Source organism: Narcine bancroftii, chromosome 12 (assembly GCF_036971445.1).
Source record: "Narcine bancroftii isolate sNarBan1 chromosome 12, sNarBan1.hap1, whole genome shotgun sequence".
Lineage (NCBI taxonomy): Eukaryota > Metazoa > Chordata > Chondrichthyes > Torpediniformes > Narcinidae > Narcine > Narcine bancroftii.
This window is the reverse complement of record NC_091480.1, coordinates 51,716,236-51,788,324: the sequence shown is the minus strand read 5'-3', so window position 1 is coordinate 51,788,324 and position 72,089 is coordinate 51,716,236.

Here is a 72,089-nt window from a genome sequence, read left to right as displayed (position 1 = left end):
TCTTTGCCTACACTTCCTTTTCTGGTTGCATAGTATATTTTTAAACTGCTTTAAACGCTTTACAAAGGCTATAAATATTTAAACATGAGAGTTCATAGATGTGAAGAAATGCTTAAACACTTCTCAAAAAAGCATTTTATTTTATGTTTGTAATTTCATTTTAAGCATTTATATTATCTTTTAAATATTGAAATGTTAATGTGAATTTACTGATCTACAATTTGTTTTCTTGAAGAAAAGTACATTTACAACCTCTGACAAACGTTTAACATGTGCTGTTAAACTATAAACAACGTAGTTCTTAGATGAGAAAGCTATGTTTAATCTTTCCCAAAAGTGCGTTAATTTCAATGTTTCCAGCTTTATATTTGCATTTATTTATACTTTTTCAAACTGAAAATTAAATGCGATTTCCTTATTTAATTATTAATATTTAAACATGAAAGTTCATAGATGTGAAAAAATTTCTCAAATAAGCAATTTTGTAATTTGAAGCATTTATATTATTCTTTTAAATTTTGAAATATAATGCGATTTTATTGATCTATTTTCTTGAAGAAAAAGTATTTTTTCAAGCTCTGACACATGTTTTACATGTGCTGTTAAACTATAAATAACGTAGTTCTTAGCTGAGAAAGCTATGTTTAATCTTTTCCTAAAATGCAGCTTCATATTAGCATTATATTTTACTTTGTGAAATTAAAATTTAAATGCGAATTTCTTTGCCTACACTTCCTTTTCTGGTTGCATAGTATATTTTTAAACTGCTTTAAACGTTTAACAAAGGCTATGAATATTAAACATGAAAGTTCATAGATGTGAAATGCTTAAACATTTCTCAAAAAAGCATTTTATTCTATGTTTGTAATTTCATTATAAGCATTTAGATTATTCATTTAAATATTAACGTGTAAATGTAAATTTACTCATCCACAATTGAGTTTTAAACCTCTAACAAACGTTTTACACGTGCTGTTAAACTATAAACAACGTAGTTCTTAGCAGAGAAAGATTGTTTAATCTTTTCCTAAAATGCAGCTTCATATTAGCATTATATTTTACATTTTGAAATTGAAATTTAAATGCGAATTTCTTTGCCTACATTTCGTTTTCTGGTTCGATAGTATATTTTAAAACTAAACGTTTTACAAAGGCTATTAATATTTAAATATGAAAGTTCATAGATGTGAAAAAATATTTAAAGATTTCTCAAAAAAGCATTTTATTCTATGTTTGTAATTTTATTATAACCATTTGTATTATTCTTTTAAATATTGATGTGTAAATGTAAATTTACTCATCCACAATTGGGTTTCTTGAAGAAAAGTATGTTTTAAACCTCTAACAAACGTTTTACACGTGCTGTTAAACTATAAACGACGTAGTTCTTAGCAGAGAAAGATTGTTTAATCTTTTCCTAAAATGCAGCTTCATTTAGCATTTATTTATACATTTTCAACCTGAAAATTAAATGCGAATCTCCTTATCTACATTTTGTTTTCTGGATTTATAGTATATTTTTAAACTGCTTTAAACTTTTTACAAAGGCTATGAATATTTAAACATGAAGTTCATAGATGTAAAGAAATGCTTAAACATTTCTCAAAAAAGCATTTTATTTTATGTTTGTAATTTCATTTTAATCATTTATATTATCTTTTAAATATTGAAATGTTAATGTGAATTTACTGATCTACAATTTTTTTCTTGAAGAAAAGTACATTTACAACCTCTGACAAACGTTTAACATGTGCTGTTAAACTATAAACAACGTAATTCATAGATGAGAAAGCTATGTTTAATCTTTTCCTAAAATGCAGCTTCATATTAGCATTATATTTTACTTTGTGAAATTAAAATTTAAATGCGAATTTCTTTGCCTACACTTCCTTTTCTGGTTGCATAGTATATTTTTAAACTGCTTTAAACGCTTTACAAAGGCTATGAATATTTAAACATGAGAGTTCATAGATGTGAAGAAATGCTTAAACACTTCTCAAAAAAGCATTTTATTTTATGTTTGTAATTTCATTTTAAGCATTTATATTATCTTTTAAATATTGAAATGTAAATGTGAATTTACTGATCTACATTTGGTTTCTTGAAGAAAAGTACTTTTACAACTTCTGACAAAATTTTACATGTTCTGTTCAACTATAAACAACGTAGTTCATAGATGAGAGAGCAATGTTTAATCTTTCATAAAATGCATTCAATTCAATGTTCGCACCTTCATATTAGCATTTATTTATACTTTTTGAAATTGAAATTTAAATGCGAATTTCTTTGCCTACACTTCCTTTTCTGGTTGCATAGTATATTTTTAAACTGCTTTAAACGCTTTACAAAGGCTATAAATATTTAAACATGAGAGTTCATAGATGTGAAGAAATGCTTAAACACTTCTCAAAAAAGCATTTTATTTTATGTTTGTAATTTCATTTTAAGCATTTATATTATCTTTTAAATATTGAAATGTTAATGTGAATTTACTGATCTACAATTTGTTTTCTTGAAGAAAAGTACATTTACAACCTCTGACAAACGTTTAACATGTGCTGTTAAACTATAAACAACGTAGTTCTTAGATGAGAAAGCTATGTTTAATCTTTCCCAAAAGTGCGTTAATTTCAATGTTTCCAGCTTTATATTTGCATTTATTTATACTTTTTCAAACTGAAAATTAAATGCGATTTCCTTATTTAATTATTAATATTTAAACATGAAAGTTCATAGATGTGAAAAAATTTCTCAAATAAGCAATTTTGTAATTTAAAGCATTTATATTATTCTTTTAAATTTTGAAATATAATGCGATTTTATTGATCTATTTTCTTGAAGAAAAAGTATTTTTTCAAGCTCTGACACATGTTTTACATGTGCTGTTAAACTATAAATAACGTAGTTCTTAGCTGAGAAAGCTATGTTTAATCTTTTCCTAAAATGCAGCTTCATATTAGCATTATATTTTACTTTGTGAAATTAAAATTTAAATGCGAATTTCTTTGCCTACACTTCCTTTTCTGGTTGCATAGTATATTTTTAAACTGCTTTAAACGTTTAACAAAGGCTATGAATATTAAACATGAAAGTTCATAGATGTGAAGAAATGCTTAAACATTTCTCAAAAAAGCATTTTATTCTATGTTTGTAATTTCATTATAAGCATTTATATTATTCATTTAAATATTAACGTGTAAATGTAAATTTACTCATCCACAATTGGGTTTTAAACCTCTAACAAACGTTTTACACGTGCTGTTAAACTATAAACAACGTAGTTCTTAGCAGAGAAAGATTGTTTAATCTTTTCCTAAAATGCAGCTTCATATTAGCATTATATTTTACATTTTGAAATTGAAATTTAAATGCGAATTTCTTTGCCTACATTTCGTTTTCTGGTTCGATAGTATATTTTAAAACTAAACGTTTTACAAAGGCTATTAATATTTAAATATGAAAGTTCATAGATGTGAAAAAATATTTAAAGATTTCTCAAAAAAGCATTTTATTCTATGTTTGTAATTTTATTATAACCATTTGTATTATTCTTTTAAATATTGATGTGTAAATGTAAATTTACTCATCCACAATTGGGTTTCTTGAAGAAAAGTATGTTTTAAACCTCTAACAAACGTTTTACACGTGCTGTTAAACTATAAACGACGTAGTTCTTAGCAGAGAAAGATTGTTTAATCTTTTCCTAAAATGCAGCTTCATTTAGCATTTATTTATACATTTTCAACCTGAAAATTAAATGCGAATCTCCTTATCTACATTTTGTTTTCTGGATCTATAGTATATTTTTAAACTGCTTTAAACTTTTTACAAAGGCTATGAATATTTAAACATGAAGTTCATAGATGTAAAGAAATGCTTAAACATTTCTCAAAAAAGCATTTTATTTTATGTTTGTAATTTCATTTTAATCATTTATATTATCTTTTAAATATTGAAAAGTTAATGTGAATTTACTGATCTACAATTTTTTTTCTTGAAGAAAAGTACATTTACAACCTCTGACAAACGTTTAACATGTGCTGTTAAACTATAAACAACGTAATTCATAGATGAGAAAGCTATGTTTAATCTTTCCCAAAAGTGCGTTAATTTCAATGTTTCCAGCTTTATATTTGCATTTATTTATACTTTTTCAAACTGAAAATTAAATGCTATGTCCTTATTTAATTATGAATATTTAAACATGAAAGTACATAGATGTGAAAAAATTTCTCAAATAAGCAATTTTGTAATTTAAAGCATTTATATTATTCTTTTAAATTTTGAAATATAATGCGATTTTATTGATCTATTTTCTTGAAGAAAAAGTATTTTTTCAAGCTCTGACACATGTTTTACATGTACTGTTAAACTATAAATAACGTAGTTCTTAGCTGAGAAAGCTATGTTTAATCTTTTCCTAAAATGCAGCTTCATATTAGCATTATATTTTACTTTGTGAAATTAAAATTTAAATGCGAATTTCTTTGCCTACACTTCCTTTTCTGGTTGCATAGTATATTTTTAAACTGCTTTAAACGCTTTACAAAGGCTATGAATATTTAAACATGAGAGTTCATAGATGTGAAGAAATGCTTAAACACTTCTCAAAAAAGCATTTTATTTTATGTTTGTAATTTCATTTTAAGCATTTATATTATCTTTTAAATATTGAAATGTAAATGTGAATTTACTGATCTACATTTGGTTTCTTGAAGAAAAGTACTTTTACAACTTCTGACAAAATTTTACATGTTCTGTTCAACTATAAACAACGTAGTTCATAGATGAGAGAGCAATGTTTAATCTTTCATAAAATGCATTCAATTCAATGTTCGCACCTTCATATTAGCATTTATTTATACTTTTTGAAATTGAAATTTAAATGCGAATTTCTTTGCCTACACTTCCTTTTCTGGTTGCATAGTATATTTTTAAACTGCTTTAAACGCTTTACAAAGGCTATAAATATTTAAATATGAGAGTTCATAGATGTGAAGAAATGCTTAAACACTTCTCAAAAAAGCATTTTATTTTATGTTTGTAATTTCATTTTAAGCATTTATATTATCTTTTAAATATTGAAATGTTAATGTGAATTTACTGATCTACAATTTGTTTTCTTGAAGAAAAGTACATTTACAACCTCTGACAAACGTTTAACATGTGCTGTTAAACTATAAACAACGTAGTTCTTAGCAGAGAAAGATTGTTTAATCTTTACCTAAAATGCAGCTTCATATTAGCATTATATTTTACATTTTGAAATTGAAATTTAAATGCGAATTTCTTTGCCTACACTTCGTTTTCTGGTTGCATAGTATATTTTTAAACTGCTTTAAACGTTTTACAAAGGCTATGAATATTAAACATGAAAGTTCATAGATGTGAAGAAATGCTTAAACATTTCTCAAAAAAGCATTTTATTTTATGTTTGTAATTTCATTTTAAGCATTTATATTATCTTTTAAATATTGAAATGTTAATGTGAATTTACTGATCTACAATTTGTTTTCTTGAAGAAAAGTACATTTACAACCTCTGACAAACGTTTAACATGTGCTGTTAAACTATAAACAACGTAGTTCTTAGATGAGAAAGCTATGTTTAATCTTTCCCAAAAGTGCGTTAATTTCAATGTTTCCAGCTTTATATTTGCATTTATTTATACTTTTTCAAACTGAAAATTAAATGCGATTTCCTTATTTAATTATTAATATTTAAACATGAAAGTTCATAGATGTGAAAAAATTTCTCAAATAAGCAATTTTGTAATTTGAAGCATTTATATTATTCTTTTAAATTTTGAAATATAATGCGATTTTATTGATCTATTTTCTTGAAGAAAAAGTATTTTTTCAAGCTCTGACACATGTTTTACATGTGCTGTTAAACTATAAATAACGTAGTTCTTAGCTGAGAAAGCTATGTTTAATCTTTTCCTAAAATGCAGCTTCATATTAGCATTATATTTTACTTTGTGAAATTAAAATTTAAATGCGAATTTCTTTGCCTACACTTCCTTTTCTGGTTGCATAGTATATTTTTAAACTGCTTTAAACGTTTAACAAAGGCTATGAATATTAAACATGAAAGTTCATAGATGTGAAATGCTTAAACATTTCTCAAAAAAGCATTTTATTCTATGTTTGTAATTTCATTATAAGCATTTAGATTATTCATTTAAATATTAACGTGTAAATGTAAATTTACTCATCCACAATTGAGTTTTAAACCTCTAACAAACGTTTTACACGTGCTGTTAAACTATAAACAACGTAGTTCTTAGCAGAGAAAGATTGTTTAATCTTTTCCTAAAATGCAGCTTCATATTAGCATTATATTTTACATTTTGAAATTGAAATTTAAATGCGAATTTCTTTGCCTACATTTCGTTTTCTGGTTCGATAGTATATTTTAAAACTAAACGTTTTACAAAGGCTATTAATATTTAAATATGAAAGTTCATAGATGTGAAAAAATATTTAAAGATTTCTCAAAAAAGCATTTTATTCTATGTTTGTAATTTTATTATAACCATTTGTATTATTCTTTTAAATATTGATGTGTAAATGTAAATTTACTCATCCACAATTGGGTTTCTTGAAGAAAAGTATGTTTTAAACCTCTAACAAACGTTTTACACGTGCTGTTAAACTATAAACGACGTAGTTCTTAGCAGAGAAAGATTGTTTAATCTTTTCCTAAAATGCAGCTTCATTTAGCATTTATTTATACATTTTCAACCTGAAAATTAAATGCGAATCTCCTTATCTACATTTTGTTTTCTGGATCTATAGTATATTTTTAAACTGCTTTAAACTTTTTACAAAGGCTATGAATATTTAAACATGAAGTTCATAGATGTAAAGAAATGCTTAAACATTTCTCAAAAAAGCATTTTATTTTATGTTTGTAATTTCATTTTAATCATTTATATTATCTTTTAAATATTGAAATGTTAATGTGAATTTACTGATCTACAATTTTTTTCTTGAAGAAAAGTACATTTACAACCTCTGACAAACGTTTAACATGTGCTGTTAAACTATAAACAACGTAATTCATAGATGAGAAAGCTATGTTTAATCTTTTCCTAAAATGCAGCTTCATATTAGCATTATATTTTACTTTGTGAAATTAAAATTTAAATGCGAATTTCTTTGCCTACACTTCCTTTTCTGGTTGCATAGTATATTTTTAAACTGCTTTAAACGCTTTACAAAGGCTATGAATATTTAAACATGAGAGTTCATAGATGTGAAGAAATGCTTAAACACTTCTCAAAAAAGCATTTTATTTTATGTTTGTAATTTCATTTTAAGCATTTATATTATCTTTTAAATATTGAAATGTAAATGTGAATTTACTGATCTACATTTGGTTTCTTGAAGAAAAGTACTTTTACAACTTCTGACAAAATTTTACATGTTCTGTTCAACTATAAACAACGTAGTTCATAGATGAGAGAGCAATGTTTAATCTTTCATAAAATGCATTCAATTCAATGTTCGCACCTTCATATTAGCATTTATTTATACTTTTTGAAATTGAAATTTAAATGCGAATTTCTTTGCCTACACTTCCTTTTCTGGTTGCATAGTATATTTTTAAACTGCTTTAAACGCTTTACAAAGGCTATAAATATTTAAACATGAGAGTTCATAGATGTGAAGAAATGCTTAAACACTTCTCAAAAAAGCATTTTATTTTATGTTTGTAATTTCATTTTAAGCATTTATATTATCTTTTAAATATTGAAATGTTAATGTGAATTTACTGATCTACAATTTGTTTTCTTGAAGAAAAGTACATTTACAACCTCTGACAAACGTTTAACATGTGCTGTTAAACTATAAACAACGTAGTTCTTAGATGAGAAAGCTATGTTTAATCTTTCCCAAAAGTGCGTTAATTTCAATGTTTCCAGCTTTATATTTGCATTTATTTATACTTTTTCAAACTGAAAATTAAATGCGATTTCCTTATTTAATTATTAATATTTAAACATGAAAGTTCATAGATGTGAAAAAATTTCTCAAATAAGCAATTTTGTAATTTAAAGCATTTATATTATTCTTTTAAATTTTGAAATATAATGCGATTTTATTGATCTATTTTCTTGAAGAAAAAGTATTTTTTCAAGCTCTGACACATGTTTTACATGTGCTGTTAAACTATAAATAACGTAGTTCTTAGCTGAGAAAGCTATGTTTAATCTTTTCCTAAAATGCAGCTTCATATTAGCATTATATTTTACTTTGTGAAATTAAAATTTAAATGCGAATTTCTTTGCCTACACTTCCTTTTCTGGTTGCATAGTATATTTTTAAACTGCTTTAAACGTTTAACAAAGGCTATGAATATTAAACATGAAAGTTCATAGATGTGAAGAAATGCTTAAACATTTCTCAAAAAAGCATTTTATTCTATGTTTGTAATTTCATTATAAGCATTTATATTATTCATTTAAATATTAACGTGTAAATGTAAATTTACTCATCCACAATTGGGTTTTAAACCTCTAACAAACGTTTTACACGTGCTGTTAAACTATAAACAACGTAGTTCTTAGCAGAGAAAGATTGTTTAATCTTTTCCTAAAATGCAGCTTCATATTAGCATTATATTTTACATTTTGAAATTGAAATTTAAATGCGAATTTCTTTGCCTACATTTCGTTTTCTGGTTCGATAGTATATTTTAAAACTAAACGTTTTACAAAGGCTATTAATATTTAAATATGAAAGTTCATAGATGTGAAAAAATATTTAAAGATTTCTCAAAAAAGCATTTTATTCTATGTTTGTAATTTTATTATAACCATTTGTATTATTCTTTTAAATATTGATGTGTAAATGTAAATTTACTCATCCACAATTGGGTTTCTTGAAGAAAAGTATGTTTTAAACCTCTAACAAACGTTTTACACGTGCTGTTAAACTATAAACGACGTAGTTCTTAGCAGAGAAAGATTGTTTAATCTTTTCCTAAAATGCAGCTTCATTTAGCATTTATTTATACATTTTCAACCTGAAAATTAAATGCGAATCTCCTTATCTACATTTTGTTTTCTGGATCTATAGTATATTTTTAAACTGCTTTAAACTTTTTACAAAGGCTATGAATATTTAAACATGAAGTTCATAGATGTAAAGAAATGCTTAAACATTTCTCAAAAAAGCATTTTATTTTATGTTTGTAATTTCATTTTAATCATTTATATTATCTTTTAAATATTGAAAAGTTAATGTGAATTTACTGATCTACAATTTTTTTTCTTGAAGAAAAGTACATTTACAACCTCTGACAAACGTTTAACATGTGCTGTTAAACTATAAACAACGTAATTCATAGATGAGAAAGCTATGTTTAATCTTTCCCAAAAGTGCGTTAATTTCAATGTTTCCAGCTTTATATTTGCATTTATTTATACTTTTTCAAACTGAAAATTAAATGCTATGTCCTTATTTAATTATGAATATTTAAACATGAAAGTACATAGATGTGAAAAAATTTCTCAAATAAGCAATTTTGTAATTTAAAGCATTTATATTATTCTTTTAAATTTTGAAATATAATGCGATTTTATTGATCTATTTTCTTGAAGAAAAAGTATTTTTTCAAGCTCTGACACATGTTTTACATGTACTGTTAAACTATAAATAACGTAGTTCTTAGCTGAGAAAGCTATGTTTAATCTTTTCCTAAAATGCAGCTTCATATTAGCATTATATTTTACTTTGTGAAATTAAAATTTAAATGCGAATTTCTTTGCCTACACTTCCTTTTCTGGTTGCATAGTATATTTTTAAACTGCTTTAAACGCTTTACAAAGGCTATGAATATTTAAACATGAGAGTTCATAGATGTGAAGAAATGCTTAAACACTTCTCAAAAAAGCATTTTATTTTATGTTTGTAATTTCATTTTAAGCATTTATATTATCTTTTAAATATTGAAATGTAAATGTGAATTTACTGATCTACATTTGGTTTCTTGAAGAAAAGTACTTTTACAACTTCTGACAAAATTTTACATGTTCTGTTCAACTATAAACAACGTAGTTCATAGATGAGAGAGCAATGTTTAATCTTTCATAAAATGCATTCAATTCAATGTTCGCACCTTCATATTAGCATTTATTTATACTTTTTGAAATTGAAATTTAAATGCGAATTTCTTTGCCTACACTTCCTTTTCTGGTTGCATAGTATATTTTTAAACTGCTTTAAACGCTTTACAAAGGATATAAATATTTAAACATGAGAGTTCATAGATGTGAAGAAATGCTTAAACACTTCTCAAAAAAGCATTTTATTTTATGTTTGTAATTTCATTTTAAGCATTTATATTATCTTTTAAATATTGAAATGTTAATGTGAATTTACTGATCTACAATTTGTTTTCTTGAAGAAAAGTACATTCACAACCTCTGACAAACGTTTAACATGTGCTGTTAAACTATAAACAACGTAGTTCTTAGCAGAGAAAGATTGTTTAATCTTTACCTAAAATGCAGCTTCATATTAGCATTATATTTTACATTTTGAAATTGAAATTTAAATGCGAATTTCTTTGCCTACACTTCGTTTTCTGGTTGCATAGTATATTTTTAAACTGCTTTAAACGTTTTACAAAGGCTATGAATATTAAACATGAAAGTTCATAGATGTGAAGAAATGCTTAAACATTTCTCAAAAAAGCATTTTATTTTATGTTTGTAATTTCATTTTAAGCATTTATATTATCTTTTAAATATTGAAATGTTAATGTGAATTTACTGATCTACAATTTGTTTTCTTGAAGAAAAGTACATTTACAACCTCTGACAAACGTTTAACATGTGCTGTTAAACTATAAACAACGTAGTTCTTAGATGAGAAAGCTATGTTTAATCTTTCCCAAAAGTGCGTTAATTTCAATGTTTCCAGCTTTATATTTGCATTTATTTATACTTTTTCAAACTGAAAATTAAATGCGATTTCCTTATTTAATTATTAATATTTAAACATGAAAGTTCATAGATGTGAACAAATTTCTCAAATAAGCAATTTTGTAATTTGAAGCATTTATATTATTCTTTTAAATTTTGAAATATAATGCGATTTTATTGATCTATTTTCTTGAAGAAAAAGTATTTTTTCAAGCTCTGACACATGTATTACATGTGCTGTTAAACTATAAATAACGTAGTTCTTAGCTGAGAAAGCTATGTTTAATCTTTTCCTAAAATGCAGCTTCATATTAGCATTATATTTTACTTTGTGAAATTAAAATTTAAATGCGAATTTCTTTGCCTACACTTCCTTTTCTGGTTGCATAGTATATTTTTAAACTGCTTTAAACGTTTAACAAAGGCTATGAATATTAAACATGAAAGTTCATAGATGTGAAGAAATGCTTAAACATTTCTCAAAAAAGCATTTTATTCTATGTTTGTAATTTCATTATAAGCATTTATATTATTCATTTAAATATTAACGTGTAAATGTAAATTTACTCATCCACAATTGGGTTTTAAACCTCTAACAAACGTTTTACACGTGCTGTTAAACTATAAACAACGTAGTTCTTAGCAGAGAAAGATTGTTTAATCTTTTCCTAAAATGCAGCTTCATATTAGCATTATATTTTACATTTTGAAATTGAAATTTAAATGCGAATTTCTTTGCCTACATTTCGTTTTCTGGTTCGATAGTATATTTTAAAACTAAACGTTTTACAAAGGCTATTAATATTTAAATATGAAAGTTCATAGATGTGAAAAAATATTTAAAGATTTCTCAAAAAAGCATTTTATTCTATGTTTGTAATTTTATTATAACCATTTGTATTATTCTTTTAAATATTGATGTGTAAATGTAAATTTACTCATCCACAATTGGGTTTCTTGAAGAAAAGTATGTTTTAAACCTCTAACAAACGTTTTACACGTGCTGTTAAACTATAAACGACGTAGTTCTTAGCAGAGAAAGATTGTTTAATCTTTTCCTAAAATGCAGCTTCATTTAGCATTTATTTATACATTTTCAACCTGAAAATTAAATGCGAATCTCCTTATCTACATTTTGTTTTCTGGATCTATAGTATATTTTTAAACTGCTTTAAAGTTTTTACAAAGGCTATGAATATTTAAACATGAAGTTCATAGATGTAAAGAAATGCTTAAACATTTCTCAAAAAAGCATTTTATTTTATGTTTGTAATTTCATTTTAATCATTTATATTATCTTTTAAATATTGAAATGTTAATGTGAATTTACTGATCTACAATTTTTTTTCTTGAAGAAAAGTACATTTACAACCTCTGACAAACGTTTAACATGTGCTGTTAAACTATAAACAACGTAATTCATAGATGAGAAAGCTATGTTTAATTTTTTCAAAAAATGAATTCATTTCAATGGTTGCAGCTTCATATTAGCATTTATTACGATCTGATCGAAATTTAAATGCGAATTTATCTGCATTTTGTTTTCTGGTTGTATAGTGTATTTTTAAACTTCTTTAAACGTTTTACATAGGTTATTAATATGAAACATGAAAGTTCATGGATGTGAAAAAATATTTAAAGATTTCACTAAAAAGCTTTTTATTCTATGTTTGTAATTTCATTATAAGCATTTATATTCTTCTTTTAAATGTTGATGTGTAAATGTAAATTTACTCATCCACAATTGGGTTTCTTGAAGAAAAGTATATTTTAAACCTCTAACAAACGTTTTACACGTGCTGTTAAACTATAAACAACGTAGTTCTTAGCAGAGAAAGATTGTTTAATCTTTTCCTAAAATGCAGCTTCATATTAGCATTATATTTTACATTTTGAAATTGTAATTTAAATGCGAATTTCTTTGCCTACACTTCGTTTTCTGGTTGCATAGTATATTTTTAAACTGCTTTAAACGTTTAACAAAGGCTATGAATATTAAACATGAAAGTTCATAGATGTGAAGAAATGCTTAAACATTTCTCAAAAAAGCATTTTATTTTATGTTTGTAATTTCATTTTAAGCATTTATATTATCTTTTAAATATTGAAATGTTAATGTGAATTTACTGATCTACAATTTGTTTTCTTGAAGAAAAGTACATTTACAACCTCTGACAAACGTTTAACATGTGCTGTTAAACTATAAACAACGTAGTTCTTAGATGAGAAAGCTATGTTTAATCTTTCCCAAATGTGCGCTCATTTCAATGTTTCCAGCTTTATATTTGCATTTATTTATACTTTTTCTTCAAGAAAATAGATCAATAAAATCGCATTATATTTCAAAATTTAAAAGAATAATATAAATGCTTTAAATTACAAAATTGTTTATTTGAGAAATTTTTTCACATCTATGAACTTTCGTTTAAATATTAATAATTAAATAAGGAAATCGCATTTAATTTTCAGTTTGAAAAAGTATTTTTTCAAGCTCTGACACATGTTTTACATGTGCTGTTAAACTATAAATAACGTAGTTCTTAGCTGAGAAAGCTATGTTTAATCTTTTCCTAAAATGCAGCTTCATATTAGCATTATATTTTACTTTGTGAAATTAAAATTTAAATGCGAATTTCTTTGCCTACACTTCCTTTTCTGGTTGAATAGTATATTTTTAAACTGCTTTATACGCTTTACAAAGGCTATGAATATTTAAACATGAGAGTTCATAGATGTGAAAAAATGCTTAAACATTTCTCAAAAAAGCATTTTTTTTTGTTTGTCATTTCATATTGAGCATTCTGATCATTCTTTTTAAAATTGTGAATTTTAAATGTGAATTTACTGATCTACATTTGGTTTCTTGAAGAAAAGTACTTTTACAACCTCTGACAAACTTTTACATGTTCTCTTCAACTATAAACAACGTAGTTCATAGATGAGAAAGCAATGTTTAATCTTTAATAAAATGCATTCAATTCAATGTTCGTACCTTCATATTAGCATTTATTTATACTTTTTGAAATTGAAATTTAAATGCGAATTTCTTTCCCTACATTTCGTTTTCTGGTTCGATAGTATATTTTAAAAGTAAACGTTTTACAAAGGCTATTAATATTTAAATATGAAAGTTCATAGATGTGAAAAAATATTTAAAGATTTCTCAAAAAAGCATTTTATTCTATGTTTGTAATTTTATTATAACCATTTGTATTATTCTTTTAAATATTGATGTGTAAATGTAAATTTACTCATCCACAATTGGGTTTCTTGAAGAAAAGTATGTTTTAAACCTCTAACAAACGTTTTACACGTGCTGTTAAACTATAAACGACGTAGTTCTTAGCAGAGAAAGATTGTTTAATCTTTTTCTAAAATGCAGCTTCATTTAGCATTTATTTCTACATTTTCAACCTGAAAATTAAATGCGAATCTCCTTATCTACATTTTGTTTTCTGGATCTATAGTATATTTTTAAACTGCTTTAAACTTTTTACAAAGGCTATGAATATTTAAACATGAAGTTCATAGATGTAAAGAAATGCTTAAACATTTCTCAAAAAAGCATTTTATTTTATGTTTGTAATTTCATTTTAATCATTTATATTATCTTTTAAATATTGAAATGTTAATGTGAATTTACTGATCTACAATTTTTTTTCTTGAAGAAAAGTACATTTACAACCTCTGACAAACGTTTAACATGTGCTGTTAAACTATAAACAACGTAGTTCTTAGATGAGAAAGCTATGTTTAATCTTTCCCAAAAGTGCGTTAATTTCAATGTTTCCAGCTTTATATTTGCATTTATTTATACTTTTTCAAACTGAAAATTAAATGCGATGTCCTTATTTAATTATTAATATTTAAACATGAAAGTTCATAGATGTGAAAAAATTTCTCAAATAAGAAATTTTGTAATTTAAAGCATTTATATTATTCTTTTAAATTTTGAAATATAATGCGATTTTATTGATCTATTTTCTTGAAGAAAAAGTATTTTTTCAAGCTCTGACACATGTTTTACATGTGCTGTTAAACTATAAATAACGCAGTTCTTAGCTGAGAAAGCTATGTTTAATCCTTTCCTAAAATGCAGCTTCATATTAGCATTATATTTTACTTTGTGAAATTAAAATTTAAATGCGAATTTCTTTGCCTACACTTCCTTTTCTGGTTGCATAGTATATTTTTAAACTGCTTTAAACGCTTTACAAAGGCTATGAATATTTAAACATGAGAGTTCATAGATGTGAAGAAATGCTTAAACACTTCTCAAAAAAGCATTTTATTTTATGTTTGTAATTTCATTTTAAGCATTTATATTATCTTTTAAATATTGAAATGTAAATGTGAATTTACTGATCTACATTTGGTTTCTTGAAGAAAAGTACTTTTACAACTTCTGACAAAATTTTACATGTTCTGTTCAACTATAAACAACGTAGTTCATAGATGAGAGAGCAATGTTTAATCTTTCATAAAATGCATTCAATTCAATGTTCGCACCTTCATATTAGCATTTATTTATACTTTTTGAAATTGAAATTTAAATGCGAATTTCTTTGCCTACACTTCCTTTTCTGGTTGCATAGTATATTTTTAAACTGCTTTAAACGCTTTACAAAGGCTATAAATATTTAAACATGAGAGTTCATAGATGTGAAGAAATGCTTAAACACTTCTCAAAAAAGCATTTTATTTTATGTTTGTAATTTCATTTTAAGCATTTATATTATCTTTTAAATATTGAAATGTTAATGTGAATTTACTGATCTACAATTTGTTTTCTTGAAGAAAAGTACATTTACAACCTCTGACAAACGTTTAACATGTGCTGTTAAACTATAAACAACGTAGTTCTTAGCAGAGAAAGATTGTTTAATCTTTTCCTAAAATGCAGCTTCATATTAGCATTATATTTTACATTTTGAAATTGAAATTTAAATGCGAATTTCTTTGCCTACACTTCGTTTTCTGGTTGCATAGTATATTTTTAAACTGCTTTAAACGTTTTACAAAGGCTATGAATATTAAACATGAAAGTTCATAGATGTGAAGAAATGCTTAAACATTTCTCAAAAAAGCATTTTATTTTATGTTTGTAATTTCATTTTAAGCATTTATATTATCTTTTAAATATTGAAATGTTAATGTGAATTTACTGATCTACCTTTGGTTTCTTGAAGAAAAGTACTTTTACAACCTCTGACAAAATTTTACATGTTCTGTTCAACTTTAAACAACGTAGTTCATAGATGAGAGAGCAATGTTTAATCTTTCATAAAATGCATTCAATTCAATGTTCGCACCTTCATATTAGCATTTATTTATACTTTTTGAAATTGAAATTTAAATGCGAATTTCTTTGCCTACACTTCCTTTTCTGGTTGCATAGTATATTTTTAAACTGCTTTAAACGTTTAACAAAGGTTATGAATATTAAACATGAAAGTTCATAGATGTGAAAAAATATTTAAAGATTTCTCAAAAAAGCATTTTATTTTATGTTTGTAATTTCATTTTAAGCATTTATATTATCTTTTAAATATTGAAATGTTAATGTGAATTTACTGATCTACAATTTGTTTTCTTGAAGAAAAGTACATTTACAACCTCTGACAAACGTTTAACATGTGCTGTTAAACTATAAACAACGTAGTTCTTAGATGAGAAAGCTATGTTTAATCTTTCCCAAAAGTGCGTTAATTTCAATGTTTCCAGCTTTATATTTGCATTTATTTATACTTTTTCAAACTGAAAATTAAATGCGATTTCCTTATTAAATTATTAATATTTAAACATGAAAGTTCATAGTTGTGAAAAAATTTCTCAAATAAGCAATTTTGTAATTTAAAGCATTTATATTATTCTTTTAAATTTTGAAATATAATGCGATTTTATTGATCTATTTTCTTGAAGAAAAAGTATTTTTTCAAGCTCTGACACATGTTTTACATGTGCTGTTAAACTATAAATAACGTAGTTCTTAGCTGAGAAAGCTATGTTTAATCTTTTCCTAAAATGCAGCTTCATATTAGCATTATATTTTACTTTGTGAAATTAAAATTTAAATGCGAATTTCTTTGCCTACACTTCCTTTTCTGGTTGCATAGTATATTTTTAAACTGCTTTAAACGTTTTACAAAGGCTATGAATATTAAACATGAAAGTTCATAGATGTGAAGAAATGCTTAAACATTTCTCAAAAAAGCATTTTATTCTATGTTTGTAATTTCATTATAAGCATTTATATTATTCATTTAAATATTAACGTGTAAATGTAAATTTACTCATCCACAATTGGGTTTTAAACCTCTAACAAACGTTTTACACGTGCTGTTAAACTATAAACAACGTAGTTCTTAGCAGAGAAAGATTGTTTAATCTTTTCCTAAAATGCAGCTTCATATTAGCATTATATTTTACATTTTGAAATTGAAAGTTAAATGCGAATTTCTTTGCCTACATTTCGTTTTCTGGTTCGATAGTATATTTTAAAACTAAACGTTTTACAAAGGCTATTAATATTTAAATATGAAAGTTCATAGATGTGAAAAAATATTTAAAGATTTCTCAAAAAAGCATTTTATTCTATGTTTGTAATTTTATTATAACCATTTGTATTATTCTTTTAAATATTGATGTGTAAATGTAAATTTACTCATCCACAATTGGGTTTCTTGAAGAAAAGTATGTTTTAAACCTCTAACAAACGTTTTACACGTGCTGTTAAACTATAAACGACGTAGTTCTTAGCAGAGAAAGATTGTTTAATCTTTTCATAAAATGCAGCTTCATTTAGCATTTATTTATACATTTTCAACCTGAAAATTAAATGCGAATCTCCTTATCTACATTTTGTTTTCTGGATCTATAGTATATTTTTAAACTGCTTTAAACTTTTTACAAAGGCTATGAATATTTAAACATGAAGTTCATAGATGTAAAGAAATGCTTAAACATTTCTCAAAAAAGCATTTTATTTTATGTTTGTAATTTCATTTTAATCATTTATATTATCTTTTAAATATTGAAATGTTAATGTGAATTTACTGATCTACAATTTGTTTTCTTGAAGAAAAGTACATTTACAACCTCTGACAAACGTTTAACATGTGCTGTTAAACTATAAACAACGTAGTTCTTAGATGAGAAAGCTATGTTTAATCTTTCCCAAAAGTGCGTTCATTTCAATGTTTCCAGCTTTATATTTGCATTTATTTATACTTTTTCAAACTGAAAATTAAATGCGATGTCCTTATTTAATTATTAATATTTAAACATGAAAGTTCATAGATGTGAAAAAATTTCTCAAATAAGCAATTTTGTAATTTAAAGCATTTATATTATTCTTTTAAATTTTGAAATATAATGCGATTTTATTGATCTATTTTCTTGAAGAAAAAGTATTTTTTCAAGCTCTGACACATGTTTTACATGTGCTGTTAAACTATAAATAACGTAGTTCTTAGCTGAGAAAGCTATGTTTAATCTTTTCCTAAAATGCAGATTCATATTAGCATTATATTTTACTTTGTGAAATTAAAATTTAAATGCGAATTTCTTTGCCTACACTTCGTTTTCTGGTTGCATAGTATATTTTTAAACTGCTTTAAACGTTTAACAAAGGTTATGAATATTAAACATGAAAGTTCATAGATGTGAAAAAATATTTAAAGATTTCTCAAAAAAGCATTTTATTCTATGTTTGTAATTTCATTATAAGCATTTATATTATACCTTTAAATATTCACGTGTAAATGTAAATTTACTCATCCACAATTGGGTTTTAAACCTCTAACAAACGTTTTACACGTGCTGTTAAACTATAAACAACGTAGTTCTTAGCAGAGAAAGATTGTTTAATCTTTTCCTAAAATGCAGTTTCATATTAGCATTATATTTTACATTTTGAAATTGAAATTTAAATGCGAATTTCTTTGCCTACACTTCGTTTTCTGGTTGCATAGTATATTTTTAAACTGCTTTAAACGTTTTACAAAGGCTATGAATATTAAACATGAAAGTTCATAGATGTGAAAAAATGCTTAAACATTTCTCAAAAAAGCATTTTATTTTATGTTTGTAATTTCATTTTAAGCATTTACATTATCTTTTAAATATTGAAATGTTAATGTGAATTTACTGATCTACAATTTGTTTTCTTGAAGAAAAGTACATTTACAACCTCTGACAAACGTTTAACATGTGCTGTTAAACTATAAACAACGTAATTCATAGATGAGAAAGCTATGTTTAATCTTTTCCAAAAATGAATTCATTTCAATGCAGCTTCATATGAGCATTTATTACGTTTTGATCGAAATTTAAATGCGAATTTCATTATCTACATTTTGTTTTCAGGTTGTATAGAGTATTTTTAAACTTCTTTTAACGTTTTACAAAGGTTATTAAAATTTAAACATGGAAGTTCATGGATGTGAAAAAATATTTAAAGATTTCACTAAAAAGCTTTTTATTCTATGTTTGTAATTTCATTATAAGCATTTATATTCTTCTTTTAAATGTTGATGTGTAAATGTAAATTTACTCATCCACAATTGGGTTTCTTGAAGAAAAGTATATTTTAAACCTCTAACAAACGTTTTACACGTGCTGTTAAACTATAAACAACGTAGTTCTTAGCAGAGAAAGATTGTTTAATCTTTTCCTAAAATGCAGCTTCATATTAGCATTATATTTTACATTTTGAAATTGTAATTTAAATGCGAATTTCTTTGCCTACACTTCGTTTTCTGGTTGCATAGTATATTTTTAAACTGCTTTAAACGTTTAACAAAGGCTATGAATATTAAACATGAAAGTTCATAGATGTGAAGAAATGCTTAAACATTTCTCAAAAAAGCATTTTATTTTATGTTTGTAATTTCATTTTAAGCATTTATATTATCTTTTAAATATTGAAATGTTAATGTGAATTTACTGATCTACAATTTGTTTTCTTGAAGAAAAGTACATTTACAACCTCTGACAAACGTTTAACATGTGCTGTTAAACTATAAACAACGTAGTTCTTAGCAGAGAAAGATTGTTTAATCTTTTCCTAAAATGCAGCTTCATATTAGCATTATATTTTACATTTTGAAATTGAAATTTAAATGCGAATTTCTTTGCCTACACTTCGTTTTCTGGTTGCATCGTATATTTTTAAACTGCTTTAAACGTTTTACAAAGGCTATGAATATTAAACATGAAAGTTCATAGATGTGAAGAAATGCTTAAACATTTCTCAAAAAAGCATTTTATTTTATGTTTGTAATTTCATTTTAAGCATTTATATTATCTTTTAAATATTGAAATGTTAATGTGAATTTACTGATCTACCTTTGGTTTCCTGAAGAAAAGTACTTTTACAACCTCTGACAAAATTTTACATGTTCTGTTCAACTTTAAACAACGTAGTTCATAGATGAGAGAGCAATGTTTAATCTTTCATAAAATGCATTCAATTCAATGTTCGCACCTTCATATTAGCATTTATTTATACTTTTTGAAATTGAAATTTAAATGGGAATTTCTTTGCCTACACTTCCTTTTCTGGTTGCATAGTATATTTTTAAACTGCTTTAAACGTTTAACAAAGGTTATGAATATTAAACATGAAAGTTCATAGATGTGAAAAAATATTTAAAGATTTCTCAAAAAAGCATTTTATTTTATGTTTGTAATTTCATTTTAAGCATTTATATTATCTTTTAAATATTGAAATGTTAATGTGAATTTACTGATCTACAATTTGTTTTCTTGAAGAAAAGTACATTTACAACCTCTGACAAACGTTTAACATGTGCTGTTAAACTATAAACAACGTAGTTCTTAGATGAGAAAGCTATGTTTAATCTTTCCCAAATGTGCGCTCATTTCAATGTTTCCAGCTTTATATTTGCATTTATTTATACTTTTTCTTCAAGAAAATAGATCAATAAAATCGCATTATATGTCAAAATTTAAAAGAATAATATAATTGCTTTAAATTACAAAATTGTTTATTTGAGAAATTTTTTCACATCTATGAACTTTCGTTTAAATATTAATAATTAAATAAGGAAATCGCATTTAATTTTCAGTTTGAAAAAGTATTTTTTCAAGCTCTGACACATGTTTTACATGTGCTGTTAAACTATAAATAACGTAGTTCTTAGCTGAGAAAGCTATGTTTAATCTTTTCCTAAAATGCAGCTTCATATTAGCATTATATTTTACTTTGTGAAATTAAAATTTAAATGCGAATTTCTTTGCCTACACTTCCTTTTCTGGTTGCATAGTATATTTTTAGACTGCTTTATACGCTTTACAAAGGCTATGAATATTTAAACATGAGAGTTCATAGATGTGAAAAAAATGCTTAAACATTTCTCAAAAAAGCATTTTTTTTTGTTTGTCATTTCATATTGAGCATTCTGATCATTCTTTTTAAAATTGTGAATTTTAAATGTGAATTTACTGATCTACATTTGGTTTCTTGAAGAAAAGTACTTTTACAACCTCTGACAAACTTTTACATGTTCTCTTCAACTATAAACAACGTAGTTCATAGATGAGAAAGCAATGTTTAATCTTTAATAAAATGCATTCAATTCAATGTTCGTACCTTCATATTAGCATTTATTTATACTTTTTGAAATTGAAATTTAAATGCGAATTTCTTTACCTACATTTCGTTTTCTGGTTCGATAGTATATTTTAAAACTAAACGTTTTACAAAGGCTATTAATATTTAAATATGAAAGTTCTTAGATGTGAAAAAATATTTAAAGGTTTCTCAAAAAAGCATTTTATTCTATGTTTGTAATTTTATTATAACCATTTGTATTATTCTTTTAAATATTGATGTGTAAATGTAAATTTACTCATCCACAATTGGGTTTCTTGAAGAAAAGTATGTTTTAAACCTCTAACAAACGTTTTACATGTGCTGTTAAACTATAAACGACGTAGTTCTTAGCAGAGAAAGATTGTTTAATCTTTCCCAAAAGTGCGTTCATTTCAATGTTTCCAGCTTTATATTTGCATTTATTTATACTTTTTCAAACTGAAAATTAAATGCGATGTCCTTATTTAATTATTAATATTTAAACATGAAAGTTCATAGATGTGAAAAAATTTCTCAAATAAGCAATTTTGTAATTTAAAGCATTTATATTATTCTTTTAAATTTTGAAATATAATGCGATTTTATTGATCTATTTTCTTGAAGAAAAAGTATTTTTTCAAACTCTGACACATGTTTAACATGTGCTGTTAAACTATAAACAACGTAGTTCTTAGCAGAGAAAGATTGTTTAATCTTTTCCTAAAATGCAGCTTCATATTAGCATTATATTTTACATTTTGAAATTGAAATTTAAATGCGAATTTCTTTGCCTACACTTCGTTTTCTGGTTGCATAGTATATTTTTAAACTGCTTTAAACGTTTTACAAAGGCTATGAATATTAAACATGAAAGTTCATAGATGTGAAGAAATGCTTAAACATTTCTCAAAAAAGCATTTTATTTTATGTTTGTAATTTCATTTTAAGCATTTATATTATCTTTTAAATATTGAAATGTTAATGTGAATTTACTGATCTACCTTTGGTTTCTTGAAGAAAAGTTCTTTTACACCCTCTGACAAAATTTTACGTTCTGTTCAACTTTAAACAACGTAGTTCATAGATGAGAGAGCAATGTTTAATCTTTCATAAAATGCATTCAATTCAATGTTCGCACCTTCATATTAGCATTTATTTATACTTTTTGAAATTGAAATTTAAATGCGAATTTCTTTGCCTACACTTCCTTTTCTGCTTGCATAGTATATTTTTAAACTGCTTTAAACGTTTAACAAAGGTTATGAATATTAAACATGAAAGTTCATAGATGTGAAAAAATATTTAAAGATTTCTCAAAAAAGCATTTTATTCTATGTTTGTAATTTTATTATAACCATTTGTATTATTCTTTTAAATATTGATGTGTAAATGTAAATTTACTCATCCACAATTGGGTTTCTTGAAGAAAAGTATGTTTTAAACCTCTAACAAACGTTTTACACGTGCTGTTAAACTATAAACGACGTAGTTCTTAGCAGAGAAAGATTGTTTAATCTTTTCCTAAAATGCAGCTTCATTTAGCATTTATTTATACATTTTCAACCTGAAAATTAAATGCGAATCTCCTTAATTACATTTTGTTTTCTGGATCTATAGTATATTTTTAAACTGCTTTAAACTTTTTACAAAGGCTATGAATATTTAAACATGAAGTTCATAGATGTAAAGAAATGCTTAAACATTTCTCAAAAAAGCATTTTATTTTATGTTTGTAATTTCATTTTAATCATTTATATTATCTTTTAAATATTGAAATGTTAATGTGAATTTACTGATCTCCATTTTTTTTTCTTGAAGAAAAGTACATTTACAACCTCTGACAAACGTTCAACATGTGCTGTTAAACTATAAACAACGTAATTCATAGATGAGAAAGCTATGTTTAATTTTTTCAAAAAATGAATTCATTTCAATGGTTGCAGCTTCATATTAGCATTTATTACGATCTGATCGAAATTTAAATGCGAATTTATCTGCATTTTGTTTTCTGGTTGTATAGTGTATTTTTAAACTTCTTTAAACGTTTTACATAGGTTATTAATATGAAACATGAAAGTTCATGGATGTGAAAAAATATTTAAAGATTTCACTAAAAAGCTTTTTATTCTATGTTTGTAATTTCATTATAAGCATTTATATTCTTCTTTTAAATGTTGATGTGTAAATGTAAATTTACTCATCCACAATTGGGTTTCTTGAAGAAAAGTATATTTTAAACCTCTAACAAACGTTTTACACGTGCTGTTAAACTATAAACAACGTAGTTCTTAGCAGAGAAAGATTGTTTAATCTTTTCCTAAAATGCAGCTTCATATTAGCATTATATTTTACATTTTGAAATTGTAATTTAAATGCGAATTTCTTTGCCTACACTTCGTTTTCTGGTTGCATAGTATATTTTTAAACTGCTTTAAACGTTTAACAAAGGCTATGAGTATTAAACATGAAAGTTCATAGATGTGAAGAAATGCTTAAACATTTCTCAAAAAAGCATTTTATTTTATGTTTGTAATTTCATTTTAATCATTTATATTATCTTTTAAATATTGAAATGTTAATGTGAATTTACTGATCTACAATTGTTTTTCTTGAAGAAAAGTACATTTACAACCTCTGACAAACGTTTAACATGTGCTGTTAAACTATAAACAACGTAATTCATAGATGAGAAAGCTATGTTTAATTTTTTCAAAAAATGAATTCATTTCAATGGTTGCAGCTTCATATTAGCATTTATTACGATCTGATCGAAATTTAAATGCGAATTTATCTGCATTTTGTTTTCTGGTTGTATAGTGTATTTTTAAACTTCTTTAAACGTTTTACATAGGTTATTAATATGAAACATGAAAGTTCATGGATGTGAAAAAATATTTAAAGATTTCACTAAAAAGCTTTTTATTCTATGTTTGTAATTTCATTATAAGCATTTATATTCTTCTTTTAAATGTTGATGTGTAAATGTAAATTTACTCATCCACAATTGGGTTTCTTGAAGAAAAGTATATTTTAAACCTCTAACAAACGTTTTACACGTGCTGTTAAACTATAAACAACGTAGTTCTTAGCAGAGAAAGATTGTTTAATCTTTTCCTAAAATGCAGCTTCATATTAGCATTATATTTTACATTTTGAAATTGTAATTTAAATGCGAATTTCTTTGCCTACACTTCGTTTTCTGGTTGCATAGTATATTTTTAAACTGCTTTAAACGTTTAACAAAGGCTATGAATATTAAACATGAAAGTTCATAGATGTGAAGAAATGCTTAAACATTTCTCAAAAAAGCATTTTATTTTATGTTTGTAATTTCATTTTAAGCATTTATATTATCTTTTAAATATTGAAATGTTAATGTGAATTTACTGATCTACAATTGTTTTTCTTGAAGAAAAGTACATTTACAACCTCTGACAAACGTTTAACATGTGCTGTTAAACTATAAACAACGTAGATGAGAAAGCTATGTTTAATCTTTCACAAATGTGCGCTCATTTCAATGTTTCCAGCTTTATATTTGCATTTATTTATACTTTTTCTTCAAGAAAATAGATCAATAAAATCGCATTATATTTCAAAATTTAAAAGAATAATATAAATGCTTTAAATTACAAAATTGTTTATTTGAGAAATTTTTTCACATCTATGAACTTTCGTTTAAATATTAATAATTAAATAAGGAAATCGCATTTAATTTTCAGTTTGAAAAAGTATTTTTTCAAGCTCTGACACATGTTTTACATGTGCTGTTAAACTATAAATAACGTAGTTCTTAGCTGAGAAAGCTATGTTTAATCTTTTCCTAAAATGCAGCTTCATATTAGCATTATATTTTACTTTGTGAAATTAAAATTTAAATGCGAATTTCTTTGCCTACACTTCCTTTTCTGGTTGAATAGTATATTTTTAAACTGCTTTATACGCTTTACAAAGGCTATGAATATTTAAACATGAGAGTTCATAGATGTGAAAAAATGCTTAAACATTTCTCAAAAAAGCATTTTTTTTTGTTTGTCATTTCATATTGAGCATTCTGATCATTCTTTTTAAAATTGTGAATTTTAAATGTGAATTTACTGATCTACATTTGGTTTCTTGAAGAAAAGTACTTTTACAACCTCTGACAAACTTTTACATGTTCTCTTCAACTATAAACAACGTAGTTCATAGATGAGAAAGCAATGTTTAATCTTTAATAAAATGCATTCAATTCAATGTTCGTACCTTCATATTAGCATTTATTTATACTTTTTGAAATTGAAATTTAAATGCGAATTTCTTTCCCTACATTTCGTTTTCTGGTTCGATAGTATATTTTAAAAGTAAACGTTTTACAAAGGCTATTAATATTTAAATATGAAAGTTCATAGATGTGAAAAAATATTTAAAGATTTCTCAAAAAAGCATTTTATTCTATGTTTGTAATTTCATTTTAATCATTTATATTATCTTTTAAATATTGAAATGTTAATGTGAATTTACTGATCTACAATTGTTTTTCTTGAAGAAAAGTACATTTACAACCTCTGACAAACGTTTAACATGTGCTGTTAAACTATAAACAACGTAATTCATAGATGAGAAAGCTATGTTTAATTTTTTCAAAAAATGAATTCATTTCAATGGTTGCAGCTTCATATTAGCATTTATTACGATCTGATCGAAATTTAAATGCGAATTTATCTGCATTTTGTTTTCTGGTTGTATAGTGTATTTTTAAACTTCTTTAAACGTTTTACATAGGTTATTAATATGAAACATGAAAGTTCATGGATGTGAAAAAATATTTAAAGATTTCACTAAAAAGCTTTTTATTCTATGTTTGTAATTTCATTATAAGCATTTATATTCTTCTTTTAAATGTTGATGTGTAAATGTAAATTTACTCATCCACAATTGGGTTTCTTGAAGAAAAGTATATTTTAAACCTCTAACAAACGTTTTACACGTGCTGTTAAACTATAAACAACGTAGTTCTTAGCAGAGAAAGATTGTTTAATCTTTTCCTAAAATGCAGCTTCATATTAGCATTATATTTTACATTTTGAAATTGTAATTTAAATGCGAATTTCTTTGCCTACACTTCGTTTTCTGGTTGCATAGTATATTTTTAAACTGCTTTAAACGTTTAACAAAGGCTATGAATATTAAACATGAAAGTTCATAGATGTGAAGAAATGCTTAAACATTTCTCAAAAAAGCATTTTATTTTATGTTTGTAATTTCATTTTAAGCATTTATATTATCTTTTAAATATTGAAATGTTAATGTGAATTTACTGATCTACAATTTTTTTTCTTGAAGAAAAGTACATTTACAACCTCTGACAAACGTTTAACATGTGCTGTTAAACTATAAACAACGTAATTCATAGATGAGAAAGCTATGTTTAATTTTTTGAAAAAATGAATTCATTTCAATGGTTGCAGCTTCATATTAGCATTTATTACGATCTGATCGAAATTTAAATGCGAATTTATCTGCATTTTGTTTTCTGGTTGTATAGTGTATTTTTAAACTTCTTTAAACGTTTTACATAGGTTATTAATATGAAACATGAAAGTTCATGGATGTGAAAAAATATTTAAAGATTTCACTAAAAAGCTTTTTATTCTATGTTTGTAATTTCATTATAAGCATTTATATTCTTCTTTTAAATGTTGATGTGTAAATGTAAATTTACTCATCCACAATTGGGTTTCTTGAAGAAAAGTATATTTTAAACCTCTAACAAACGTTTTACACGTGCTGTTAAACTATAAACAACGTAGTTCTTAGCAGAGAAAGATTGTTTAATCTTTTCCTAAAATGCAGCTTCATATTAGCATTATATTTTACATTTTGAAATTGTAATTTAAATGCGAATTTCTTTGCCTACACTTCGTTTTCTGGTTGCATAGTATATTTTTAAACTGCTTTAAACGTTTAACAAAGGCTATGAATATTAAACATGAAAGTTCATAGATGTGAAGAAATGCTTAAACATTTCTCAAAAAAGCATTTTATTTTATGTTTGTAATTTCATTTTAAGCATTTATATTATCTTTTAAATATTGAAATGTTAATGTGAATTTACTGATCTACAATTGTTTTTCTTGAAGAAAAGTACATTTACAACCTCTGACAAACGTTTAACATGTGCTGTTAAACTATAAACAACGTAGATGAGAAAGCTATGTTTAATCTTTCACAAATGTGCGCTCATTTCAATGTTTCCAGCTTTATATTTGCATTTATTTATACTTTTTCTTCAAGAAAATAGATCAATAAAATCGCATTATATTTCAAAATTTAAAAGAATAATATAAATGCTTTAAATTACAAAATTGTTTATTTGAGAAATTTTTTCACATCTATGAACTTTCGTTTAAATATTAATAATTAAATAAGGAAATCGCATTTAATTTTCAGTTTGAAAAAGTATTTTTTCAAGCTCTGACACATGTTTTACATGTGCTGTTAAACTATAAATAACGTAGTTCTTAGCTGAGAAAGCTATGTTTAATCTTTTCCTAAAATGCAGCTTCATATTAGCATTATATTTTACTTTGTGAAATTAAAATTTAAATGCGAATTTCTTTGCCTACACTTCCTTTTCTGGTTGAATAGTATATTTTTAAACTGCTTTATACGCTTTACAAAGGCTATGAATATTTAAACATGAGAGTTCATAGATGTGAAAAAATGCTTAAACATTTCTCAAAAAAGCATTTTTTTTTGTTTGTCATTTCATATTGAGCATTCTGATCATTCTTTTTAAAATTGTGAATTTTAAATGTGAATTTACTGATCTACATTTGGTTTCTTGAAGAAAAGTACTTTTACAACCTCTGACAAACTTTTACATGTTCTCTTCAACTATAAACAACGTAGTTCATAGATGAGAAAGCAATGTTTAATCTTTAATAAAATGCATTCAATTCAATGTTCGTACCTTCATATTAGCATTTATTTATACTTTTTGAAATTGAAATTTAAATGCGAATTTCTTTGCCTACATTTCGTTTTCTGGTTCGATAGTATATTTTAAAACTAAACGTTTTAAAAAGGCTATTAATATTTAAATATGAAAGTTCATAGATGTGAAAAAATATTTAAAGATTTCTCAAAAAAGCATTTTATTCTATGTTTGTAATTTTATTATAACCATTTGTATTATTCTTTTAAATATTGATGTGTAAATGTAAATTTACTCATCCACAATTGGGTTTCTTGAAGAAAAGTATGTTTTAAACCTCTAACAAACGTTTTACACGTGCTGTTAAACTATAAACGACGTAGTTCTTAGCAGAGAAAGATTGTTTAATCTTTTCCTAAAATGCAGCTTCATTTAGCATTTATTTATACATTTTCAACCTGAAAATTAAATGCGAATCTCCTTATCTACATTTTGTTTTCTGGATCTATAGTATATTTTTAAACTGCTTTAAACTTTTTACAAAGGCTATGAATATTTAAACATGAAGTTCATAGATGTAAAGAAATGCTTAAACATTTCTCAAAAAAGCATTTTATTTTATGTTTGTAATTTCATTTTAATCATTTATATTATCTTTTAAATATTGAAATGTTAATGTGAATTTACTGACCTACAATTTTTTTTCTTGAAGTAAAGTACATTTACAACCTCTGACAAACGTTTAACATGTGCTGTTAAACTATAAACAACGTAATTCATAGATGAGAAAGCTATGTTTAATTTTTTCAAAAAATGAATTCATTTCAATGGTTGCAGCTTCATATTAGCATTTATTACGATCTGATCGAAATTTAAATGCGAATTTATCTGCATTTTGTTTTCTGGTTGTATAGTGTATTTTTAAACTTCTTTAAACGTTTTACATAGGTTATTAATATGAAACATGAAAGTTCATGGATGTGAAAAAATATTTAAAGATTTCACTAAAAAGCTTTTTATTCTATGTTTGTAATTTCATTATAAGCATTTATATTCTTCTTTTAAATGTTGATGTGTAAATGTAAATTTACTCATCCACAATTGGGTTTCTTGAAGAAAAGTATATTTTAAACCTCTAACAAACGTTTTACACGTGCTATTAAACTATAAACAACGTAGTTCTTAGCAGAGAAAGATTGTTTAATCTTTTCCTAAAATGCAGCTTCATATTAGCATTATATTTTACATTTTGAAATTGTAATTTAAATGCGAATTTCTTTGCCTACACTTCGTTTTCTGGTTGCATAGTATATTTTTAAACTGCTTTAAACGTTTAACAAAGGCTATGAATATTAAACATGAAAGTTCATAGATGTGAAGAAATGCTTAAACATTTCTCAAAAAAGCATTTTATTTTATGTTTGTAATTTCATTTTAAGCATTTATATTATCTTTTAAATATTGAAATGTTAATGTGAATTTACTGATCTACAATTTGTTTTCTTGAAGAAAAGTACATTTACAACCTCTGACAAACGTTTAACATGTGCTGTTAAACTATAAACAACGTAGTTCTTAGATGAGAAAGCTATGTTTAATCTTTCCCAAAAGTGCGTTAATTTCAATGTTTCCAGCTTTATATTTGCATTTATTTATACTTTTTCAAACTGAAAATTAAATGCGATGTCCTTATTTAATTATTAATATTTAAACATGAAAGTTCATAGATGTGAAAAAATTTCTCAAATAAGCAATTTTGTAATTTAAAGCATTTATATTATTCTTTTAAATTTTGAAATATAATGCGATTTTATTGATCTATTTTCTTGAAGAAAAAGTATTTTTTCAAGCTCTGACACATGTTTTACATGTGCTGTTAAACTATAAATAACGTAGTTCTTAGCTGAGAAAGCTATGTTTAATCTTTTCCTAAAATGCAGCTTCATATTAGCATTATATTTTACTTTGTGAAATTAAAATTTAAATGCGAATTTCTTTGCCTACACTTCCTTTTCTGGTTGCATAGTATATTTTTAAACTGCTTTAAACGCTTTACAAAGGCTATGAATATTTAAACATGAGAGTTCATAGATGTGAAGAAATGCTTAAACACTTCTCAAAAAAGCACTTTATTTTATGTTTGTAATTTCATTTTAAGCATTTATATTATCTTTTAAATATTGAAATGTAAATGTGAATTTACTGATCTACATTTGGTTTCTTGAAGAAAAGTACTTTTACAACTTCTGACAAAATTTTACATGTTCTGTTCAACTATAAACAACGTAGTTCATAGATGAGAGAGCAATGTTTAATCTTTCATAAAATGCATTCAATTCAATGTTCGCACCTTCATATTAGCATTTATTTATACTTTTTGAAATTGAAATTTAAATGCGAATTTCTTTGCCTACACTTCCTTTTCTGGTTGCATCGTATATTTTTAAACTGCTTTAAACGCTTTACAAAGGCTATAAATATTTAAACATGAGAGTTCATAGATGTGAAGAAATGCTTAAACACTTCTCAAAAAAGCATTTTATTTTATGTTTGTAATTTCATTTTAAGCATTTATATTATCTTTTAAATATTGAAATGTTAATGTGAATTTACTGATCTACAATTTGTTTTCTTGAAGAAAAGTACATTTACAACCTCTGACAAACGTTTAACATGTGCTGTTAAACTATAAACAACGTAGTTCTTAGCAGAGAAAGATTGTTTAATCTTTTCCTAAAATGCAGCTTCATATTAGCATTATATTTTACATTTTGAAATTGAAATTTAAATGCGAATTTCTTTGCCTACACTTCGTTTTCTGGTTGCATAGTATATTTTTAAACTGCTTTAAACGTTTTACAAAGGCTATGAATATTAAACATGAAAGTTCATAGATGTGAAGAAATGCTTAAACATTTCTCAAAAAAGCATTTTATTTTATGTTTGTAATTTCATTTTAAGCATTTATATTATCTTTTAAATATTGAAATGTTAATGTGAATTTACTGATCTACCTTTGGTTTCTTGAAGAAAAGTACTTTTACAACCTCTGACAAAATTTTACATGTTCTGTTCAACTTTAAACAACGTAGTTCATAGATGAGAGAGCAATGTTTAATCTTTCATAAAATGCATTCAATTCAATGTTCGCACCTTCATATTAGCATTTATTTATACTTTTTGAAATTGAAATTTAAATGCGAATTTCTTTGCCTACACTTCGTTTTCTGGTTGCATAGTATATTTTTAAACTGCTTTAAACGTTTAACAAAGGTTATGAATATTAAACATGAAAGTTCATAGATGTGAAAAAATATTTAAAGATTTCTCAAAAAAGCATTTTATTTTATGTTTGTAATTTCATTTTAAGCATTTATATTATCTTTTAAATATTGAAATGTTAATGTGAATTTACTGATCTACAATTTGTTTTCTTGAAGAAAAGTACATTTACAACCTCTGACAAACGTTTAACATGTGCTGTTAAACTATAAACAACGTAGTTCTTAGATGAGAAAGCTATGTTTAATCTTTCCCAAAAGTGCGTTAATTTCAATGTTTCCAGCTTTATATTTGCATTTATTTATACTTTTTCAAACTGAAAATTAAATGCGATTTCCTTATTTAATTATTAATATTTAAACATGAAAGTTCATAGATGTGAAAAATTTTCTCAAATAAGCAATTTTGTAATTTAAAGCATTTATATTATTCTTTTAAATTTTGAAATATAATGCGATTTTATTGATCTATTTTCTTGAAGAAAAAGTATTTTTTTAAGCTCTGACACATGTTTTACATGTGCTGTTAAACTATAAATAACGTAGTTCTTAGCTGAGAAAGCTATGTTTAATCTTTTCCTAAAATGCAGCTTCATATTAGCATTATATTTTACTTTGTGAAATTAAAATTTAAATGCGAATTTCTTTGCCTACACTTCCTTTTCTGGTTGCATAGTATATTTTTAAACTGCTTTAAACGTTTAACAAAGGCTATGAATATTAAACATGAAAGTTCATAGATGTGAAGAAATGCTTAAACATTTCTCAAAAAAGCATTTTATTCTATGTTTGTAATTTCATTATAAGCATTTATATTATTCATTTAAATATTAACGTGTAAATGTAAATTTACTCATCCACAATTGGGTTTTAAACCTCTAACAAACGTTTTACACGTGCTGTTAAACTATAAACAACGTAGTTCTTAGCAGAGAAAGATTGTTTAATCTTTTCCTAAAATGCAGCTTCATATTAGCATTATATTTTACATTTTGAAATTGAAATTTAAATGCGAATTTCTTTGCCTACATTTCGTTTTCTGGTTCGATAGTATATTTTAAAACTAAACGTTTTACAAAGGCTATTAATATTTAAATATGAAAGTTCATAGATGTGAAAAAATATTTAAAGATTTCTCAAAAAAGCATTTTATTCTATGTTTGTAATTTTATTATAACCATTTGTATTATTCTTTTAAATATTGATGTGTAAATGTAAATTTACTCATCCACAATTGGGTTTCTTGAAGAAAAGTATGTTTTAAACCTCTAACAAACGTTTTACACGTGCAGTTAAACTATAAACGACGTAGTTCTTAGCAGAGAAAGATTGTTTAATCTTTTCCTAAAATGCAGCTTCATTTAGCATTTATTTATACATTTTCAACCTGAAAATTAAATGCGAATCTCCTTATCTACATTTTGTTTTCTGGATCTATAGTATATTTTTAAACTGCTTTAAACTTTTTACAAAGGCTATGAATATTTAAACATGAAGTTCATAGATGTAAAGAAATGCTTAAACATTTCTCAAAAAAGCATTTTATTTTATGTTTGTAATTTCATTTTAATCATTTATATTATCTTTTAAATATTGAAATGTTAATGTGAATTTACTGATCTACAATTTTTTTTCTTGAAGAAAAGTACATTTACAACCTCTGACAAACGTTTAACATGTGCTGTTAAACTATAAACAACGTAATTCATAGATGAGAAAGCTATGTTTAATTTTTTCAAAAAATGAATTCATTTCAATGGTTGCAGCTTCATATTAGCATTTATTACGATCTGATCGAAATTTAAATGCGAATTTATCTGCATTTTGTTTTCTGGTTGTATAGTGTATTTTTAAACTTCTTTAAACGTTTTACATAGGTTATTAATATGAAACATGAAAGTTCATGGATGTGAAAAAATATTTAAAGATTTCACTAAAAAGCTTTTTATTCTATGTTTGTAATTTCATTATAAGCATTTATATTCTTCTTTTAAATGTTGATGTGTAAATGTAAATTTACTCATCCACAATTGGGTTTCTTGAAGAAAAGTATATTTTAAACCTCTAACAAACGTTTTACACGTGCTGTTAAACTATAAACAACGTAGTTCTTAGCAGAGAAAGATTGTTTAATCTTTTCCTAAAATGCAGCTTCATATTAGCATTATATTTTACATTTTGAAATTGTAATTTAAATGCGAATTTCTTTGCCTACACTTCGTTTTCTGGTTGCATAGTATATTTTTAAACTGCTTTAAACGTTTAACAAAGGCTATGAATATTAAACATGAAAGTTCATAGATGTGAAGAAATGCTTTAACATTTCTCAAAAAAGCATTTTATTTTATGTTTGTAATTTCATTTTAATCATTTATATTATCTTTTAAATATTGAAATGTTAATGTGAATTTACTGATCTACAATTGTTTTTCTTGAAGAAAAGTACATTTACAACCTCTGACAAACGTTTAACATGTGCTGTTAAACTATAAACAACGTAATTCATAGATGAGAAAGCTATGTTTAATTTTTTCAAAAAATGAATTCATTTCAATGGTTGCAGCTTCATATTAGCATTTATTACGATCTGATCGAAATTTAAATGCGAATTTATCTGCATTTTGTTTTCTGGTTGTATAGTGTATTTTTAAACTTCTTTAAACGTTTTACATAGGTTATTAATATGAAACATGAAAGTTCATGGATGTGAAAAAATATTTAAAGATTTCACTAAAAAGCTTTTTATTCTATGTTTGTAATTTCATTATAAGCATTTATATTCTTCTTTTAAATGTTGATGTGTAAATGTAAATTTACTCATCCACAATTGGGTTTCTTGAAGAAAAGTATATTTTAAACCTCTAACAAACGTTTTACACGTGCTGTTAAACTATAAACAACGTAGTTCTTAGCAGAGAAAGATTGTTTAATCTTTTCCTAAAATGCAGCTTCATATTAGCATTATATTTTACATTTTGAAATTGTAATTTAAATGCGAATTTCTTTGCCTACACTTCGTTTTCTGGTTGCATAGTATATTTTTAAACTGCTTTAAACGTTTAACAAAGGCTATGAATATTAAACATGAAAGTTCATAGATGTGAAGAAATGCTTAAACATTTCTCAAAAAAGCATTTTATTTTATGTTTGTAATTTCATTTTAAGCATTTATATTATCTTTTAAATATTGAAATGTTAATGTGAATTTACTGATCTACAATTTTTTTTCTTGAAGAAAAGTACATTTACAACCTCTGACAAACGTTTAACATGTGCTGTTAAACTATAAACAACGTAATTCATAGATGAGAAAGCTATGTTTAATTTTTTCAAAAAATGAATTCATTTCAATGGTTGCAGCTTCATATTAGCATTTATTACGATCTGATCGAAATTTAAATGCGAATTTATCTGCATTTTGTTTTCTGGTTGTATAGTGTATTTTTAAACTTCTTTAAACGTTTTACATAGGTTATTAATATGAAACATGAAAGTTCATGGATGTGAAAAAATATTTAAAGATTTCACTAAAAAGCTTTTTATTCTATGTTTGTAATTTCATTATAAGCATTTATATTCTTCTTTTAAATGTTGATGTGTAAATGTAAATTTACTCATCCACAATTGGGTTTCTTGAAGAAAAGTATATTTTAAACCTCTAACAAACGTTTTACACGTGCTGTTAAACTATAAACAACGTAGTTCTTAGCAGAGAAAGATTGTTTAATCTTTTCCTAAAATGCAGCTTCATATTAGCATTATATTTTACATTTTGAAATTGTAATTTAAATGCGAATTTCTTTGCCTACACTTCGTTTTCTGGTTGCATAGTATATTTTTAAACTGCTTTAAACGTTTAACAAAGGCTATGAATATTAAACATGAAAGTTCATAGATGTGAAGAAATGCTTAAACATTTCTCAAAAAAGCATTTTATTTTATGTTTGTAATTTCATTTTAAGCATTTATATTATCTTTTAAATATTGAAATGTTAATGTGAATTTACTGATCTACAATTTGTTTTCTTGAAGAAAAGTACATTTACAACCTCTGACAAACGTTTAACATGTGCTGTTAAACTATAAACAACGTAGTTCTTAGATGAGAAAGCTATGTTTAATCTTTCCCAAATGTGCGCTCATTTCAATGTTTCCAGCTTTATATTTGCATTTATTTATACTTTTTCTTCAAGAAAATAGATCAATAAAATCGCATTATATTTCAAAATTTAAAAGAATAATATAAATGCTTTAAATTACAAAATTGTTTATTTGAGAAATTTTTTCACATCTATGAACTTTCGTTTAAATATTAATAATTAAATAAGGAAATCGCATTTAATTTTCAGTTTGAAAAAGTATTTTTTCAAGCTCTGACACATGTTTTACATGTGCTGTTAAACTATAAATAACGTAGTTCTTAGCTGAGAAAGCTATGTTTAATCTTTTCCTAAAATGCAGCTTCATATTAGCATTATATTTTACTTTGTGAAATTAAAATTTAAATGCGAATTTCTTTGCCTACACTTCCTTTTCTGGTTGAATAGTATATTTTTAAACTGCTTTATACGCTTTACAAAGGCTATGAATATTTAAACATGAGAGTTCATAGATGTGAAAAAATGCTTAAACATTTCTCAAAAAAGCATTTTTTTTTGTTTGTCATTTCATATTGAGCATTCTGATCATTCTTTTTAAAATTGTGAATTTTAAATGTGAATTTACTGATCTACATTTGGTTTCTTGAAGAAAAGTACTTTTACAACCTCTGACAAACTTTTACATGTTCTCTTCAACTATAAACAACGTAGTTCATAGATGAGAAAGCAATGTTTAATCTTTAATAAAATGCATTCAATTCAATGTTCGTACCTTCATATTAGCATTTATTTATACTTTTTGAAATTGAAATTTAAATGCGAATTTCTTTCCCTACATTTCGTTTTCTGGTTCGATAGTATATTTTAAAAGTAAACGTTTTACAAAGGCTATTAATATTTAAATATGAAAGTTCATAGATGTGAAAAAATATTTAAAGATTTCTCAAAAAAGCATTTTATTCTATGTTTGTAATTTCATTTTAATCATTTATATTATCTTTTAAATATTGAAATGTTAATGTGAATTTACTGATCTACAATTGTTTTTCTTGAAGAAAAGTACATTTACAACCTCTGACAAACGTTTAACATGTGCTGTTAAACTATAAACAACGTAATTCATAGATGAGAAAGCTATGTTTAATTTTTTCAAAAAATGAATTCATTTCAATGGTTGCAGCTTCATATTAGCATTTATTACGATCTGATCGAAATTTAAATGCGAATTTATCTGCATTTTGTTTTCTGGTTGTATAGTGTATTTTTAAACTTCTTTAAACGTTTTACATAGGTTATTAATATGAAACATGAAAGTTCATGGATGTGAAAAAATATTTAAAGATTTCACTAAAAAGCTTTTTATTCTATGTTTGTAATTTCATTATAAGCATTTATATTCTTCTTTTAAATGTTGATGTGTAAATGTAAATTTACTCATCCACAATTGGGTTTCTTGAAGAAAAGTATATTTTAAACCTCTAACAAACGTTTTACACGTGCTGTTAAACTATAAACAACGTAGTTCTTAGCAGAGAAAGATTGTTTAATCTTTTCCTAAAATGCAGCTTCATATTAGCATTATATTTTACATTTTGAAATTGTAATTTAAATGCGAATTTCTTTGCCTACACTTCGTTTTCTGGTTGCATAGTATATTTTTAAACTGCTTTAAACGTTTAACAAAGGCTATGAATATTAAACATGAAAGTTCATAGATGTGAAGAAATGCTTAAACATTTCTCAAAAAAGCATTTTATTTTATGTTTGTAATTTCATTTTAAGCATTTATATTATCTTTTAAATATTGAAATGTTAATGTGAATTTACTGATCTACAATTTTTTTTCTTGAAGAAAAGTACATTTACAACCTCTGACAAACGTTTAACATGTGCTGTTAAACTATAAACAACGTAATTCATAGATGAGAAAGCTATGTTTAATTTTTTCAAAAAATGAATTCATTTCAATGGTTGCAGCTTCATATTAGCATTTATTACGATCTGATCGAAATTTAAATGCGAATTTATCTGCATTTTGTTTTCTGGTTGTATAGTGTATTTTTAAACTTCTTTAAACGTTTTACATAGGTTATTAATATGAAACATGAAAGTTCATGGATGTGAAAAGATATTTAAAGATTTCACTAAAAAGCTTTTTATTCTATGTTTGTAATTTCATTATAAGCATTTATATTCTTCTTTTAAATGTTGATGTGTAAATGTAAATTTACTCATCCACAATTGGGTTTCTTGAAGAAAAGTATATTTTAAACCTCTAACAAACGTTTTACACGTGCTGTTAAACTATAAACAACGTAGTTCTTAGCAGAGAAAGATTGTTTAATCTTTTCCTAAAATGCAGCTTCATATTAGCATTATATTTTACATTTTGAAATTGTAATTTAAATGCGAATTTCTTTGCCTACACTTCGTTTTCTGGTTGCATAGTATATTTTTAAACTGCTTTAAACGTTTAACAAAGGCTATGAATATTAAACATGAAAGTTCATAGATGTGAAGAAATGCTTAAACATTTCTCAAAAAAGCATTTTATTTTATGTTTGTAATTTCATTTTAAGCATTTATATTATCTTTTAAATATTGAAATGTTAATGTGAATTTACTGATCTACAATTTGTTTTCTTGAAGAAAAGTACATTTACAACCTCTGACAAACGTTTAACATGTGCTGTTAAACTATAAACAACGTAGTTCTTAGATGAGAAAGCTATGTTTAATCTTTCCCAAATGTGCGCTCATTTCAATGTTTCCAGCTTTATATTTGCATTTATTTATACTTTTTCTTCAAGAAAATAGATCAATAAAATCGCATTATATTTCAAAATTTAAAAGAATAATATAAATGCTTTAAATTACAAAATTGTTTATTTGAGAAATTTTTTCACATCTATGAACTTTCGTTTAAATATTAATAATTAAATAAGGAAATCGCATTTAATTTTCAGTTTGAAAAAGTATTTTTTCAAGCTCTGACACATGTTTTACATGTGCTGTTAAACTATAAATAACGTAGTTCTTAGCTGAGAAAGCTATGTTTAATCTTTTCCTAAAATGCAGCTTCATATTAGCATTATATTTTACTTTGTGAAATTAAAATTTAAATGCGAATTTCTTTGCCTACACTTCCTTTTCTGGTTGAATAGTATATTTTTAAACTGCTTTATACGCTTTACAAAGGCTATGAATATTTAAACATGAGAGTTCATAGATGTGAAAAAATGCTTAAACATTTCTCAAAAAAGCATTTTTTTTTGTTTGTCATTTCATATTGAGCATTCTGATCATTCTTTTTAAAATTGTGAATTTTAAATGTGAATTTACTGATCTACATTTGGTTTCTTGAAGAAAAGTACTTTTACAACCTCTGACAAACTTTTACATGTTCTCTTCAACTATAAACAACGTAGTTCATAGATGAGAAAGCAATGTTTAATCTTTAATAAAATGCATTCAATTCAATGTTCGTACCTTCATATTAGCATTTATTTATACTTTTTGAAATTGAAATTTAAATGCGAATTTCTTTGCCTACATTTCGTTTTCTGGTTCGATAGTATATTTTAAAACTAAACGTTTTACAAAGGCTATTAATATTTAAATATGAAAGTTCATAGATGTGAAAAAATATTTAAAGATTTCTCAAAAAAGCATTTTATTCTATGTTTGTAATTTTATTATAACCATTTGTATTATTCTTTTAAATATTGATGTGTAAATGTAAATTTACTCATCCACAATTGGGTTTCTTGAAGAAAAGTATGTTTTAAACCTCTAACAAACGTTTTACACGTGCTGTTAAACTATAAACGACGTAGTTCTTAGCAGAGAAAGATTGTTTAATCTTTTCCTAAAATGCAGCTTCATTTAGCATTTATTTATACATTTTCAACCTGAAAATTAAATGCGAATCTCCTTATCTACATTTTGTTTTCTGGATCTATAGTATATTTTTAAACTGCTTTAAACTTTTTACAAAGGCTATGAATATTTAAACATGAAGTTCATAGATGTAAAGAAATGCTTAAACATTTCTCAAAAAAGCATTTTATTTTATGTTTGTAATTTCATTTTAATCATTTATATTATCTTTTAAATATTGAAATGTAAATGTGAATTTACTGATCTACATTTGGTTTCTTGAAGAAAAGTACTTTTACAACTTCTGACAAAATTTTACATGTTCTGTTCAACTATAAACAACGTAGTTCATAGATGAGAGAGCAATGTTTAATCTTTCATAAAATGCATTCAATTCAATGTTCGCACCTTCATATTAGCATTTATTTATACTTTTTGAAATTGAAATTTAAATGCGAATTTCTTTGCCTACACTTCCTTTTCTGGTTGCATCGTATATTTTTAAACTGCTTTAAACGCTTTACAAAGGCTATAAATATTTAAACATGAGAGTTCATAGATGTGAAGAAATGCTTAAACACTTCTCAAAAAAGCATTTTATTTTATGTTTGTAATTTCATTTTAAGCATTTATATTATCTTTTAAATATTGAAATGTTAATGTGAATTTACTGATCTACAATTTGTTTTCTTGAAGAAAAGTACATTTACAACCTCTGACAAACGTTTAACATGTGCTGTTAAACTATAAACAACGTAGTTCTTAGCAGAGAAAGATTGTTTAATCTTTTCCTAAAATGCAGCTTCATATTAGCATTATATTTTACATTTTGAAATTGAAATTTAAATGCGAATTTCTTTGCCTACACTTCGTTTTCTGGTTGCATAGTATATTTTTAAACTGCTTTAAACGTTTTACAAAGGCTATGAATATTAAACATGAAAGTTCATAGATGTGAAGAAATGCTTAAACATTTCTCAAAAAAGCATTTTATTTTATGTTTGTAATTTCATTTTAAGCATTTATATTATCTTTTAAATATTGAAATGTTAATGTGAATTTACTGATCTACCTTTGGTTTCTTGAAGAAAAGTACTTTTACAACCTCTGACAAAATTTTACATGTTCTGTTCAACTTTAAACAACGTAGTTCATAGATGAGAGAGCAATGTTTAATCTTTCATAAAATGCATTCAATTCAATGTTCGCACCTTCATATTAGCATTTATTTATACTTTTTGAAATTGAAATTTAAATGCGAATTTCTTTGCCTACACTTCGTTTTCTGGTTGCATAGTATATTTTTAAACTGCTTTAAACGTTTAACAAAGGTTATGAATATTAAACATGAAAGTTCATAGATGTGAAAAAATATTTAAAGATTTCTCAAAAAAGCATTTTATTTTATGTTTGTAATTTCATTTTAAGCATTTATATTATCTTTTAAATATTGAAATGTTAATGTGAATTTACTGATCTACAATTTGTTTTCTTGAAGAAAAGTACATTTACAACCTCTGACAAACGTTTAACATGTGCTGTTAAACTATAAACAACGTAGTTCTTAGATGAGAAAGCTATGTTTAATCTTTCCCAAAAGTGCGTTAATTTCAATGTTTCCAGCTTTATATTTGCATTTATTTATACTTTTTCAAACTGAAAATTAAATGCGATTTCCTTATTTAATTATTAATATTTAAACATGAAAGTTCATAGATGTGAAAAAATTTCTCAAATAAGCAATTTTGTAATTTAAAGCATTTATATTATTCTTTTAAATTTTGAAATATAATGCGATTTTATTGATCTATTTTCTTGAAGAAAAAGTATTTTTTCAAGCTCTGACACATGTTTTACATGTGCTGTTAAACTATAAATAACGTAGTTCTTAGCTGAGAAAGCTATGTTTAATCTTTTCCTAAAATGCAGCTTCATATTAGCATTATATTTTACTTTGTGAAATTAAAATTTAAATGCGAATTTCTTTGCCTACACTTCCTTTTCTGGTTGCATAGTATATTTTTAAACTGCTTTAAACGTTTAACAAAGGCTATGAATATTAAACATGAAAGTTCATAGATGTGAAGAAATGCTTAAACATTTCTCAAAAAAGCATTTTATTCTATGTTTGTAATTTCATTATAAGCATTTATATTATTCATTTAAATATTAACGTGTAAATGTAAATTTACTCATCCACAATTGGGTTTTAAACATCTAACAAACGTTTTACACGTGCTGTTAAACTATAAACAACGTAGTTCTTAGCAGAGAAAGATTGTTTAATCTTTTCCTAAAATGCAGCTTCATATTAGCATTATATTTTACATTTTGAAATTGAAATTTAAATGCGAATTTCTTTGCCTACATTTCGTTTTCTGGTTCGATAGTATATTTTAAAACTAAACGTTTTACAAAGGCTATTAATATTTAAATATGAAAGTTCATAGATGTGAAAAAATATTTAAAGATTTCTCAAAAAAGCATTTTATTCTATGTTTGTAATTTTATTATAACCATTTGTATTATTCTTTTAAATATTGATGTGTAAATGTAAATTTACTCATCCACAATTGGGTTTCTTGAAGAAAAGTATGTTTTAAACCTCTAACAAACGTTTTACACGTGCAGTTAAACTATAAACGACGTAGTTCTTAGCAGAGAAAGATTGTTTAATCTTTTCCTAAAATGCAGCTTCATTTAGCATTTATTTATACATTTTCAACCTGAAAATTAAATGCGAATCTCCTTATCTACATTTTGTTTTCTGGATCTATAGTATATTTTTAAACTGCTTTAAACTTTTTACAAAGGCTATGAATATTTAAACATGAAGTTCATAGATGTAAAGAAATGCTTAAACATTTCTCAAAAAAGCATTTTATTTTATGTTTGTAATTTCATTTTAATCATTTATATTATCTTTTAAATATTGAAATGTTAATGTGAATTTACTGATCTACAATTTTTTTTCTTGAAGAAAAGTACATTTACAACCTCTGACAAACGTTTAACATGTGCTGTTAAACTATAAACAACGTAATTCATAGATGAGAAAGCTATGTTTAATTTTTTCAAAAAATGAATTCATTTCAATGGTTGCAGCTTCATATTAGCATTTATTACGATCTGATCGAAATTTAAATGCGAATTTATCTGCATTTTGTTTTCTGGTTGTATAGTGTATTTTTAAACTTCTTTAAACGTTTTACATAGGTTATTAATATGAAACATGAAAGTTCATGGATGTGAAAAAATATTTAAAGATTTCACTAAAAAGCTTTTTATTCTATGTTTGTAATTTCATTATAAGCATTTATATTCTTCTTTTAAATGTTGATGTGTAAATGTAAATTTACTCATCCACAATTGGGTTTCTTGAAGAAAAGTATATTTTAAACCTCTAACAAACGTTTTACACGTGCTGTTAAACTATAAACAACGTAGTTCTTAGCAGAGAAAGATTGTTTAATCTTTTCCTAAACTGCAGCTTCATATTAGCATTATATTTTACATTTTGAAATTGTAATTTAAATGCGAATTTCTTTGCCTACACTTCGTTTTCTGGTTGCATAGTATATTTTTAAACTGCTTTAAACGTTTAACAAAGGCTATGAATATTAAACATGAAAGTTCATAGATGTGAAGAAATGCTTAAACATTTCTCAAAAAAGCATTTTATTTTATGTTTGTAATTTCATTTTAAGCATTTATATTATCTTTTAAATATTGAAATGTTAATGTGAATTTACTGATCTACAATTTGTTTTCTTGAAGAAAAGTACATTTACAACCTCTGACAAACGTTTAACATGTGCTGTTAAACTATAAACAACGTAGTTCTTAGATGAGAAAGCTATGTTTAATCTTTCCCAAATGTGCGCTCATTTCAATGTTTCCAGCTTTATATTTGCATTTATTTATACTTTTTCTTCAAGAAAATAGATCAATAAAATCGCATTATATTTCAAAATTTAAAAGAATAATATAAATGCTTTAAATTACAAAATTGTTTATTTGAGAAATTTTTTCACATCTATGAACTTTCGTTTAAATATTAATAATTAAATAAGGAAATCGCATTTAATTTTCAGTTTGAAAAAGTATTTTTTCAAGCTCTGACACATGTTTTACATGTGCTGTTAAACTATAAATAACGTAGTTCTTAGCTGAGAAAGCTATGTTTAATCTTTTCCTAAAATGCAGCTTCATATTAGCATTATATTTTACTTTGTGAAATTAAAATTTAAATGCGAATTTCTTTGCCTACACTTCCTTTTCTGGTTGAATAGTATATTTTAAACTGCTTTATACGCTTTACAAAGGCTATGAATATTTAAACATGAGAGTTCATAGATGTGAAAAAATGCTTAAACATTTCTCAAAAAAGCATTTTTTTTTGTTTGTCATTTCATATTGAGCATTCTGATCATTCTTTTTAAAATTGTGAATTTTAAATGTGAATTTACTGATCTACATTTGGTTTCTTGAAGAAAAGTACTTTTACAACCTCTGACAAACTTTTACATGTTCTCTTCAACTATAAACAACGTAGTTCATAGATGAGAAAGCAATGTTTAATCTTTAATAAAATGCATTCAATTCAATGTTCGTACCTTCATATTAGCATTTATTTATACTTTTTGAAATTGAAATTTAAATGCGAATTTCTTTCCCTACATTTCGTTTTCTGGTTCGATAGTATATTTTAAAACTAAACGTTTTACAAAGGCTATTAATATTTAAATATGAAAGTTCATAGATGTGAAAAAATATTTAAAGATTTCTCAAAAAAGCATTTTATTCTATGTTTGTAATTTTATTATAACCATTTGTATTATTCTTTTAAATATTGATGTGTAAATGTAAATTTACTCATCCACAATTGGGTTTCTTGAAGAAAAGTATGTTTTAAACCTCTAACAAACGTTTTACACGTGCTGTTAAACTATAAACGACGTAGTTCTTAGCAGAGAAAGATTGTTTAATCTTTTCCTAAAATGCAGCTTCATTTAGCATTTATTTATACATTTTCAACCTGAAAATTAAATGCGAATCTCCTTATCTACATTTTGTTTTCTGGATCTATAGTATATTTTTAAACTGCTTTAAACTTTTTACAAAGGCTATGAATATTTAAACATGAAGTTCATAGATGTAAAGAAATGCTTAAACATTTCTCAAAAAAGCATTTTATTTTATGTTTGTAATTTCATTTTAATCATTTATATTATCTTTTAAATATTGAAATGTTAATGTGAATTTACTGACCTACAATTTTTTTTCTTGAAGTAAAGTACATTTACAACCTCTGACAAACGTTTAACATGTGCTGTTAAACTATAAACAACGTAATTCATAGATGAGAAAGCTATGTTTAATTTTTTCAAAAAATGAATTCATTTCAATGGTTGCAGCTTCATATTAGCATTTATTACGATCTGATCGAAATTTAAATGCGAATTTATCTGCATTTTGTTTTCTGGTTGTATAGTGTATTTTTAAACTTCTTTAAACGTTTTACATAGGTTATTAATATGAAACATGAAAGTTCATGGATGTGAAAAAATATTTAAAGATTTCACTAAAAAGCTTTTTATTCTATGTTTGTAATTTCATTATAAGCATTTATATTCTTCTTTTAAATGTTGATGTGTAAATGTAAATTTACTCATCCACAATTGGGTTTCTTGAAGAAAAGTATATTTTAAACCTCTAACAAACGTTTTACACGTGCAGTTAAACTATAAACAACGTAGTTCTTAGCAGAGAAAGATTGTTTAATCTTTTCCTAAAATGCAGCTTCATATTAGCATTATATTTTACATTTTGAAATTGTAATTTAAATGCGAATTTCTTTGCCTACACTTCGTTTTCTGGTTGCATAGTATATTTTTAAACTGCTTTAAACGTTTAACAAAGGCTATGAATATTAAACATGAAAGTTCATAGATGTGAAGAAATGCTTAAACATTTCTCAAAAAAGCATTTTATTTTATGTTTGTAATTTCATTTTAAGCATTTATATTATCTTTTAAATATTGAAATGTTAATGTGAATTTACTGATCTACAATTTTTTTTCTTGAAGAAAAGTACATTTACAACCTCTGACAAACGTTTAACATGTGCTGTTAAACTATAAACAACGTAATTCATAGATGAGAAAGCTATGTTTAATTTTTTCAAAAAATGAATTCATTTCAATGGTTGCAGCTTCATATTAGCATTTATTACGATCTGATCGAAATTTAAATGCGAATTTATCTGCATTTTGTTTTCTGGTTGTATAGTGTATTTTTAAACTTCTTTAAACGTTTTACATAGGTTATTAATATGAAACATGAAAGTTCATGGATGTGAAAAAATATTTAAAGATTTCACTAAAAAGCTTTTTATTCTATGTTTGTAATTTCATTATAAGCATTTATATTCTTCTTTTAAATGTTGATGTGTAAATGTAAATTTACTCATCCACAATTGGGTTTCTTGAAGAAAAGTATATTTTAAACCTCTAACAAACGTTTTACACGTGCTGTTAAACTATAAACAACGTAGTTCTTAGCAGAGAAAGATTGTTTAATCTTTTCCTAAAATGCAGCTTCATATTAGCATTATATTTTACATTTTGAAATTGTAATTTAAATGCGAATTTCTTTGCCTACACTTCGTTTTCTGGTTGCATAGTATATTTTTAAACTGCTTTAAACGTTTAACAAAGGCTATGAATATTAAACATGAAAGTTCATAGATGTGAAGAAATGCTTAAACATTTCTCAAAAAAGCATTTTATTTTATGTTTGTAATTTCATTTTAAGCATTTATATTATCTTTTAAATATTGAAATGTTAATGTGAATTTACTGATCTACAATTTGTTTTCTTGAAGAAAAGTACATTTACAACCTCTGACAAACGTTTAACATGTGCTGTTAAACTATAAACAACGTAGTTCTTAGATGAGAAAGCTATGTTTAATCTTTCCCAAATGTGCGCTCATTTCAATGTTTCCAGCTTTATATTTGCATTTATTTATACTTTTTCTTCAAGAAAATAGATCAATAAAATCGCATTATATTTCAAAATTTAAAAGAATAATATAAATGCTTTAAATTACAAAATTGTTTATTTGAGAAATTTTTTCACATCTATGAACTTTCGTTTAAATATTAATAATTAAATAAGGAAATCGCATTTAATTTTCAGTTTGAAAAAGTATTTTTTCAAGCTCTGACACATGTTTTACATGTGCTGTTAAACTATAAACAACGTAATTCATAGATGAGAAAGCTATGTTTAATCTTTTCCAAAAATGAATTCATTTCAATGCAGCTTCATATGAGCATTTATTACGTTTTGATCGAAATTTAAATGCGAATTTCATTATCTACATTTTGTTTTCAGGTTGTATAGTGTATTTTTAAACTTCTTTTAACGTTTTACAAAGGTTATTAAAATTTAAACATGGAAGTTCATAGATGTGAAAAAATGCTTAAACATTTCTCAAAAAAGCATTTTATTTTGTTTGTCATTTCATATTGAGCATTCTGATCATTCTTTTTAAAATTGTGAATTTTAAATGTGAATTTACTGATCTACATTTGGTTTCTTGAAGAAAAGTAGTTTTACAACCTCTGACAAACTTTTACATGTTCTCTTCAACTATAAACAACGTAGTTCATAGATGAGAAAGCAATGTTTAATCTTTAATAAAATGCATTCAATTCAATGTTCGTACCTTCATATTAGCATTTATTTATACTTTTTGAAATTGAAATTTAAATGCGAATTTCTTTGCCTACATTTCGTTTTCTGGTTCGATAGTATATTTTAAAACTAAACGTTTTACAAAGGCTATTAATATTTAAATATGAAAGTTCATAGATGTGAAAAAATATTTAAAGATTTCTCAAAAAAGCATTTTATTCTATGTTTGTAATTTTATTATAACCATTTGTATTATTCTTTTAAATATTGATGTGTAAATGTAAATTTACTCATCCACAATTGGGTTTCTTGAAGAAAAGTATGTTTTAAACCTCTAACAAACGTTTTACACGTGCTGTTAAACTATAAACGACGTAGTTCTTAGCAGAGAAAGATTGTTTAATCTTTTCCTAAAATGCAGCTTCATTTAGCATTTATTTATACATTTTCAACCTGAAAATTAAATGCGAATCTCCTTATCTACATTTTGTTTTCTGGATCTATAGTATATTTTTAAACTGCTTTAAACTTTTTACAAAGGCTATGAATATTTAAACATGAAGTTCATAGATGTAAAGAAATGCTTAAACATTTCTCAAAAAAACATTTTATATTATGTTTGTAATTTCATTTTAATCATTTATATTATCTTTTAAATATTGAAATGTTAATGTGAATTTACTGATCTACAATTTTTTTCTTGAAGAAAAGTACATTTACAACCTCTGACAAACGTTTAACATGTGCTGTTAAACTATAAACAACGTAATTCATAGATGAGAAAGCTATGTTTAATTTTTTCAAAAAATGAATTAATTTCAATTGTTGCAGCTTCATATTAGCATTTATTACGTTTTGATCGAAATTTAAATACGAATTTATCTGCATTTTGTTTTCTGGTTGTATAGTGTATTTTTAAACTTCTTTAAACGTTTTACATAGGTTATTAATATGAAACATGAAAGTTCATGGATGTGAAAAAATATTTAAAGATTTCACTAAAAAGCTTTTTATTCTATGTTTGTAATTTCATTATAAGCATTTATATTCTTCTTTTAAATGTTGATGTGTAAATGTAAATTTACTCATCCACAATTGGGTTTCTTGAAGAAAAGTATATTTTAAACCTCTAACAAACGTTTTACACGTGCTGTTAAACTATAAACAACGTAGTTCTTAGCAGAGAAAGATTGTTTAATCTTTTCCTAAAATGCAGCTTAAAATTAGCATTATATTTTACATTTTGAAATTGTAATTTAAATGCGAATTTCTTTGCCTACTCTTCGTTTTCTGGTTGCATAGTATATTTTTAAACTGCTTTAAACGTTTAACAAAGGCTATGAATATTAAACATGAAAGTTCATAGATGTGAAGAAATGCTTAAACATTTCTCAAAAAAGCATTTTATTTTATGTTTGTAATTTCATTTTAATCATTTATATTATCTTTTAAATATTGAAATGTTAATGTGAATTTACTGATCTACAATTTGTTTTCTTGAAGAAAAGTACATTTACAACCTCTGACAAACGTTTAACATGTGCTGTTAAACTATAAACAACGTAGTTCTTAGATGAGAAAGCTATGTTTAATCTTTCCCAAAAGTGCGTTCATTTCAATGTTTCCAGCTTTATATTTGCATTTATTTATACTTTTTCAAACTGAAAATTAAATGCGATTTCCTTATTTAATTATTAATATTTAAACATGAAAGTTCATAGATGTGAAAAAATTTCTCAAATAAGCAATTTTGTAATTTAAAGCATTTATATTATTCTTTTAAATTTTGAAATATAATGTGATTTTATTGATCTATTTTCTTGAAGAAAAAGTATTTTTTCAAGCTCTGACACATGTTTTACATGTGCTGTTAAACTATAAATAACGTAGTTCTTAGCTGAGGAAGCTATGTTTAATCTTTTCCTAAAATGCATCTTCATATTAGCATTATATTTTACTTTGTGAAATTAAAATTTAAATGCGAATTTCTTTGCCTACACTTCCTTTTCTGGTTGCATAGTATATTTTTAAACTGCTTTAAACGCTTTACAAAGCCTATGAATATTAAACATGAGAGTTCATAGATGTGAAACAATTTTTAAATATTTCTGAAAAATACATTTGCATTCATGTTTATAGATTCAGTTTGGAAATTATACGATGGTTTTTAAACTTGAAATGTAGATATGAATTTACTCTTCTACATTTCGTTTCGTTAAAGAAAAGTGTTGTTATAAACTCTGACAAACGTTTTACGTATGTTTATATATAAACGATGGTGTACATAGCTGAGAAAACTATGTTTAATCCTATCCTAAAAGGCATTGAATTCAATGTTTGCAGCTACATATTAGCATTTATTTATACTTTTTCAAATTGAAAATTAAATGCGATTTTCTTTATCTACATTTTGTTTCCCGGTTGTAATGTATATTTTTCAACTTCTTTAAACGTTTTACAAAGGCTATTCAAATTTACACATGAAAGTTCAAAGATGTGAAAAAATGTTTAAACATTTCTCAAAAAAGTATTTTGTTTCATTTTTGTAATTTCATTTTAAGAATTTATATTATTTTTTTTAAAAATGGATATGTAAATGTGAATTTACTGATCTACATTTTGGTTTCTTGACAACCTTTGACAAACGTTTTACAAGTTCTGTTAAACTATAAACAACATAGTTCATAGCTGAGAAAGCTATGTTTAATCTTTTCCTAAAATACATTCATTTCAATGTTTGCAGCTTCATATTAGCATTTATTATGTTTTGAACTTGAAATTTAAATGCGAATTTCTTTACCTACACTTTTTTTATGGTTGTATAGTATATTTTTAAACTTCTTTAAACATTTTACAAAGGCTATTAATATTTAAACATGACAGTTCATAGGTGCGAAATATTGTTTAAACATTACCCAAAAATACATATATGTTTGCAGCTTCATTTTTGAGGCCGTGGTGAAATTTTGAATGGAGTGCTGTGGTTGGGCATGTGGTTTAAGGTTGTGTGTTGCGAAGGGGTGTGGGAGAAAGAGTGTGTACAAGTGAGTGTGGAGGGAGGGTGAGTGGTGGGGGTGCGTGTGGTGTGTGGGTGTGTGGTGAGTGGGCGTGTCATGCGTGGGTGTGTGGGAGAAGGTGTGTGGTGAAGGGAGTGTGTTGGGAGGGCATCCGGTCAGAGGGGGTGTGGAACGAGGGAGTATGGGAGAGGTAGTGTGGTGAACTGTGATGGGAGGGAGTGTGGTTGTAAGTGTGGTTAGAGGAAGTGTGGGATAAGGGGTTTAATATAGGCAATGTGGTGGGAGGGTTTGTGGGGGAAGGTATTGTGAGGATGAATGTGGTAGAAGGAGTGTGGTGAAAGAAGTGTGGTGGGAGGACGTGTGGTTAGAGTGCGCGTGGTGGGAGGGCGGGTGTTTGGGGGACGTGTGGTTCTAGGACGTGTGGTGGAATGGAATGAGGATAAGGGAGAGTATTGTGAGGGTGTGTGGAGCTAGGGAGTGTGGGATAAGGAGTGTGAGGTAAGGAGTGTGGTGAAGGGAGTGTATTGGGAGGGTATGAGGTGCAATGGCGTGTGGTGCGAGGGCGTGTGGAGCGATGGAGTGTGAGAGAAGGAGTGTGGAGAAGGGAGAGTGGTTTGGGGGCGTGTGGTGCGAGGGTGTGTGGGTGAAGGAGTGTGGTGAAGGGACTGTGCTGGGAGGGCGTGTTGTGCGAGGGCGTGTGGATGCCTGGGCTTGTGGGAGAAGCAATATGTTGAAGGGAGAGTGGTAGGAGAAAGTGTAAGAAGGATATGGTGAAGAGACTGTGTTTGGAGGGTGTGTGGTGCGAGGACATGTCGTGCGAGTTAGTGTGGGAGGAGTGTGGTGGGAGGGTATGTGGGAGCAGGAGTGTGGCGAAGGGAGTTTGCTAGGAGGGCGTGTGGTGGAAGGGCGTATGGTGGGTGGGCGTGTGGTGGGATGCCGTGTGGTGCGACGGAAAGTGGGGAAAGGTAGTGTGGCCTATGATCTCAGTTGATTAAACAGCACATGTAAAACGTTTGTCAGAGGTTGTAAAAATACCTAGCCTAATATAGAACACTAAATTCACATCCAATTTAAATAAGTATAATATAATTTCGAAAATGAAACAACAAACATTAATATAAATTGATTTATGGGAAATGATTAAACAATGATTCTCATATGAACTGCCATGTTCAAATATTAATAGCCTTTCTAAAATGTAAAAAATTGTTAGAGTCTTGAAAATATAATTATCTTAAAGAAAACAAAATGTCGATCAGGAAATTCACGTCCACATTTAAGTTTTAAAAAGAATAATATACAGGCTAAAATGAAACTACTAACATCAAAATAAATGCATTTTTTGCGAAATGTTTATCAATTCATTGTTTTACATCTATGAACTTTCATGTTTAAATATTAATAAGACTTGTAAAACTTTTAAAGAATTTTAAAAATATACTTTACAACCAGAAAACATAATGTAGATAAAGTAATTCGAATAAATGCTAAAATGAAGCTGCAAACATTGAAATAAATTCCCTTTGCCACACTCCTGGTCACAAATTGCTTCGCACCACACTCTCGCCCACCACATGGAGTCCCACCACACTTCTTTCACCATACTTCTTCTCCCTTACACTTCCACACAATACATTTCCATACAAGCCCTCCCACCACACTCCTTCTCCACACGTCAACCCACCATATTCCTTGGCACCACATGCCCTCCCACCACACGCACTCCCACCACACTCCATTAACCACACTCCTTGACTCACATTTCCACACACCACACATCCTCGCACCACACGGAATCGCACCACAATCCCTCCGACAACACACCCTTCACCTCACTTCTTCTAACACACTCCTCCCCACACTAACTTTCACCACACACCTTCGCAATACATGCCCTCCCATCACACTCATTCTCCCACATTTCCTCTTTCCACACGCCCTCCCACCACACTCCCTTCCACCTCATCCCCTCCCAAAACCCTCCATTCACCACACTATTTATTACACACTCCCTCCCACCACATGTCCTCCCACCACGTTCCCTTCACCACACTCCTTCTCCCAAATTCTCACGCACCACACAGTCTCGCACCACACGCACTCCCACCACAGTCCCTCCCACCACACTCCCTTCACTACACACCTTCTACCACACACCCTCGCACCACACACCCATTCTCCACACTCCTTCGCACCACACTCCCTCGCAACATATGCACTCCCCAGACTCGCCCTCCCCCTACTCCTCTCAGTTCACCACACCCCTTCTCCCAAACTCCCTCGCACCAGTCAACCTCGATCCATATATCCTTGCCACACACACACCCTCCCAAACTAACTGCCTTTACCATACACTTTTACCACACTCACTCGCACACACACCTTTACACCACACGCCCTACCACCACACTCCATTCACCATTTCACCACACACCTTCACACCACACGCCCTCACACTAATCTCCCTTCTCCACACTCACTTCACCACACGACTTATCACTCCACACACCCTCCGACTGGGCGTCCTCCCACCACACTCCCTTCACTACACACCTCTACAACACACCCTCGCACCACACGCCCATTCTCCACACTCCTTCGCACCACACGCACTTCCACCACTCGCCCTCCCACCACACTCAGTTCGCCACAATCCTTCTCCCATATTCCCTCACACCAGTCAACCTCGCATCACATGTCCTCACGACACACACCCTCCCAACACACACTCTTCACCATATCCTTTTACCACACACACTCGCACCACTCACCATTACATCACACGCCCAACCACCACATTCCATTCACCAGTTCACCACACGCCCTCCAACCACACGACCTTCCACCTCATCCCCTCCCAAAACACTCCCTTCACCTCACTCCTTATCCCACGCGACCTCACGCTACTCTCCCTACTGCACACTCACTCGCACCACATGCCCAGTCACCACACATCCTCCCACGAGACTTCATTCACCACAGCTCCACCCTCCATTTCCCTTCGCAGCACATGCCCTCATACCACACGTCCTCCCACCACATGCCCAACCACCAAACTCCATCCGCATCACTCCTTCTCAAATACTCCTTCTCTCCACACACTCTCCTACCACACGTTCTCCCACCACACTTCGTTCAGCACACTTCATCTCCCTTACACTTCTCCAGAATACCTTTCCCTACAAACCGTCTGAACACATTCCTTCTCCACACGTCAATCCACCACATTCCTTCTCACCACATGCCCTCCCACCACACACTCTTCACCATATTCCTACTCACATACTCCCTCACACCACATGCCATCCTACCACTCTTCTCCCACCAAATTCTCTTCACCACACTCCTGGTCGCATACTCTTTTGCAATGGAGAGTTGTGTGAGGGCGTGTGGTGTGAGGGAGTGTGTGATAAGGAGTGTGGTGAAGCGAGTGTTTTGGGAGGGGATGAGGTGGAAGGGCGTGTGGTGGGAGGGCTTGTGGTGAAAGAGTGAAAGGAGAGTGGTGGTTGGGCATGAGGTGGGAGAGTGTGTGGAGCGAAGTGTTTGACCAGGAGTGTGGTGAACGGAGTTTGGTGGGAGAGCATGTGGTGGGAGGGCGTGTGGTAAGAGGGCGTGTGGTGCGAAGGAATATGATGGGTGGAGCTGTGGTGAAAGGAGTGTGGTGGGAGGACGTGTGGAAGTTGGGTGCATGGTGGGAGGGCCGCTGTTTGGAGGATGTGTGGTGGTTGTGCGTGTGGTGCGAGTGAGTGTGGAGAAGGGAGAGTAGTGTGAGAGGGTGTGGTGTGTAGGCATGTGGTGAAATGGTGAATGGAGTGTGGTGGCAAGGTGTGTGGTGTAAGGGTGTGTGGTGCGAGTGAGTGTGTTCAAAGAATATGGTAAAGAGAGTTAGTTGGGAGGGTGTATGTGGTCAGGACATGTGGTGCGAGATTGACAGGTGCGAGGGAGTTTGGGAAAAGGGGTGTGGTGAACTAAGAGGAGGGTTAGGGTTAGGGTTAGGGTTAGAGTTAGGGTTAGGGTTAGGGTCACTCACATCACACACCCTCCCACCACATGTCCTACCACCACACTCCACATTTCTCACCACTCCTTAACACCACACACCCTCACACTACTCTCCCTTCTCCACACTCACTCGCACCACACGCCCTCCCACCACATGCCCTCCCACCACACTCACTTCACATCACTGCTTCTCACATACTCCGTCGCTCCACACACCCTCCGAACGGACGCCCTCTCACCACACTCCCTTCACCACACTCCTCCAACACACCCTCGCACCACACGCCATCTCAGCACACTCCCTCGCACCACACTCCCTCGCAACATAGGCACTACGCCCACTCGCCCTCCCACCACTCTCAATTCACCACACTCCTTTTCCTACACTCCCTCTCACCAGTCACCCTCGCAGCACATGTCCTCGCCACACACACCCTGCCTACTAACTCTCTTTACCATATCCTTTTACCACACTCACTAGCACAACACACGCTTAAACCACACGCCTTATCACAACACTCCATTCACCTGTTCAACACACTCACTCGCACGACACTCCTACCCACCACATGTCCTCCAACCACACTCAATTCACCACACTCCTTGACACATATTCCCACACACCACACACCCTCGCACCACAAGGACTCCCACCAGAGTCCCTCCGACCACACACCCATCACCACACTTCTTCTAACACATTCTGCCCCACACTAACTTTCACCACACACCTTCGCCACACATGCCCTCCCACCACATTGCCTAAATCACACTCCTTATCCCACACTTTCTCTAACCACAATCCCTCCAACCTCACTCCCTCCCATAACACTCACCTCACCACACTTACCTCTCCCATACACTCTCGCTCCACACACCCTCTGACCGGATGCCCTCCCACCGCACTCCCTTCACCACACACACCTTCTCCCACACACCCACGCATGGCACGCCCACAGACCGCACTCCGTCGCACCACACGCACTCCCCCCACTCGCCCTCCCACCACTCACACTTCGCCACACTCATTCTCCCACCCTCATTCGCACGACAAAACCAAGAACCACATGTCCGCACACCTCACACCCTACCAACACACTCCTTTCACTATACTCCACATTCCCTCGCACCACACACTAACACACCACACGCACTCCCACCAACCTCCCTTCAGCATTGCCCCTCACGCCCTCCCACCAGATGCCCTCGCATTACACGCACATCAACTTTATAACTTCCCAACACACTCCATTCACCACACCCCTTCTCCCACATTTCCACACACCACACATCCTCGCACCACACGAACTCCTACCACAGTCCCTCCGACCACACACCTTTCACCGCATTTCTTCTAACACACTCCTCCCCACAGTAACTTTCACCGCACACCTTTGCAAGACATGCCCTCCCACCACATTGCCTACATCACACTCCTTATCCCACGCTGTCTCTAACCACACACCCTCCAAACACACTCCCTCCCACCACACTCACTTCACCACACTACTTATCACTCCACGCACCCTTCGACTGGGCGTCCTCCCACCACACTCCCTTCACTACACTCCTTCTAACACACTCATCCCAAACTAACTTTCACCACACTCATTCTCACCACATGGCCCCCCCACCACACTCCCTATATCACACTCCATCTCCCACACTTCCTCTCACCTCACGCCCTCCACCCACACGCCCTCCCACCACACTCCCTTCACCACACTCCTTCTCCCACAATCCTTCGCACCACACAAACTCGAACCACACGTCCTCGCACCACACACACTCCCAACACACTCCCTTCACCGGTGTGAAGGAGTGTGGGAGAAGTAGTTTGGTCAAGGTAGTGTGGTGGGAGGGAGTGTGGTGCGACGGCTTTTGGGAGAACGAGTGTGGTGAAGGGAGTGTGGTGGCAGGGCGTGTGCTGCGAGGGAGTATGGTGCGTGGGAGTGTGGGAGAACGATGGTGGTGAAGGGAGAGTCGTAGGAGGGCATATGGTGCGAGGTAGTGTGGGGAAGAGTGGGGGAGAAGGAGTGTGGAAAAGAGAGTGTGGTGTGAGGGCTTGTGGTGGGATGGGCTGTGGTGCGAAAGAGTCTGGGAGGAGTGTGGTGAAGGGAGTGTGGTGGGAGGGCGGGTGGTGCGAGGGCATTTGGGAGAAGATGTGTGATTAAGGGAGTGTGATGGGAGTGCGTGTGGTGCAAGGTAGTGTGGGGAGGAGTGTGGGAGAAGTCGTGAGGTGCGAGGGAGTTCGGTGGGAGGACATGTGGTGGGACGACGTGTGATGCCTGCAAGTGCGAGTGAAGGAGTGTGGTGAAGGGAATGTGTTGGGATTGCTTGTGGTGGGAGAGTTTGTGGTGGGAGAGTGGATCGTGCGAGGGAGTGTGGGACCAGTAGTGTGGCGAAGGGAGTTTGGTGCGAGGGAGTGTGTGAGAAGTAGTGTGGTAGGAGGCTGTGTGGTGGGAAGGCTTGAGGGTAAAGGTATTGTGGGGAGGAGTGTTTGAGAAGCAGTGCAGTGAAAGAGCGTTAGGTGGCAGGGCGGGTGGTGCGATGGAGTGTGGTGTAAGTTAGTGTTGGGAGGAGTGAGGGAGAATGAGTGTGGTGAAGTGAGTATGTTGGCAGGGCGTGTGGTGCGATGAACAGTGGGAGAGGAAGTGGGATGGTGGGGAGTGTGGTGGAAGGGCGTGTGGTGCGAGGGCGTTTAGTGCGAAGGCGTTTGGTGGAGAAATGGTGAAGGGAGTTTGTTGGGAGGATGTGTCATGCGAGGACGTGTGTTGCGGGTGCCAGTGAGTGTTGGAGAAGGAGAGTGGTGAAGGGAGTGTTGTGGGAGGGCTTCTGGGGAAAGGTAGTGTGGGGAGGAGTGTTGGCGAAGCAGCATGTTGAAGGAAATGTGCTTTGAGGGCGTGTGATTGGGAGAGCATGTAGTGGGAGATTGTGTAGTGTCAGGGAGTGTGTGAGCAGGTGTGTGGCAAAGGCAGTTTGGAGGGAGGGCGTGTGGTATGAAGGAATGTGGTGGGTGGACGTGTGGGAGAAGGAGTGTGGTGGTAGGGTTTGTAGGGAAAGGTATTGTGGGGACGAGTGTGGGAGAAGGATTGTGGTGAAAGAAGTGTAGTTGGAGTACGTGTGCTGGGGGAGCATGTGGTGGGAGGGCGGGTGGTGGGAGGGCGGGTGGAGGAAGGACGTGTGGTGCGAGGGCATGTAGTGCGAGGGAGTGTGAGAAAAGGAGGGTGGAGAAGGGAGAGTGGTTTTAGGACCTGTGTTCCGATGGAGTGTGGGAGAAGGAGTGTGGTGGGAGGGCTTGTGTGGAAAGGTAGTTGTAGTGTGGGAGTTGGTATTTGGAGGAAGATGTGTGGTGGGAGAGCGCGTGTTGTAGGGTTTGTGGTGGGAGGGGATGTGGTTGAAGTGCGTGTGGTGCGAGGACGTGTGGTAGGAGTGCGTTGCGAGAAATTGTTAAGGGAGGTTGGTGGGAGGGTATGTGGTGCGAGGGAGTGTTGGACAAGGTGTGTGGTGAAGTGTGTGTGGTGGGAGGGCGTGTAGTGGGAGGGTTTGTGTGAAAGGCAGTGCGGGGAGTAGTGTGGGAGAAGGAGTGTGGTGAATGAAATGTGGTGTGAGGGCATGTGGAGGGAGAGCGTGTGGTGGGAGAATGTGTTTTGCGATTGAGTGTAAGAGGAGGAATGTGGTAAAGGAAGTGTGGTAGGAGGGCGTGTTGTGGGAGAGTATTTGATAGGAGGGCGTGTCGTGGAATGGCGTATGGTGTGAGAGTGTGTGTGGTAGATCGGCGTATGGTTCGAGGGAGTGTGTGAGAAGTAGTGTGGTGAAGTGAGTGTGGTGGGAGCACATGTGGTAGGAGGGCGTGTGGTGAGAGGTAGTGTGGGAGAAGGAGTGTGGTTGGAGAGACTGTGGTGGGAGTGCGTGTGGTGCGAGGGTGTATGGTGTGTGGGAATGTGGGTCAAGGAGTGTGGTGAATTGAGTGTGGTGGGAGGAAATGTGGTGGAAGGGTCTTTGGTGTGAGTGAGTGTGGTGCGAGTGAGGGAGGAGAAGGGAGAGCAGTGTGAGGGCGTGTGGTGTGAAGGAGTGGGGAGAAATGGTGAATGCAGAGTGGTGGTAGGGTGTGTCATGTAAGGGTGTGTGGTGCGAGTGAATGTGGTTAAAGGATATGGTAGAGAGAGTTAGTTGGGAGGGTGTGTGTGGCGAGGACATGTGGTGCGAGCTTGACTGGTGCGAGGGAGTGTGGGAAAAGGAGTGTGGTGAACTGAGAATGGTGGGAGGGCGATTAGTGGGAGTGCGTGTGGTGCGAGGGAGTGTGGCGCAAGGGAGTGTGGTGAGATGACGTGTGGTGCGAGGCTGTTTTGGAGGAGTGTGGTTAAGGGAGTGCGGTGGGAGGGCTTCCGTTCGGAGGGTGTGTGGAGCGAGGGAGTATGTGAGAAGCAGTGTGGTGAAGTGAGGTATGAGCTTGATGTGCGTGTGATGCGAGGGCGTCTGGTGGGAGGGCGTGGGGTGCAATGTTGAAAGGAGATTGGTGGGAGGGCGTGTCTTGTGAAGATGTGTGGTGCGAGTGAGTGTGGTTAAAGGATATGGTAGAGAGAGTTAGTTGGGAGGGTGTGTGTGGCGAGGTCATGTTGTGCGAGTTTGACTGGTGCAGGGGAGTATGGGAAGAGCGTGTGGTGTGAGGGAGTTTGGGAGAAGGAGTGTAGTGAAGGTTGTGTGGTGGGAGGGCGTGTGGTGCGAGTGTGCATGGTGCAAGTGAGTGTGGGAGAAGTATATGGTGAAGGGATTATGCTTGGAGGGTGTGTGGGGCGAGGACTCATGGTGCAAGGTTGTGTGGTCCGAGGGAGTGTGGGAGAATGAATGTGGTAAGAGGGTGTGTGGGAGAAGGAGTGTGGTGAAGGGAGTGTGCTGGGAGGGCATGTGGTTGGAGGGCTTGTGGAGTGGGGAGGAATGTGGGAGAACGTGCATGGTGAAGGAAATGTGCTGTGAGGTAGCATGGTGGGAGAGCATGTGGAGCGAGGGAGTTTGTGAGGAGGAGTGTGGTGAAGGGTCTGTGGTGGGAGGATGTATGGTGTGAGGGCGCGTGGTGCGATGGGCGGGTGGTGGGAGGACGTGTGGTGCTAGGACGTGTGGTGCGAGGGAGTGTGGAGAAGGGAGAGTAGTGTGAGGGCGTGTGGTGCGAATGAGTGTGGGATAAGGAGTGTGGTGAAGCGAGTGTGGGGAGGGGATGAGTTGGAAGGGTGTGACGCGCGAGGGCGTGTGGTGGGGGTGTGTGGAGAAATGATGGGAGGTCGTGTGGTGCGAGGGTGTTTAGTGCGAATGTGGTGAAAGCCGTGTTTTGGGAGGGGAAGAGGTGGAAGGGCATGTGGTGGGAGGGCGTGAGGTTAGAGCAAGTGTGGAGTAAGGAGTGTGATGTAGGCAATGTGCTGGGAGCCCATGTGGTGCGAAGGTGTGTGGTGAAGGTTAGTGTTGGGAAGAATGTGTTAGAAGAAGTGCTGAGAAGGTTGTGTGGTCGGAGGGACTGTGGTGGGCGTCCGTGTGGCGCGAGGGTGTGTGGTGTGTGGGAATTTGTGACAAGGAGTGTGGTGAATTGAGTGTGGTGGGGGGGCATGTGGTGGGAGGGCATGTGGTGCGAGTGAGTGTGGTGAACAGAGAGTAGTGTGAGGGCGTGTGGTGTGAAGGAGTGGTGAGAAATGGTGAATGGAGTGTGGTGGTAGGACGTGGTGGGAGGGTGTGTGGTGCCAGTTAGTGTGGTGAACTGATGAACCGAGTGTGGTTGTAGGGCGTGTGGTGTAAGGGTGTGTGGTGCTAGTGAGTGTGGTAAAAGCATATGGTAGAGAGAGTTAGTTGGGAGGGTGTGTGTGGTGAGGACATGTGGTGCGAGGTTGACGCGTCCGAGTGATTGTGGGAAAAGGAGTGTGGTGGGAGGGCCAGTGGGGGGAGTGCGTGTGGTGCGAGTGAGTGTCGTGAGTGGGTGTGCCGTACGTGGGTGTGTGGGATAAGGTGTGTGGTGAAGTGAGTGTGGTGGGAGGGCATCCGGTCAGAGGGTGTGTGGAGCAAGAGTGTATGGGAAAGGTAGTGTGGTGAGGTGAGTGTGATGGGAGGGAGTGTGGTTAGAGGGCTTGTGGTTAGAGGCAGTGTGGGATAAGAAGTGTGATTTAGGCAATGTGGTGGGAGGACATGTGTTGTGAAGGTGTGTGGTGAAAGTTCCTGTGGGGAGGAGTGTGTTAGAAGAAGTGCGGTGAAGGGTGTGCGGCGTGAGGTACTGTGGTTGGAGTGCGTGTGGTGCCAGGGTGTGTGGTGTGTGTGAATGTGTGATAAGGAGTGTTGAGAAGGGAGTGTTGAGAAGGAGTGTTGAGAAGGGAGTTGAGAAGGGAAGCGAGTGCATGTGGTGCGAGGGTTTTTGGGAGACTTATTGTGGTGAGGGGAGTGTGGTGGTAGGGCGTGTGGTGGGTGTGTGAGTGGTGGGAGGGCATGTGGGTGAAGCAGAGTGGTGAAGGGAGTGTGTTTGGAAGTTATAAGGTTGATGTGCGTGTGATGCGAGGGCATCTGGTGGGAGGGCGTGAGGGGAAGTGGTGAAGGGAGGTTTGTGGGAGGGCGTGTGGTGTGTTAGTGTGTGGTGCGAGGGACTGTTGAAGAAGGAGTATAGTGAAAGGTGTGTGTTCGTAGGGTGTGAGGTGTGCGGATGTATGGTTCTTGGTTGTGTTGTGCGAATGATTGTTGGAGAATGAGTGTGCCGAAGTGAGTGTGGTGGGAGGGTGAGTAGTGGAGGTGTGTGTGATGCGAGGGAGTGTGGTGAGTGGGCGTGTCGTGCATGGGTGTCTGAGAGAAGGTGTGTGCTGATGGAAGTGTGGTGGGAGGGCATCCAGTCCGAAGGTGTGTGTTGCGAGAGTGTATGGGAGAGGTAGTGTGGTGATGTTAGTGTGATTTCAGGGAGTGTGTTTGGAGGGCGTGCGGTTAGAGTAAGTGTGGGATCAGGAGTGTAATGTAGGCAATGTGGTGGGAGGGCATGTGTTGCGAAGGTGTGTGGTGAAAGTTAGTGTGGGGCAGAGTGTGTTGGAAGAAGTGTGGTGATGGGTGTGTGGTCGGAGGGACTCTGGTGGGAGTCCTTGTGGTGCGAGGGTGTGTGGTGTGTGGGAATATGTGTCAAGGAGTGTGGTGAATTGAGTGTGGTTGGAGGACATGTGGTGGAAGGGAGTGTGGTGCGAGTGAGTGTGTTGAACAGGTGAATGGAGTGTTGTCATAAGGCGTGTGGTTTAAGCGTGTGTTCTGCTAGTGAGTGTGGTAAAAGGATATGGTAAAGAGTGTTATTAGGCAGGGTGTGTGTGGCGAGGACATGTGCTGCGAGGGTGACTGGTGAGAGGGAGTGGAGGAAAAGGAGTGTGGTGAACTGAGAGTGGTGGGAGGGAGAGTGGGCGTAGCGCATATGTTGCGAGGGAGTGTGGTGAAGGGAGTGTGGTGAGAGGGCGTCCGTTCGGAGGGTGTGTGGAGCGACGGAGTATGTGAGAAGCAGTGAGGTGAAGTGAGTGTGGTGGGAGGGCATGTGGTGGGAGGGCGTGTGGTGCGAGTGAGTGTGGAGAAGAGAGAGTAGTGTGAGAGTGTGTGGTGTGAAGGAGTGGTGAGGAATGTGGAGTGTGGTGCTAGGACATGTGGTGGGAGGGTGTGTGATGTGAGTGACCCTAACCCTAACCCTAACCCTAACCCTAACCCTAACCCTAACCTTCCTCTTAGTTCACCACACCCCTTTTCCCAATCTCCCTCGCACCTGTCAATCTCGCACCACATGTCCTGACCACATACTCCCTCCCAACTAACTCTCTTTACCATATTCTTTGAACACACTCACTCGCACCACACACCCTTACACCACACACCTTGCCACCACACTCCATTCACCATTTCACCACACACCTTCACACCACACCCTCTCACACTACTCTCCCTTCTCCACACTCACTCGCACCACACGCACAACCACCACACATCCTCCAAACAGCGGCCCTCCCACCATGCACCCAACTACCACACGTCCTCCCACCACCCTCCTTTCACCACAACTCCACCCATCATATTCCTTCACACCACACGCCCTCTTACCACATGCTCTCCCACCAAACTCCGTTCACCACACTCCTGGTCTAACACTTCTTTGCTCCACACACTCTCCCACCTCATGCCCAACCACCACACTCCTTTCACTATTTCACCACAAGCCCTCCCACCACACGCCCTTCCACCTCATCCCCTCCCAAAACACTCCCTTCACCACACTCCTTATCACACACTCCCTCACACCACACGCCCTCACACAACTCTCCATTCTCCACATACACTCGCACCACACGACCAAGCACCACAGGTCCTCCAAACACCCGCGCTCGCAGCACGCGCCCAACCACGCACAAGTACTCCCACCACACTTCTTTCACCACACTCTTCTCCTTTACACTTCCACACAATACCTTTCCCTACAAGCCTTCCCACCATACTCCCTCTCCACACGTTAACCCACCATATTCCTTCGCATCACACGCCCTCCCAACACACGCACTCCGACCACATACCCTTCACAGCACTCCTACTAACACACTCCCTCACACTACATGCCCTACTACCACACGCCCTCCAACCACACCCCTCCCACCACACTCACTTCACCACACTACTCCAATACTCCCTTGTTCCACACATCCTCTGACCGGACACCTTCCCACCACACTCCCTTCTCCACACTCCTTCACCCACACACCCTCGCACCACACGCATTCCCACAACCTGCCTCCCACCACATTCACTTCACCACACTCCTTCCCCCACACTCTCTCGCACCACACTGGCTCCCACCACATTCCTTCTCTCACACTCCCTGGCACCACATGCCAAGGCACCACACGTCCATCCTTCTCTCGCCCTCCCACCTCCACCCTCCCACCACGTGCTCTCCAATCCACGTCCTGCCACCACACTTCTTTCACCACACACTTTCTCCCACACTCCTCCCCACAAAACCTTTACCCACAAGGCCTCCCACCACACTCCTACTCCCACACAGCCTCCCACCACATTCCCTCGCACAACAGGTCCTCCCACCACAAACACTTCAACAAACTCCTTCTCACACACAACCTCGCACCAGACGCCCTCCCACCTCACGAGCTGGCAGCACACGCCCTTCACCACACTCCTTCTCCCACACTCCCTCGCAGCACACTCCTTCTCCCACACTCCCTCAAACCACTCAAACTGGCTCCAAACGTCCGCGCCCCACACACCCTCCCAAAAAATCCCTTCAACATATCCTTGGTGGTTGGGCATGTGGTGGGAGGACGTGTTGTACGAAGGAAATGTGGGAGAATGAGTGTGTTGTAGGCAATGTGTTGGGAGGGCATGTATTGCGAAGGAGTGTGTTGAAAGTTAGTGTGGGGAGGAGTGTTTTAGAAGAAGTGAGGTGAAGGGTGTGTGGTCGGAGGGATTGTGGTGGGATTCCGTGTGATGCGACGATGTGTGGTGTGTGGAAATGTGGGTCAAGGAATGTGGTCACTGGAGTGTGGTGGGAGGACGTGTGTTGGGAGGGCTTTTGTGTAAAGGTAGTGTGGGGAGCAGGGTGGGAGAAGGTGGCTGGTGAAAGAAATGTGGTGTGAGGTTGTGTGGTGGGATAGCGTGTGGTGGCAGAGTGTGTGGTGCAAAGGAGTGTGTAACGAGCATTGTGGCGAAGGGAGTTTGGTGGGAGGGCATGTGGTGGCAGAGTGTGTGGTGCAAAGGAGTGTGTAACGAGCATTGTGGCGAAGGGAGTTTGGTGGGAGGGCATGTGGTGGGAGGGCGTGTGGTATGGGGCGTGTGGTGTGAGTGAGTGTGTGAGTAGGAGGGTCATGAAGGGTGTGTGGTGGTAGGGACTGTGGTGGGAGTGCGTGTGGTGTGAAGGTGTGTGTGTCATGGGAATGTGGGAATAGGAGTGTGGTGGGAGGGCGTGTGGTAGGAGGTGTGTGGTGAAAGCAGTGTTTTGGGAGGGGATGAGGTGAAAGGGCATGTGGTGGGAGGGCGTGTGGTTAGTGGAAGTGTGGAGTAAGGAGTGTGATGTCGGCAATGTGGTGGGAGCCCATGTGGTGCGAAGGTGTGTGGTGAAGGTTAGTGTTGGGAGGAATGTGTTAGAAGAAGTGCTGTGAACGTTGTGTGGTCAGAGGGATTGTGGTGGGCGTCCGTGTGGCACGAGGGTGTGTGGTGTGTGGGAATGTGAGTCAAGGAGTGTGGTGAATTGAGTGTGGTGGGGGTGCATGTGGTGGGAGGGCATGTGGTGCGAGTGAGTGTGGAGAACTGAGAATAGTGTGAGGGCGTGTGGTGTGAAGGAGTGGTGAGGAATGGTGAATGGAGTGTGGTGGTAGGACGTGGTGGGAGGGTGTGTGGTGCGAGTCATTGTGGTAAAAGTATATGGTAGAGAGTGTTAGTTGTGAGGGTGTGTGGGGTGAGGACATGTGGTGCGAGGTGGACTCGTGCGGGTGAGTGTGGGAAAAGGTGTGTGGTGAACTGAGAGTGGTGGGAGGGCGAGTGGGGTGAGTGCGTGTGGTGCGAGGGAGAGCCGTCTGTGGGCGTGCCGTGCGTGGGTGTGTGAGAGAAGGTGTGTGGTGAAGGGAGTGCGGTGGGACGGCATCCGGTCAGAGGTTGTGTGGAGCGAGAGTGTATGGGAGAGTTAAGTGTGGTCAGGTGAGTGTGATGGGAGGGAGCATGGTTGGAGGGCTTGTGGTTAGAGGAAGTGTGGAATAAGGAGTGATATTTAGGCAATGTGGTGGGAGGACATGTGTTGTGAAGGTGTGTGGTGAAAGTTCCTGTGGGGAGGAATGTGTTAGAAGATGTGCGGTGAATGCTGTGTGGTGAGAGGGACTGTTGTTGGAGTGCGTGTGGTGTGAGGGAATGTGGGATAAGGTGTGTGGAGAAGGGAGTGTGGTGGGAGGACTTGTGGTGGGAAGGCTTTTAGGTAAAGGTAGTGTGGGGAGGAGTGTGGGAGAAGGAGCGTGGTGAAGGAAATGTGGTGTGAGGTAGTGTGGTGGGATATCGTGTGGTGGGAGAGTGTGTGCTGCAAAAGAGTGTGTGACAAGGAGTGTGGCGAAGGGAATTTGGTGGGATGGCGGGTGGTAGGAGGGCATGTGGTGTGAGGGAGTATGTGAGTAGGAATGTGGTGAAGGGTGTGGTGGGAGTGCGTGTAGTGGGAGGGCATGTGGTGCCAAGGAATGTGGTGGGTTGACGTGTGGAGAAGGAGTGTGATGGGAGGGCTTGTATGGAAATGTATTGTGGGGAAGTGTAAGGGAGAAGAAGTATGGTGAAAGAAGTGTGGTGGGAGTCCATGTGGTGGGCGAGAGTGTGGTGCGAAGGAGTTTGTGACCAGGAGTGTGGCAAAGGGAATTTATTTCAATGTTTGCAGCTTCATTTTAGCATTTATTTATACTTTTTGAAATTGAAATTTAAATTCGAATTACTTTATCTACATTTTGTTTTCTGGTTGTAAAGTATATTTTTAAAATTCTTTAAAAGTTTTACAAGTCTTATTAATATTTTAACATGAAAGTTCATAGATTTAAAACAATGAATTGATAAACATTTCGCTAAAAAAGCATTTATTTTGATGTTAGTAGTTTCATTTTAGCCTGTATATTATTCTTTTTAAAATTTAAATGTGGATGTGAATTTCCTGATCGACATTTTGATTTCTTTAAGATAATTACTTTTTCAAGCCTCTGACAATTTTTTACATTTTAGAAAGGCTATTAATATTTGAACATGGCAGTTCATATGAGAATCATTGTTTATTCATTTCCCAAAAATCCATTTATATTAATGTTTGTTGTTTCATTTTCGAAATTATATTATACTTCTTTAAATTGGAAACGTAGATGTGAATTTAGTGTTCTATATTAGGCTAGGTATTTTTACAACCTCTGACAAACGTTTTACATGTGCTGTTTAATCAACTGAGATCATAGGCCACACAACCTTTCCCCACTTTCCGTCGCACCACACGGCAACCCACCACACGCTCACCCACCATACGCCCTTCCACCACACGCCCTCCTAGCAAACTCCCTTCGCCACACTCCTGCTCCCACACATCCTCCCACCACACTCCACCCACACTAACTCGCACCACATATCTTCGCACCACACACTCTCCAAACACAGTCTCTTCAGCATATCCTTCTTACACTTTCTCCTACCACTCTCCCTTCAACATATTGCTTCTCCCACTAGCCCAGGTATCCACACGCCCTCGCACAACACGCCCTCCCAGCACAGTCCCTTCACCACACTCCTTCTCCCACACGCCCTCGCACCACACGCCCTTGCACCTCATACCCTCCCAATACACTCCCTTCAGCACACTCCTTACCTCACACTCCTTATCCCACACTCCCTAGCTCCACACACCCTCACAATACTCTCTCTTATGCACATTCCATCGCACCACACGTCCTAGAACCACACGTCCCCCAAACACCCGTCCTCCCACCACGCACCCTCCAACCACACGTCCTCCCACCACACTTCTTTCACCACACTCCTTCTACCACATTCATCCTCACAATACCTTCCCCCACAAACCCTCCCACCACATTGTCTACATTAAACCCCTTATCCCACACTTCCTCTAACCACACCTCTTACAACCACACTCCCTCCCATCACAGTGCACCACACTACCTCTCCCATACTCCCTCGCTCCACACACCCTCTGACCGGATGCCCTTCCCACACACTCCCTTCACCACACACCTTCTCCCACACACCCATGCATGACTCGCCCACACATCACACACCCTCACACCACACGCACTTCTCCAAACTCTTTCTCCCACACCCTTTCGCAACACACAACCTTAAACCACTCGCCCAACAACAGCACTCCATTCACCATTTCACCACGCCCTCAAAAAATGAAGCTGCAACCATATATGTATTTTTGGGTAATGTTTAAACAATATTTCAAACCTATCAAATGTCATGTTTAAATATTAATAGCCTTTGTAAAACGTTTAAAGAAGTTTAAAAATATACTATACAACAAGAAAACAAAATGTAGAGAAAGAAATTTGCATTTCAAAAATTATGAATAAACGCTAATATGAAGCTTCAAACATTGAAATGAATGCATTTTAGGAAACGATTAAACATTGCTTTCTCAGGTGTGAACTACGTTGATTATAGTTTAACAGAACATGTAAAACGTTTGTCAGAGGTTGGAAAAGAACTTCTTCAAGAAACCAAATTGTAGATCAGTAAATTTGCAATTACATTCTAATTTTAAAAACAATAATATGTGCTTAAAATGAAATTACAAACATAAAATAAAATGTTTTTTTGAGAAATGTTGAAATTTTTTCACATCTATAAACTTTCATGTTTAAATATTAATAGCCTTTGTAAAACTTTTTTTAACGTTTTACAAAGGTTATTAATATTTAAACATGAAAGTTCATCGGTGAAAGAATGCTTAAACATTTCTCAAAAATGCATTTTATTTTATGATGGTAATTTCATTTTAAGCATTTACTATGGTATATTTCTTGTAAATATTGTAATGTAAATGTGAATTTACTAATCTACATTTGGTTTTTTGAAGAAAAGTACTTTTACAACCTCTGACAAACTTTTACGTTCTTTCATAAAATGCATTCAATTCAATGTTTGCAGCTTCATATTAGCATTATATTTTACTTTTTGAAATTGAAAATTAAATCCGAATTTCTTTGCCTACACTTCGTTTTCTGGTTGCATAATATATTTTTAAACTGCTTTAAATGTTTTACAAAGGCTATGAATATTTAAACATGAAAGTTCATAGATGTGAAACAATTTTTAAATATTTCTGAAAAATACATTTGCATTAATGTTTTTAGATTCAGTTTGGAAATTATACGATGGTTTTTAAACTTGAAATGTAGATATGAATTTACTCTTCTACATTTCGTTTCGTTAAAGAAAAGTATTGTTATAAACTCTGACAAACGTTTTACGTATGTTTATATATAAACGATGGTGTACATAGCTGAGAAAACTATGTTTAATCTTTTCCTAAAATGCATTCAATTCAATGTTTGCAGCTACATATTAGCATTTATTTATACTTTTTCAAATTGAAAATTAAATGCGAATTTCTTTATCTACATTTTGTTTCCCGGTTGTAATGTATATTTTTTAACTTCTTTAAACGTTTTACAAAGGCTATTAATATTTAAACATGAAAGTTTAAAGATGTGAAAAAATGTTTAAACATTTCTCAAAAAAGTATTTTGTTTTATTTTTGTAATTTCATTTTAAGGATTTATATTATTTCTTTAAAAATTGATATGTAAATGTGAATTTACTGATCTACATTTTGGTTTCTTGACAACCTTTGACAAACGTTTTACAAGTTTTGTTAAACTATAAACAACGTAGTTCATAGCTGAGAAAGCTATGTTTAATCTTTTCCTAAAATACATTCATTTCAATGTTTGCAGCTTCATATTAGCATTTATTACGTTTTGAACTTGAAATTTAAATGCGAATTTCTTTATCTACATTTTTTTTATGGTTGTATAGTATATTTTTAAACTTCTTTAAACGTTTTACAAAGGCTATTAATATTTAAACATGAAAGTTTATAGATGTGAAACAATTTCAACATTTCTCAAAAAAACATTTTATTTTATGTTTGTAATTTCATTTTAAGCAAATATTAATCTTTTTAAAATTAGAATGTAATTGTAAATTTACTGATCTACAATTTGGTTTCTTGAAGAAGTTCTTTTCCAACCTCTGACAAACGTTTTACATGTGCTGTTTAATCAACTGAGATCATAGGCCACACTACCTTTCCCCACTTTCCGTCGCACCACACGGCATCCCACCACACGCGAGTGGGCGAATCATGCGTGGGTGTGTGGGAGAAGGTGTGTGGTGAAGGGAGTGTGTTGGGAGGGCATCCGGTCAGAGTGTGTGTGGAGCGAGGGTGTATGGGAGAGGTAGTGTGGTGAACTGTGATGGGAGGGAGTGTGGTTGTAAGAGGTGTGGTTAGAGGAAGTGTGGGATAAGGGGTTTAATGTAGGCAATGTGGTGGGAGGGTTTGTGGGGGCCTTTGTGAGGATGTATGTGGTAGAAGGAGTGTGGTGAAAGTAGTGTGCTGGGAGGACGTGTGGTTGGAGGGCGCGTGGTGGGAGGGCGGGTATTTGGGGGACGTGTAGTTCTAGGACGTGTGGTGTGATGGAATGTGGATAAGGGAGAGTATTGTGATGGCGTGTGGAGCGATGGAGTGTGAGGTAAGGAGTGTGGTGAAGGGAGTGTATTGGGAGGGTATGAGGTGCAAGGGCGTGTGGTGCGAGGGCGTGTGGAGCAATGGAGTGTGAGAGGAGGAGTGTGGAGAAGGGAGAGTGGTTTGGGGGCGTGTGGTGCGAGGGTGTGTGGGAGAAGGAGTGTGGTGAAGGGAGATTGGTAGGAGGGCGTGTAGTGGAAGGGCGTATGGTGGGTGGGCGTGTGGTGGGATGCCGTGTGGTGCGATGGAAAGTGGGGAAAGGTAGTGTGGCCTATGATCTCAGTTGATTAAACAGCACATGTAAAATGTTTGTCAGAGGTTGTAAAAATACCTAGCCTAATATAGAACTCTAAATTCACATCTTCGTTTCCAATTTAAAGAAGTATAATATAATTTCGAAAATGAAACAACAAACATTAATATAAATGGACTTTTGGGAAATGATTAAACAATGATTCTCATATGAACTGCCATGTTCAAATATTAATAGCCTTTCTAAAATGTAAAAAATTGTTAGAGGCTTGAAAAAATAATTATCTTAAAGAAAACAAACTGTCGATCAGGAAATTCACCTACACATTTAAATTTTAAAAAGAATACTATACAGGCTAAAATACATTCATTTCAATGTTTGCAGCTTCATATTAGCTTCATCAAAATCAATGCTTTTTTTGCGAAATGTTTATCAATTCATTGTTTTACATCTTTCATGTTTAAATATTAATAGGACTTGAAAAACTTTTAAAGAATTTTAAAAATATACTTTACAACCAGAAAACAAAATGTAGATAAAGTAATTCGAATTTATTTTTCAATTTCAAAAAGTATAAATAAATACTAAAATGAAGCTGCAAACATTGAAATAAATTCCCTTTGCCACACTCCTGGTCACAAACTCCTTCGCAACACACTCTCGCCCACCACATGGACTCCCACCACACTTCTTTCACCATACTTCTCCCTTACACTTCCCCACAATACATTTCCATACAAGCCCTCCCACCACACTCCTTCTCCACACGTCAACCCACCATATTCCTTGGCACCACACGTCCTCCCACCACATGCACTCCCACCACACCCTTCACCACATTCCTACTCACATACTCCCTCACACCACATGCCCTCCTACCACCCACCCTCCCACCAAATTCTATTCGCCACACTCCTGGTGACACACTATTTTGCACCACACACTCTCCCACCACACGATATCCCACCACACTACCTCACACCACATTTCCTTCACCACACTCCTTCTCCCACACTCCTCCCCAGACTACCTTTACCCAAAAGCCTTCCCACCACACGTCCTCCCACCACACTCCCTTCTCCACACACCTTATCCCACATTCCCTCACACCACACACCATGGCACCACACGCACTCCAACAACAGTCTGTCCCACCACACAGCCTTAACCGCACTTCTTCTAACACACTCCTCCCCACAGGAACTATCACCACACACCTTCACAACACATGCCCTCCCACAACATTGCCTAAATCACACTCCTTATCCCACACTTCCTCTAACCAAAATCCCTCCAACCACACCCCCTCCCATCACACTCACCTCACCATACTACCTCTCCCATACACTCTTCCTCCACACACCCTCTGACCGGATGCCCTCCCACCACACTACCTTCACCACACACCTTCTCCCACACACCCACGTACGGCACGCCCACTCACTACACTCACTCGCACCACACGCACTCCCCCCACTCGCCCTCCCACCACTCTCAGTTCACCACACTCCTATTCCCACAATCACTCGCATGAGTCAACCTCACACGACATGTCCTCACCACACACACCCTCCCAACTAACTCTCTCTACCATATGCTTTTACCACACTCACTCACACCACACACCCTTACACCACACGCCCTACCACCACACTCGTTTCATCAGTTCACCACACTAACTCTCACCACACACCCTCCCACCACGTCCTATCACCACACTCCATTCACCATTTATCACAACTCCTTCACACCACACGCCCTCACACTACTCTCAGTTCTCCACACTCATGCGGACCACATGCCCTCCCACCACATGCCCCCCCACCACACACCTTCGCACTCCTTGGCTCACATTCCCACACACCACACACCCTCGCGCCACACGGACGCCCACCACAGTCCCTCTGACCACACAAGCTTCACAACATTTCTTCTAACACATTCCACCCAACACTAACCTTCACCACACACCTTCGCACCACATGGGCTCCCACCACATTGCCTACATCACAATCCTTACTCCACACTACCTCTAACCACACGCCCTCCCACCACACGCCCTCCCACCACACTCCTTCTCCCACATTCCCACGACACACACACCCTCGCAACACACACCTTCACAACACATGCACT